A 72,089-nucleotide genomic window follows, 5' to 3' on the forward strand; every position below is an offset into this window, starting at 1 on the left:
TCATCCATCTGACCAAGGTTCTGGTGACTACTGAGGAGCCACCTGCCGCCAATACTGTGAAGTCTATTGAGCATATTAGCAGGGATGTCATGGTATTATTCGTTAAGAAATTTGGAAAATTCATGAAGAAGACTAATCCTAACTCAAACTCTTCAAATAATAATAATAATAATAATAAGAGTGATTACAATGCTAACTTGAAGTGTTTTAACTGTGATAAACTAGGACACTTCAAGGCTGAATCCAGAAAGCCGAAGCAAGATGATAAAATGAATGATGATAAGAAGAAAAAAAGGCAGAAGGCTCTTATGGCTGCTGAACGCAAAGGAAAATGGGCCGACAACTATTCAGACGACTCATCATCAAGTGATAGTTATGATAAAGTCGTCACATGCTTCATGGAAAACGACGAATCTGAGGTATTTGACTTCACCTTAGAAGAATTCACAAGAGATGACTTAATTGCTGCACACAATGACATGGTCATTGAGTACAAGAAGTTTTCAGACTCTTTCAATGAAATGAGTTTGAAAAATAAAACTGATAACACCTCTTCATCTCAAATTTCTGAACTGAAAGATTTTGAAAACAAAATGGTTGAGCTCTCATCTAAGAATGAGAAGCTCAAGGAAAAGATTCAAACACTTTCGTATGAAAACCAATGCTTGACCTTTGTGGTCAATTTCTGGACGAAATCTGGGGATGCAGTCAGACAGAAGATTAGTTTTCTAAGACCTGTTGGATGTAAATCCGGTTTAGGATATGACAATGGCAGCCAGACAAGTTAAATAAAAAGTTAAACCCGGTGAAAGGCAAGCTTAAGACTATAAGCTTTGTCAAGGGACATTTAATTGATAAAGGAACTGATCCAAGCTATAAAGATTTAACTTTAAAGGATGAGATTACTTACGTTAAGCCAACTGAAAGTTGGCTGAAGCCCAAGAAGAGGAAACCAGTAAGTCTGACAAACCAAAACTTGACAAGAAGTCAAGAAATTTTAGACAAAAACCATCCTCTAAAGTTAACAGATCAACTGCTGGCATGAAGACGTCTGCCAAGCCTAAATTATACGCACTGCTCATAACACAAAATGGGAAATCCATCAAAATAACCCAAATATGGATTCCTAAGGGACTGATCAACCGTTGACCCAATTAAATGTGGGTACCAAAAACTGTGAATATGTTTATTTGTAGGTACACTAGGTCATCTACTTGGAGGAATCCGTCTAGTATCTGGACATTGACTGTTCCAGACACATGACTAGAGACAGACGACTTCTGACCGAAGTGACGAAGTGCACTGGGCCTAAGATCACCTTTGGTGATAACAGTAAGACCGTGGGTAAGGGTAAGATTATTCATGGTAACCTCACCATTAACAACGTGCTACTAGTTTAAAACCTGTGCTACAACATGATCAGTATCAGCCAGATGTGGGACAATGTCTATACTGTTGATTTTCAAAAACATGTCTGCCTAGTTATAGATTAGAAGGGTAATACCCTACTGACCGGAAGTAGAGTAGGAAATTCTTACAAAATTAACTATAAAAATAGGACGTTTGATCCTTTATGCATGGTAGAAAAAAATGATCAAAACTGGTTATAGCATAAAAGATTAAACCATCTTAATTTTAAAACCATTAACAACATTTGTTCAAATGATTTAGTTTCTGGATTGCCAAAATTAAAATTTTCAAAAGACAATTCCTGTCCTACTTGTTAGATAGACAAACAGCTCAAATCAACTTTTAAAAGTAAAGAGAATTTTCAATCCTACCAATATATGGAGTTATTGCACATAAATCTCTTTGGTCCAATCAAAGTCACCAGTTTAGGGGAACTATATATTCCTTTGTCATTATTGATGATTATTCCAGATTTACTTGGGTTGTATTTTTAGCTTTTATGGACTAAACTGTTAAAAATTTGATTAAGATCCTTAAAAGACTTCAAAATGAAAAATCTTTAAGTATTATAAAAATTAGAAGTGACCGAGGAACCGAGTTCACCAACAGATGTTTGTCTTCTTTCCTTAAGGAGTTTGGAATTAGACACAAGTGGTCTAGTTCTAGAACTCCACAAAAAAACGGTGTTACTGAAAGGAGGAACAAGACACTAAAGGAAGCAGCGAGATCTATGTTTACCGACTTAGGTGTTCCTTAGAAGTTTCGGGCAGAATCCATAAACACATCATGCTATACACAAAACCGGTCAATAATTAATAAACTCTTTGACAAAACACCCTATGAACTCTTTTATGGAAGAATTCCTACAATTTCATACTTTCGAATTTTCAGGTGTAAGTGTTTCATTCATAACAATGAGAAAATTTATTTGACCGTTTTTGATGCTAAAGTAGATATTGGAATCATGTTAGGATACTCTTCAGTTAGTAAAGCCCTTAGAGTATATAATAATCGAACACAAATAGGTCTCTGATTAATAAACGTTTTAATAAAACACCTTACGAAATATTGTATGGAAGAGTTCCTAAAGTTTCATATTTTAGGATATTTGGATATATGTGTTTTATTCATTACAATGAGAAAAATCATGTGGTTGCGTTTGATGTTAAGGAAGATGTTGGAATTATATTAGTCTATTCTTCAATTAGTAAAGCTTATAGAGTGTATAATAATTGAACTCTAATTGTTGAAGAATCTTATCATATCGTCTTTGATGAATCTGTTGAAAACAATTCTGATGAAATCATTGAAGTCGATAACAGGTTGAAAGCAGCTACTCTCCAATCTAATAGTGATGATGAAGTTCCGGTCAACAAGATCAACACTTCTGATCAGACGTCTAATCTGGTTGATGTTCAACCAGACGGCCAGACTATAAGTCAGCAGACGACTGAAAGTCCAGACATCGCAGGGTCGTCTGACCAAACGTCTGATCCTTTAGGACCTAGCTTCAAATGGAACAGAAATTATACACCAGAATTAATAATTGGTAATCTTAATGCTCCTCTCAGGACCAGACACCAATTATTGGATGAACTTGCAAACTCCGCATTTATCTCTCAAATTGAGCCAAAGAAAATTGATGAAGCATTGCTTGATCCCGATTGGATCAACACTATGCAAGAGGAGCTGAATCAATTTGAAAGGAATAAAGTGTGACATCTAACTCCAAGACCGACTAATCAATCAGTTATTGGAACCAGATGGATTTTTCAAAACAAGCTTAGTGAAGACGGCTTGGTTGTGAGAAACAAAGCCCGATTAGTAGCTCAAGGCTATAGGCAAGAGGAAGGAATTGACTTTGAGGAATCATTCGCCCCTGTTGCTAGACTTGAAACAATCAGAATCTTCCTAGCTTCCGCATCCTTTAAGAACTTTGAAGTTTATCAAATGGATATAAAAAGTACATTTTTAAATGGAATTCTTAATGAGGATGTGTATGTTGAACAACCTCCTACTTTTCAAGATCACTCCTTTTTAATCATATTTTTAAACTTGACAAAGCTTTATATGGTCTTAAGTAAACTCATAAAGCTTGGTATGACACTTTAAAAAAGTTTTTATTTGATCATAATTTTATCATTGGAACAATAGATAAAACTCTGTTTATATTTATTCAAGATTCTCATATTCTGTTTGTCCAAATCTATGCTGATGATATCTATTTGGGCCAACTAACCTCAAATTATGTAAGAAATTCTCTAAGTTGATGCAGGACAAATTTTAGATGAGTATGATGGGAGAATTGACATTCTTCTGAGGTCTTCAAGTTCGTCAACTTGAAGATGTCATATTCATCAATCAAGCCAAGTACACTAGGGAGTTGTTGAAGAAGTTTGGCATGGAGAGTTGTTTAGTTGCCTCTACTCCAATGAATTCGTCCAGCAAGCTTGACAAGGATGAAGATGGCCAGAGTGTCGATATCACTGCCTATAGAGGGATCATCGGGTCCTTGCTCTACCTAAAAGCCAGCCGGCCAAACATAATGTTTGTTTTCGGTGTTTGTAGAAGATTTTAGGTTAACCCTAAACAATCTCACTATATTGTTGCTAAGCGTATTTTGAAGTATTTAAAGGGAACTCAAAATGTGGGACTGTGGCATCCAAAGGATTCCAGTTTCAATTTAATTAACTATTCTAATGCAGATTATGTAGGATACAAGATTGATCGGAAGAGCACTAGTGGAGCTTGCTAGTTCCTTGTGATCGTCTGATCTATTGGTTCAGAAAGACGCAGACGTCCATCGCCATGTCTATAGTAGAGATTGAGTACCTTGCTGCAGGCAGTTGCTGCTCTCAACTTTTGTGGGTTCAACAGTCGTTGGTGGATTACGGTATCCAGGAAGACGAGTCTCCGATTTTCTACGACAACACCAGCGCAATTTCCATAAAATACAACCCAATATTACATTCCAGAACCAAGCATATCGACATCCAAAACCATTTCATCCGGAAGCATGTCAACTAAAAGCATATTCGGTTGGAATATGTGCCAACAAATCATCAAGTGACAGACGTGTTCACGAAGCCACTCCCCAAGACTAAGTTTTCTTTCTTTAGAAATGTTTTGGGTCATGTAGACCTAAATTAAATTAATTTAATTACGTATGCACAAATTGAGGGGAGAATTTATTGATAAGTTGTCTGGACAGACGTATTAAGATGGATGTCTCAAATCGGTCTGATCAAATCAATCGTCCAAAGAGAAAGTATTTCAGACGAGTTGTGCTTAAGCAGCCTGTAATTTAAGCGTGGTCAGATGTCTAAATGTGAGGCAGACGTCCGCGGATGCGTCTGTAGATGTGCGTGAGAAGACGTCGTCCGAACAGACGTCCTACCAAGCTTAAATGCAAGATATACGGACATCACAGATACATGTTCGAACACGACCGCTCTTCAGATGCCCCATCTTCAGACGGGTGGGACGACTGTCCTATTTTTATGCGTTTTCGTTTTACTTTCCCACTCAAACAGTAAAACGGTCTTATTTCGAAATATTTGGAGGGAAAAATATTTATCTCAAAATATCGAATAACATGAAGACACGTGTCTTTCATATTAAAAATAAGACAAATATATATGACAGTTCATTACCACATGTCTTTAAATTAATGTTAGCTTTTATGTTAATTTAAATGACGTCGCATAATGATGGATCTTTTCTTGGAAACATTTTTAAAATAATGATGGCTCATTTTAATAATGTTCTTTGAGACACGCGGCTTTTTAAGTCTATTTAAGGGTGATTTGCATGCCAAAATATATCACTCTATCTTTGAGAATTTTTCTAAACCCCTAAACGCTAGTGCACTCTACCTTCTTTCTAGAAAACCTAATCGTCTTCATCTTCTCTATTTCTCTTCAAACCCTAAAGATGACTATTCCATTTTCTCAAAACACCATGTAGGTGGATTTCGAGTTAGTTTATGAGTATGAACTGCTGGAGATCGTCGTTATGTTCAAGTCCTTGGAGGCATCTAGCCTCAAAAAGTTCTTTGACGGTCCTTTCATCATCCACGACTCGGTGGTGCGCGAGTTCTCTTCCTCCAGAAAGATTGTTGATGATTCCATTACAGAGATAGTGAAGGGCGTCGAAATATCTATTTTCGAAGCCTTGTTTTCTAATTTATTTGGGTTTCCATCGGAAGGCCACATGTTGTACGTTATGATTCATGCCGAGGATATATATGAGATGCAAACCCTATTTTCGGACATCGTCGGTTCAGTTAATATCAACGGGAAGAAGAAGCTCTTCAAATATTCTTTCTGCATCCTGAACGACATTCTGGCGAAATCGTTTCAAGGGAGAGCGGGGTCTTTCAACACTTACACTCAAGATCATTTCGAATACGTGGTGGCCATAAAAAAGGGATGCCTGTCAACTAAGAGTCCGTTCTTTTCTCTACCCTCTTCCAGATGGTTTCTCCATTGAGAAAGTAGAGTGTGGACTTTTCATTCCAACTTAGCTAGCTTTTGGAGCATCTGTAAGTTCCTGTAGGCAAGGGTGCGCCCGTTAACCCTTGTAGAATAATAACGAGTACCACCGTAAGGAGTTTCTTAATGCATATGAAACTCGTCAAGGAATCGAAGTCAGACTCTACATATTAACAAACGAGTGGTCAATCGACCACTTTGTCCAAACGCCCCGCGACCTCCAGTCGTGGGACCCTTGCGAAAAGAATGAAGTCTTCAACGATAGAGTCTTCCGCTAGCTCTTCTAGCCAGAAGAGGGCTTCCAAAGAAGATAATTCCGAAGTTGATTCTTATCCAAAAAGGGCTAGAACTGAGGAAAATCCCATTTCTGTTGTTCCTCGGTTCTTGGCCTCACCATCGCCATTAGCCAAGGTTTTGGCCAGTCAACACAAGAAGCTAGTTGAAGCGTCTGCCCTTGTTGCTGGTCAGACGGAAGTCCTTGCATCTGTTTAGACATATGTTCTTCCAACTATTTAGACAGAGGCGTCTACTTCTATTCAGACGTCCTCCAAGGTAATTTCATCCCCCTCCATTGGCCGTAGTGCCCATTTTTGAGGTTCCCGTAGTGGAATATGCTGTTAGACCAACTCTTGAGACAGTTGATCAATCTGTTGAGATGAATCAGTGGCGGCTGTTGATGCTGGTGTTATTGAAGTTATTGTGCCTGAAGTAGAGTAGGAGGCTGTGCCCTCGTCTATTGCTGCCATTATTGAAGAAGCACCCATTCAGACGGTTACTAGCCCTAATGCTGTTCTTCCTATAAATGCCTTTTCGAAGAATATTTCTCTGTTTTCTTTCCTTAGAGCAGCCTGAGGGGCTCCATGTATTTCATTTAGAGAGCCGGTTCCCAATCCTAAACCTATCGAAGTCGAAGGGAAGAAAAGGGAAAATGCATAGCTGATGAAACTCTCGAACTATCGTCTAAAGTATCTCAGACACTCGATCTTATCATGGAGGGCGTTGAAGAGAAGGTGTCTTTGAAAATCGAGATGTTCGACAAATGGCTGTGTACAAGGCTCCAAATAAGCTTCTATGATGTTATCACAAGCAAAAACATATCGAAAGAGTGGAAGGAGCTGTTGTATATGGAGAAGTCGGTCTTCTCCTAGACCAAGACTAAATCCGTCAACAAGGCTTTAAAGAGAAAAGAGCTAGTTGAAGCTGATGCAAAAAGGAGAGCTTTGTTTCCCATCATTCTTCAAAACGAGCAAAACTTTAATCCTATGGACAGAACGACTCAGACGGATGCTCAAGTTTATAAAAGATTGAATCTCATCTTGGATTCATACTCATCTACGACGCTCCGATATGTCCATGGGACCGAGTCATCTAAATCAAATTCCCTTAAAGGCAAGGCTTCTCTGGAAGATCTGAACTGTTTAGACGGGTCTGACCAGTTGCCTTTTATTGTGGAATTACTATTCAGTGAAGGTGAGCCGCAACCCATTTTTACTAAAGAGCAGGTGCTCTCGGCTGGTTAGATGCCTCTCCCATCTTAAGAGCAACAAATATTTCCTCATGTTGAGGAGGAAATTTCTCAAACATCTAAGCAACTGTCCACGTCTGTTTAGAAGGGAACGTCTGAAGCTCCCTATTAGGATCGGGAAGGAGACTGGGGTATCGCTAAGGTGAACGCTTACACACACGTCGATTGATACTAACCCTGTTAGAGGTTAATATCGGTCTCAATACTTCGCAAGTTGTCACAAACTCTTGAACCGAGTTCAAGTGCGGAACTGTTCGTTTCAACTTGAAGCAACACAAGCACGGTTTAAACAGCAATAAGAGGACACAAAGTAAAAGAGAAACACAACACAAGATGTATGGATGTTTAGAGATAAAGCTCCTATGTCACACCTTCTTCTCAAACGTTGAGAAAGATATTCACTCAAAATATTCAAACAGTTTACATTACGTACGTCGAACACCCGATGCTTATTTACTACTCATTTTCGACTTCTTACTACGCTCACTCTATTGAACAGAAACATATTCTGTTAACTTTCAACACTCACTACTCACACAGAATAGATGAACTTGTAATATAGTGAAATTCTAACACACGCTGATTTGAACGCTTAAGCAATATGTGAACAATGATGGTTTGAAAGTTATTGCAAAGTTCTTAGTTCAACACGCTTAAGGTTGTAAGATTCAAGCAGGTTGTTAAAAGGTGTTTCTTCCAGTTGAGCTCTGGTCTCTTAAATAGAGAATATGACAACGATCATATTCTTCTTCTTCAACGAATATATTTCCTTAATAGTACATCGTCTCTTGGATCTGATTGGTTGAGGATCGTTGTAGTACATTCTTGGGATATGCTCTGATCTTATTTGATAACAACATGTCCATTAATTGAGTTAATGATTTCCGAGGAGAAGATCATCATGCATATTTGTCTTCTAATGATTTGGATCTCTTTGATAATGTGACAAATATCTGCTCCAAGTAGACTATTTTGGACTTATACATAATAGGTAATCCGATCTTCCTTTAGCAGGTTTTTGCTTCCCAAAAGGTTTCATTAGACTTATATTAAAATGGCAATAATACATTCTGATCATGTGAAAGCTCTTTTCTGTAATTACCGAAATTGTTTTGCATTGCAATAAAAGGGAAACTGTCGGCTGCTCTCAGTATAAATTTCTCTTAGCATAAAACCGGTTCTGCCTCTTGGATCTGACTGGTCAAACTATCGATCATTTTACTGAATTCGCCCTTTGTAAATAACCGGTCAAGTTACCGTTGCATGTACATTACCGATTCTGCTTCCTATGGTAGAAACCGGTCAAATAACCGATTCCGTGTCTTGTATAAAAACCGAATATTTTACCGGACAAATTACTGAAAAAAATACCGGATCTGCTTTGAGAATAACCGATCACTTTTACCGATCTTACCAAGCAGTAAAACCGAATTCTTCTACCGAACCGATTAAATAACCGATTGAATAGCTAGTTGCGCCATCTTTATATAATCGAGGGTATAATACCGGTCAAACCGTTGGTCGGTTTACCGATTTCGTTTCATAGCATACAACCGATAAATTTACCGATCAGTTGATTGAGTGGTAAAACCGATTTCTCACTACCGAACCTATTTTCTTCTGGTTCCGTTTCTTGTATAAGTAGCCGAATGAAAAACCGATTAGATAAGACCAATTTGCGCTATTTTTATAACATCGGTTAACAAGGCTGAACTGTAAAACCGATTTTTCATTTCCGAGCCGAATATATAACTAGTTGCTTCTCTTTGATAGATAACTAAGCATAATGTCTATTTGTAAAACCGAAGAAGTAAACTTCCGGTTTCGGTTTTACCGATTTCTGTATTTCCGGTTTTGACAAAGGTCGAACTTCTTGGCTTTTCGGTTTCTTTTTATCCTGCACAAATGATGAATTTGGTTAAGTTCTTTAGATAATAAATTCTTACTAATTAATTATCTAATTTATCTAAAAATTTCTTCCTTTTTGATTATTTAATTTAAATATTCAAAACTTGTAATCGTTGGCCTCTTAAGTTAATTTTGATTCAAAACTGTTTGATTTATTTGAAAATAGTGATTTGGTTTCTAGCAATTTCTCCCTTTTTGATATTTTTAACTTTTAAAATTATCAAAACCAGTATATTCAAAAGAAACATAATCATCAAGAAGCATTCCTGTTTAATAACGATAAATAGAGTTAGTAAAGATATACCGAAAGTTTCAATCCCAAAATTATAGACTGTAAGAACATAGTAAGAAAAGGATAAATAGAGGGTTAGGATTTAATGTCTTCCTCTTTTGATCTTTGAGAGCGGTTCGAGTTCATCTTCTTCCCATTGACTGTTAGTGTTAGTTTCAGCGGTCGAGCTCCCACCACCTCTTCAGATTCTCCGGTTTGACCTGGCACTGTGTGGAACAAATTCTGATGGGGGTGCTTCTGGTTGAGTCTGGGATGTGGCAAGTCTTCTCCTTCGAATCAGCGTGATTTCATCCTTTTCTTTCTCATCTTCCATTTTTTCATTCTCCGGTTTTTCAGTTTCCGGTTGTGCATTCACTAGTGTTTCAGTTTTCGGATTTTTAGTTTCCGCTGCCTCCGACTTCTTGGTTCTCATTCGTTTGGTCGTTCTAGGATTCTTTGCGGTAGGTGCTTGTACGTATGTTTCTTTATTGATTTCCTCCTAAAGTTTTCGTTCAGCTTCTTCATTGGCCAGTTCAGCTTCCTTAGCTTTACCATCCACTTATTCATGAAACCGACGGGCAGCCTCTTCATGCTCCCTTAACTTTTCAGCATTGACAACACTTTGAGACTTAACTAGCTCATAGAGCTGTGATGACATAATTTCAACGGATGAGAGCGTTTTAGAGACAATAGGCTTTATCTGGCCTATTTCCTCCCATGCTCTTGCCAATTTCTGATCGTGGGACCTTGATGAAGAGGCTTGCTCTCTGATTTCTTCAGTTATTTGGGCTTCCATGGATGCTTGCCATAGGGCTAGAGCTTTTAGGATCAACTTCTCGTTGTTCACCCTTGGAATTTCTTCAAAGGAGGTTCAGGTTGAACCAAGAGCGTGAGATTGAATAGGAAGTACCCCGTGAGAACTGACATGAAGAGATAGTTTCGTGCAAGACGGTCTTTCAATGCTGTTATCTCTTGTCTTGCGGTTGTGATCATAGGACTTACCCGATGGCGATTTGGTAGTTTCATTTCCGGTAAGTGTTGGGTTGGAATTTGTAGTATCCTTCCCGTCTTCATCCTTGGATTCATCATCAATGGATCCAGAGTCATGTTCTTCCTCCGATTCGATTCTACGTTGTTAGGCTATTTCATTATACCTTTGTTTGCCCAGTCCAAGGTAGTTTTATTTAACACATGGGCCTCTAACGTCATATTTATCGAACAACTCTCGTTCTTCGGATGGGGTCCATGTAGGTTTAGATGATTGACCCTTCTCAAAGGTTGGCTTCATGATTCCAACAGTTTGAGTTTCACCATAGGTAGTGTGCTCTTCTTCAACCGGTGCAGATTTCGGTAATTCTTCAGTCGTTACAGGCATTTCTTCAAACTTGGAGATAGTGGCAAGAAGGTCCTCCATAACAGCCATAAGTAGTTCAAGAATATTCATATCCACTCTTATCGTAACTTCATTTAAGCTTAGATCCTTTTCCCGTTGCTCAACCATTGGCAACAACACCTTCGTTCTGGCATTTGCTTCAACAAGCTTGCTTCTTGTCAAAGCTTCTGGTACCGATTCAGTGTTTGTCAGAGAGAATATCACATGTTCTAAGGAAAAAAGTGCAGACCATTTCTTGTCTTCCGGAACCTCGGGAAGTACCTCGCTGATACTCACCTCCAGCCTTGTATTTTCCCACGCATAAAATAAGTCGATAGTCTCACTAGCTTTCTTTTTAACCTCCTTAAGAGTAAGGTTGAAAATTTTCTCGGCCTCTTCATTGTCTTTGCGAGGATCCGGTATTTCAACAATTCTTGGAACAACCGATTCGACTGTCTTCTCATTTAAGATCGGATTATCCTCGGTTTCAGTCAGGATCCTCTCCTGATTTCCTTCGTCTGTTTGACAGGTAGCAGCCATTTCTAGATGACTGGTTTCAGGAATTTTGGACTAATCGGTTTTGGGTGGAGATGACCGGTCGGTTTTGTCAGCATTCTCTTGATCGGTTTCAGCTATCTTCTCAGCTTCATCAACAATATTTGTCCGGTCGGTTTTAGCTATCCGACCGGTCTCAACAACAACATTTAGCCGATCAGTTTTAGCCATCCTATCGATTTTAACCACAACTTGGTGTATAATATCCGATACCACTAGTTGAGCTTCTAAAACCGCAAGCCCAATCGGTAGTACAGAGATATCCTTCTGAACAATAGTAGTGACATTAATAGTAGTTGAAGTTGGAATATTTACATCCGGTTGATTCAGCAGTTGAAGTTGAACAATAGTAGTGACATTAATAGTAGTTGAAGTTGGAATATCTCTTGTGCTGAAGAAATCCCACTAGTTTTCTTTCGTTTAGTCATGGCCGGGCTACCAACGCTAGCGGTAGATTCAGCAGTTTTCTGAAGTTTTTGAAACGATGTCGTTTAATCGACTAGTTTAGGAAGCCTTGACCCGGTGTTAGTCTCTTCTCTAGCGTAACCTTCGACAATCGATTTTCTAATAGGTATCTCTGACATGGAGCCTTTGACCTTGCTTGCTCTAATAAAGTATCTCCCTGTACTAGTGGAGTTAAAGATTTTGCTGTAAGGAAGAGGGGTACATGGGCCGGTAGGAATGTTCAGATGAGTGAGGATCTTGCCGATCTACATCGCATACCCAAGACTCCTGGTGGACTTAGGAGTGACCATTACACATAGAGTGCCGAAGAGAATGCGCCCCTAGTTGATTCGGTCGCCTATCATGATAGCACCCATCATATCAAACTTTGTTAAACTATCAAAGTTTCCCCTTTTTTCTTGAAGTGCCTTAGATGTGATGTTGCATAGAACCCTGTACTCGCACTTCAAGGATTTCTTCTTCCTGTTGAACTGCACCGACATATCGGTGTCGGAGAGTATCATCTGGAGCTTGGATATTGAGGTGTGGGATAGTTCCTTAGATAGATCTCGGTCCCTCGTTGGAAGCTTTAAGATCTCGGTGAATAGGCTTTCAGATATAGTGAACTCTACCTCGTTCACTTTTGCCTTGATTGCACAGTCTACTAGCTTTGTCGTGTCAAAGAACTCGCGAACGACTTCCTGATAGTATATTGTCGGCCCGTCAAGAAAATGTTGTAGTCCAGACTCCTCGATGGATTCAATTAGCTCTCGCATATCGATAGATCCTAAATGCTTGATGCATTCAAAATCAACCTGCACAATGCGGTTGAACAACGCATTATCTCTTCCTATGATGAAGTTCTAGGTTTAGCGAAGAAGAAGAAGAACTATGATTTTTTGAGAGAAGGTATAACAAAATATATTAGGGTTTTCAAAATAAAATACGATCCTAAAATCGTGCATTCCTTCCAAATATATATTATATTATGCCGGTTAAAAGATCTGTTTCCAAACTGGGTAATGAATTGTCACCCTTTGACGTGTGACCCCACGTTTCCCCCAAAATTGGTAAAAATGGTGCCTTATTTTAAAATGGGTCTTTTCTTGAGGTGAAGAATAAAAGTAACCGTTTGAGCCTTAAAAATTAACCTTAAAATGTGTATTAAATGCAGTTTATTAAATAACCGTTTTTAGGCATGTCGATTTAAAACATTTAATGACTTGTCATTTAATTAATATTCAATACATATATTAAATCAACTTAATAACATCAATAACATCATGCCGATTTAACAAAAGTAACCGGTTTTTGGATAAAATAACCGGTTTTTCATGAAAACTTAGACTAGAATAGTTTAAAACGATTGAACACTCTAGATTCCATCCCTTCTGATTTCCGCTTCCTCTATCCTATGAATCCAGCTTTCGACCTTTTCTTTTTTCAGAATGTTGGATAGTCTAACGAAAGTTCTTGGTCCGAGATTAGCGTTGAAGGAAAGAAGAAGGCTACTAATTTGAGGAATATAACCGATCATTGGTCGAGGAGAGGAAATCATTTTCTTCAGGTTCTCCAAAATGACTTGAGACCAGTTGATCGGAGTGCCACAAACTATGGCAATCATAATTTTGAAGATCATTTTGTTGTAGAAGTGGGTGGATTCTTTTGCCAAGATGCTTCTACCGACTATATCACTAAGGATTTGGATGTGATGACATAGTCTTGATTTGATTCCATGTGTTTCCACCGGAATCTGAGAGATTGAGAAGATAAAAGCCATATCTTGGATAACATTTTCTGGAGATGGTGGCAAACCGGAAAAGCCTTCGGTGGGGAGATAAAAAAATGGACAAAAATCTACTTCTCCGATCGTGATAGATTCTCCTCTTACCCTTAATACGATTGAGTCGTTGATGATTCTGGCATTTGTGAAAAAATCAATGACTTATTCTTCAAGGATCCTTCGGGATCCTTCAAGAAATTTCCTCAGACTAGAACTGGCCAAAGGTTCAAACATGGTTTGCGAGTTACATCATAGTCAAGAGTCAGAATTGATTCGAAGTCGAAAATGAGAGAGGTACGAGCGGATGCTAGACTCATTTTGAAGGATGGATTTTGACCTTTAGATAGATAGGTTTGTTGTGAGTTGTTCTTGAATGAATCGTTCTTTAAATAAGCATGAGAAACCGATTGAAGGTTATCCGAGTACATCTAGCCGTTATGATGGTCATTGAAAAGACATGACTTTTTACGTTACTCGAGAAGGTACCTTTTGAGAATTGAACAATTATTTATCATGTGAAACACCTTTTCAGAGAATATTTCTAAAAGCTTCATAAGGAGTAACTAACCGGTCAATTTTCTGGGCGAAAAACCGAATCGATCGGTTTTATGATAAACGACTGCTTCTCCCTGAGAGAGTGCCCAGTTTTTGTGAAAACAGCGTGATAGGATCATATTGAAAGATCGAAGTCTTTATTTTAATATATCATTCTAATAAAGTCGATTTTTCATTAATACTTGTGGAAGAAAGAGATTAAAAGACGTTGCACAACCGATTCATGAAACAAAACGATCGGTTTGTTTCCAAATAAGAATGTTTGATAGACATTGATCTAATAATACTAGCTTGAAGATCCAAGAGTCAGTTCTTTTATGATTCTTGCTCTCTCCACTCGGTCGATATGCGCCTGCACTCTTTCCTTTGTGAGAAGTTGGGATGGGTGAAGGGTAGTTCCACGACCGAGATAGATGTTGATGTCAAAGAATATACCACATAGCTGGGGGGCATATCTAATTATCATCTTGTCCGAAGAGATCATTTTCTTCAGATTGTCGAAGATTATCTTCGACTAGTTTATAGGAGTTCCTTCTGTGATATCAACCATCATCTCAAAAGTTCTTTGGGAATAGTAGTTAGTTGATTCCTTGGCAAGAATGTTTTTGCCAATGATCTCACTAAGGATATGATATTCAATGTGTATGAGCGCTTTAACTCTATATGTTTCAACTAGATTTCCAGAATGAAAGAGATGATGACGCATCTCATTGATGACTTCATTAGAGAATGAGAGGTCAGAGAAGCCTTCGGTTGGTAGCTCGCAACTTCGTGCGATATCCATCTCACTGAAGATGAATTCCTGACCTCGAACTGTGGAAATGATAAAGTCCTCTTGGTAGCTCGCAATTTTCAAGAATGACTTCGTTGTTTATGGCAAACCGGTCTTCAAGAAAAGTTTTTAGATCGCTTGCTTCAAGAGATCTGAAAATTGATGAGACTACCATATCTTCACATGATAAGACTAATTCGAAGTCTACTAGAAGGATGTTGTTTGAGAGAGTGAGATTCATCTTTTGAGAGTAGTCTTTTGTTTGAGAGAGAGTTTTTCAAAGATTTTCAGTTGTTTGGTTTGTTATGATATCGGTATTATATAGAAAGAAGAAGGGGGGGGTTACCCATTGGAATATATCTTTGATATTATTGGGTAGGAAGAGATTTCATCTAAGATTTCGGATGGTCAAAAAGGAAATATTTATTTCATTTCCAAGAAAATGACATTTTAGTGAAATGTCAGTCCTCCACTTTGAACAATGATAAACATAGGTCTTCACGTTGTTTGAGGAATGAATATTTTCTTTTTCACAAGGAATATTTTCAGACATATACTTATAAACGCTAGTTGGCTGTCTCTTTTTGAAAGAGAAATGAGACTAACAAAATTTCCATGTAAAGAACCGGTCAACTATCTATAAAGTCGGTATTAGTGCGATCGGTTATTTCATCCTGAAGAAAAACCGCTTCCGCTTTTAGCCAGAAATCTTACTGGGCGGTAATTATTCAATCAGAAATAACCAATCGGTTTACCGATTTACTTAAGCAGTTCGGTTTTTACATTTCTTTCCGGTATAATGATTTTACCAGTTTCAAGAGGAGGCAATCATCCAGTTTTATCTGTCTAAGACATTTTCCTTATAAATTTATGCACATAAAAGATAAATGTGAATGTCTGACCAGTTTTTGAAAAATACCGAAATTTGAAGAGGCCGATCGGTTTTATGAAAATACCAAAATCATGGTTTTATACTAAAATGATATGTTTGAGAAGCAAGATCTTCTCCCTGAGAACATGCTCGGTTTTTAATGAACACAAAGTGCAAAATGTTCTTTTTGTGAGGAGGTTTCTCCCTAAATGCATGTCGGTATTTTAATGAATAATTTGGCTACTATTAGCAAGACCCAAAATGATTCTTAAATATGAAAACTTAGCTTCCTGTAGTAGTTTAGTGAAGATATCGGTCACTTGTTGCTCAGTTGAAACATATTATAGCCGAATATGTTTATGTTGCACATGTTCTTGGATGAAATGGTGTCGGATATCGATGTGCTTCGTTCTTGAATGCAACACAGGATTGTATGTGTGCAATGACGCTTGTGTTGTCACAAAAGATCGAAGATTTCTCAACTGTAATGCCGAAATTTCTTAATTGCTATTGGGTCTAGAGGAGTTGAGCACAACAACTGCCAGTTGCAAGGTACTCTACTTCAGCAGTTGAGGTTTCAACGGATGTATGCTTCTTGCTGTACCAGGAAACAAGTCGGTCACCTAAGAACTGACATGTCCCGCTGGAGCTCTTTCGGTCTGCTTTGCAACCTGCATAGTCTGCATCAAAGTTACTTGTTAAGTTGAAACTGGAATCCTTCGGATATCACAGTTCCACATCTTGAGTTCCCCTAAGATATTTTAATATTCTTTTAGTAGCAGTGTAATGAGACTGTTTTGGATTAACTTGAAATCTTCTGCATACTTCAACCGCAAATAGAATGTCCGATCGATTTGCTGTTAAGTATAAAAGAGATCCAATGATTCCACGATATGTTGTGATGTCAACACTTTGACCATATTCATCCTTATCTAGTTCAATCGAGGAGCTCATTGGGGATGAGGTAGCGGAACAACTTTCCATTCTAAATTTCTTTAATAATTCTTTCATGTACTTGGCTTGATTTATAAATGTTCCTCCTTCAATCTGTCAAACCTGAAGACCTAAGAAGAAACTCAATTCTCCCATCATACTCATTTCGAATTTGTCTGTCATCATTTTAGAGAATTTATCACATAGTTTTGGATTAGTTGAACCGAAAATGATGTCATCTACATAGATCTGTACAAATAAAATATGCTAATTTTTCTCAAATTTAAATAAGGTTTTATCTACAGATCCTATGGTAAAATCGTGATCAAATAGAAATTTTGTAAGTGTGTCATACCATGCTCTAGGAGCTTGTTTTAGACTATAGAGAGCTTTATCTAATATATAAACATTACTAATTAATGCAGAATCTTTAAATAAACTCGTATTCAAATATATAAACACACTCATATTGCCCAAGTGCCACATATTCAAATATTCCAACTCACGTTTTGTATTATCATGTACACCACACTCTTGTGAATATTCTCTAGTACAATCCGGTATGCCCACGATCTAATGCATATCCTCTGTTGTTCGATCTTATACTATTGACGTCCATCTATCTAATAACTGACACGTGTCCAAAAGGAAGATTCGACCGTTAGTGTGATTTCAAGTATATATATCTATCATGGGACAACGACGAATCTCTCTATTGCTCTTTGGAATATCTGGTTAATCTTGCACTTCCTCAATTACACTCTTTAAGCTCTAAAACGCAAATTTCTCATTTTGTAATTCATCTACTATCTTTTCTGTATGAAATCTCAGTGCTGTAAGTTTAACAGAGCTTGTTTTGTTCAACAGAGAGTTAGTTAGGAGTTCAGAAACAGGCGGTTGTTAAGTCCTGTGTTTTCTGATTGAGTTTTTGTAGTTGCTGTATAAATCAAAGCTTTCTAGTGAATATCCTTCTGGTAACAAAAGAAGGGGTGACGTGGGAGTTTTTTATCTTCGAACATCCATAAAAACTCCGTGTGTTATTTCCTTTCCGCTCATTGTATTTTTTTCCTTACGCTTTAAATCTAGCAAACAGTTTCGCACTTGAATCCGTTCAAGAGCTTGCGAAGATTTACGAAGAATAAAAACAGATTTTAATCTCTCACAGGATTAATATCGAATCGAAAGTGTTAAGTTGTTAACTATATTTTGAACCCCCTCTCTATAGTCAACACCGATCCTAACAAGATGTATGGTTAGCCGAAGTGAGTATAAGAATGTCGGGCTGTATATTATAAAATATGTGAGAAGATGAGTTGTTTGATGAAGTGAAAGTATGTTCTTCGAGAGAATAGATGTCGATTGTGATTGGTAGATAAATATGGAATGATATGCTTTTTGATTAGTCGAAGTGAAAGCAAGGTAAAAATATAGAGGTCGATTGAGAAATAAATTGATATTGGTGGTTAAAGTATGCGAGAAGATTAATTGTTTGACCGAAATGAAAGTTAAGGTTACGAGATGAGAAGTCCGATTTGAATTGATAGATAAATATAGAATGAGATGGTTGGTCAGTCTGGGCTAAAGTGAAGGTAAAAAAGAGATTGGTAATATTTGAGATTTTTTATTTGACCAATATGAAAATGTAAGATCACGAGATGAAAGATTTATGTAGAAAAATTTGTGATGAGATATGTGAGAGATGAACTGTTTTACCGAAATGAAAAAAATATGAAATGAGAGTTATATTTTTTTTTTATTTTTTTTTATTATTTTTGATTTATTAATAATTTTAAACATTGAAATATATATTATTATAATTTTTTATTTATTTATATTTTAATTTGTGTGCACGAGAATCTTATTAGTTCTTCTAATATATATATATATATATATATATATATATAATGATACTTAATTTTTAAAGTGTTCGGATTATCGGGTCGAGAACTGTGGTTAATTTGGATATATATGTGAGAGTAAATGGATACTTGGGTCGGATTGTGGGTTAACCCGCCCATAAACTTAAAATGGTTAAAAATAAAATTAAAAATACTATAGGTATGGTTTGAACTTGCAACCTAGCAAAACAAGTACAACCCTATAACTAACTAGGCTAATAACACTTTATATTTTAAATTCAATACCAAATTTGATGAATGCGGGACATTTTAAGAATATAAGTTGAACTTTATAACTAACTAATATATATATATATATATATATATATATATATATATATATATATATATATATATATATATATATATATATAATGATGCTTAATTTTAAAGTGTCCGGATTGTCGGTTCGAGAGCTGTGGTTAATTTGGTTATATATATGAGTATAAATGGATATTTGGGTCGGATTGTGGGTTGACCCGCCCATAAATATTTTTACCGTAATATTTTTTTCACGATTTTTTATATTATTACTCGTGCAAATGCACGGGTTACATGCTAGTAATAAGTAATATTAGATCCCATTAGATCTCATTAGAACTTTATATTTCATTGCTAATTTGATCCAAAATTTAATGTTTTAAAATTTATTTTATTCAAATTATTTTTATTCCAGGTGAATGTTTTCAATTTAAATGATTTTGGATAGGCTTAAAAATTAACAAAAAAACAATTTTAAATAAAACGAGTCGATAAAGATAAGTTTTTTCATATTTTTTAATAATTAATTAAAAAAATATTGAATTAAATTATAAAGTCACATTTTTTACCTTTTTTTTTTTGTTTTTATATAATTACTCGTGCAAATGCAAATGCTACATATTAATTCTAACTAAAAACGTCTTAAATTAAATTCTATAAAATTCAAAATAAATAAATATTATTAAATTATCAAAGAATGTCTCAACAAATCAAAAGAATATTTTATAAAATAAAACTACTTATTTTTCTAAAATACTTTCATCTCCTAGATCAACTTATGGATTGAATCAATCTCCCCGCAAAAGGCTCTTCATTTTTCAATTTGATTTCCCTTTCAGTCTTCCTCATTCAACTTATGAATCGAATCAATCTCTTTGGAACGACACATAGTTCTTCTCATTGTCCTTGAAATTTCTTTGTCATTCTTAAGTGGATTGTTACTCGAGTATTATCTTCATACAGTTGTTTCTCTTGAAAAAACACAAACAAAAAACAAAGTTTAAAAAAATAGTAAGATGCAACTTGATATGGGTTGTTATGTTTTCAGCTAAGTTTCCAATATATTTTATATTAACATTCTAATGCAAATAAAAAATAAAGAAGAAGAAGACAAGGTGTTAGTTTGTGCTCACCTGAATAGTTGGAGAAGTAATACTTAACCATATCATCTTCAAATCAACATCATGTATGTGTATTTTCAATAAGAATCAAACTTAAGACCTGATTCAGTTCAAACAAAAAAAAATCTCATAAATATTAACTAACATGATCACATATATTCTATTAACTTTCATTATAAAACCAATTTGCATTCCAATATTTTAAATAAACATTCTAGAATTCAAAATAAATAGGAAATGATCAAAACATGAGAATTTAATAGGAAAAAAATCAATAAACAAACATAAATAAATAAATTCAAAAATTAAATCATCACATAATGCATCCCAAACAAAATGAATTGTCAATTCAAGGATTATAACCAATTAAGCATTTTAATCATCAAACTTGAATATAGAAAACTAACCTCGTGCAAAGAAGAAAACTTGTATTTGGGATTCCTTCCAAAATTCCGTCTCAATATGACTTGTTTACGAGGATCTAAAATTATAATGTGCAGTATCATTAAATATTGAAATTCCACTCTCAAACTAAAGTCCGATTTGAGCAATCGATCAAACAAAATACTCAAAAAGACGATAAAAGAGCATCATCAACAATTAAAACATTTAGGAAGTGAAAATGTTACCTTGGTTGGGAAGAATGCCTACCAACACCATCAAAAAGAGATTTATTTATTTGATTGAGAAACGATTAACCAAAACATCAACCGAGGCGTTATCGCGCGCTTCTAGAAAGACTAGGGTTGTCTAGGATGAATCGAAATTGAGGGAAGTATTTGTTGACGGCGGGATTAAGAGAAAGAAATAGAGGCGGATAAACTCTATTTTTATTAGGGTTTTATTTGTTTCGAGATGGGAATTGTTATTTATAGATATATGATATTTATTTACCAAATTACATCACAATGCTAATATTGTTTTGACAAATATTTAATACTCAATATTCAAATTTAGTGAAAATGTCCGAACCAAGTAAAGAGTCGGCCTGTTCTGAGCAAGCCCGACAAGCCCTAGTACAACTCAACCCTAGGGCAGCCCAATTATAGTAAAAATCAATTATAAGCTTAAAATTATTAATAGTCATTACCAACTTGACAAAATTGAATTGTTTTTCTTCTAATATTATTTATCTACTTTATTAATTTACAAATAAAAGAAAATTAATTAATTTATATATATTAAATTGAAGAACCCTTATCAATATAGAATAATAGTTAAGTTAATATATATATTAAAACTCTAGATCACCCTCGGTCAACCAAATCATTATGATTTCTGTTAATTCTATTAATTCACTAGATATTTTAATTTTTTTAACTAAGCTTAGAGGAGACATATATCATAGCTTTGTATGATAGGCCATTAGATAATTTTAGCAAGCCCATGGATCAGAACATTTCAACCCTTTACAAATATTTAGTAAAGTATCTATATACAAAGCCAACCCAATACCTATAAGTGGGCCCAATACAATCTTAAGTAAGAGTTTGTCATTTATAAAAAAATAAAAATAATTAATATCTACCACGTGAAAACAACTCGTTAATGTGAAACAGTGGTTAAACTAAATATAAAAAAAAATAATATACCTAGGACAACCAAAAAAAAATAGGACGCGAGCTCTGTGGTGGTGCTAATACCACGGATGGTTTCCAAAAAAATAGCGGAAGCCTTGTTTCACGCTCATTTTCCGGTTTAGTTTGTTTATTCATTTCCAAACTAAACTACTTTATTATTCAAACTCAGTTTTATTTATTTATTTATTTTATATTTAAAATTCATTATATATAAACTAAATTATTTTTATTTTGATATATATTTTAAATTATTATTTTTATAAATTTAATTATTTATATTTTGATATATAATTTAAATTAGATTAATTTTTATAAATTTAATTATTTATATTTTAATATATATATATATATTTATATATATATATATTTACATTTCAATTATTATTTATATAGTATAATAAATATTTCTTTTAGTATTTTAATAAATAATTGATAAATACTAATAAATCTAAAATATTTTAACTATAATAATATAATAATTATATATTCATAAAAATATTTTTAAATTTATCAATTATTTATTAAATATAATAACATTTTTAATTAATATTTTAACCCTAGAAATATGGTAATCTTGTTATTATATTTAATAAATAATTGATAAATTTAAAAACGCAAATATTTAATTATTATATTGTTATGGTTAAAATATTTTAAATTTATAAGTATTCATCAATTATTTATTAAAATTCTTTAATATTTATTACACTATATAAATAATAATTGAAATATATATATATATATATATATATATATTAAAATATAAATAATCAAATTTATAAAAAATAATTAAATTTAAATTATATATCAAAATATAAATAATCTAATTAATAAAAATAATAATTTAAAATTTATATCAAAATATAAATAATTTAGTTTATATAAATAATAATTTAAATTATATATATCAAAATATAAACTTTATATATAATAAATTTTAAATGTAAAAAAATAAAAATAAAACTGAGTTTGAATAGTAAATTAGGTTAGTTTGGGAAAGTGAACGTCAAACAAGGTTACTTTGGGAAACCGTCCCTAATACCACACTGCGCACTTTGATTTTTACATGTATACGTAGAATTGTTTACATGTATACGTAGAATTGTTCTCCCGTGCATATCTTTTGATTTTTACATGTATACGTCGAATTGTTCTCCCGTACATATCTTCGATTGTATTTACTACTCGTGTATGATAATATTCGTCATGAAGTATTATTGTATTCAAAAAGAATTTAGAAAATAAACAATGTGAGATTGAAGAAAAAATATTTTAAGGAAACATTTCTAGAAAATAAGTTTGGGGATATCAGAGTCGTGATTCCATTTTCTTTGAGAGAAATTGATTTAAAAAATGCGTAAAATTTGACATATAGTAAGCATGTATGGATCATAGCACCGATTCAATGAGAATCTATTTTGAAGGTTTGTTGTTTTCAACTAAACATCTTAGAGTTAATTATATCTTCTATGGATTTCAACACATCATTTCTTTTTGCTCTCCAATTGAGAGACATTCCAAGGTAGCTTCCCTTGTTATCACTATGTATGATTTCAATGAGACAACTAAAACTGCTTATAACATGATCATGACAGTTTGCAAAGAAGTGTATCGATGATTTTCTATTATTGATCTTTTGATCTAAAACATACTCATATTTGTTAAGAATAACAAGTATATCATGAGAATTATACTTCATGAGAATTAGTAGTTGTACCTTCGTGAATAAAAACAGATTATCTACCTAATGAGTAATTTGATTAATGTGTTAGAATTTGTTTGAGTAAAATGTTAGATATTTTTTAATTAGTTAGTTATACTAAGTTGATACTATTCTAAGTAGTGGGTTAGTGTTTGACAGTTTATTAATAGTGGATTAGTGTTTGACAATTTATTTAGTAGTGGGTTAGTGTTAGTGTTTGACAGTTTCCTTGTGTTTGCTATTTCGTAAGATATCGGTTATTTGCTATACTATTTAAGACCTACTTTTTATTAATATGACCATGAGTTTGAAAAGGTTATTGATTACTATTTTACCTAATGTACAATTTCTAGAAAGTTTGATGTCCTAGAGGAGGCCTCATGTTATGTATAATAACTTGTGATCTTTAGAAGGCATAAAATTGTGTAATCTAATTTTAATGTGATGACTATAAGATACTTGTTTTTGTCTCTCATTAATCTTGATTATTTTCTCTAAATTTAATCAATGATTAAACATTAAATGACTATATTTAAACATAAAATAAAAGAATTGAATTAAGATAATCTTTTAATGAATTACTAAAAGCTGTGTGGGATTTTTAACAATCAGATTATTTATGAAAATTTATAAAGTCGTTTTTCTGTAGAATTTCTGTGCGAGATTGTTCAGCTTTTAGTTTTTTTTAATGTTATAATTAATTAATTTTAATTTTAATTTTGTTAATACAAATTTCAATTATACAAGACATACACCATTAAAAAAATGTGAGAAAAATGATTACATCTTCTCATTCTCCATTCTAGAGACACATCAATGTTGTCAGTCTGTTCATACACGAAAAAGAAAATCATTCATAAAATGAACCCAAAAAACAGGCAAAATGAGCTTAATCCGCTTGAACAGATGATGATCTAATTAATCTGAATTCTTATGATTGTTTTCATTCCCCATTTTCTACAAAACTTCATCCACACAAAATCAACACCAATCTTGATCCCTCAAATTAGAAACATTATTATCATCCACGAGATGAGAAGAAGCACAGTACTGCAACAATGGCAGCCACCGACCGAGTTTGAAAAATCACCTGTCGGTCCCATTCCAAAACCCGATGGATTCATGCTATTGTTGTTATTACCTGTTCCTGTTGGTACATTTCTGTTAAAAAACCCAAATTAGTTTCCGCAGGCAAGCTTAATGCTTATAGCTCTTAAAATTAAACATTAAATTAAAGCTTTCTTTCTTTTCTTACCCAGAAGCGCTTGTTGGGTATGAACATCCTGAGCTAATTTGATCTGCAGATTTCTTTTTGTATCAGATAAAAAGAAAAAGTAAAGAAAAAAAAGTAAAGAAAATCAGTTTTTTGGCATACTAGGGAGGTTCACTGCGGTGGTGGTGGTGTTGGTAAAGTCACAGCTACCAGAGACTTGTCCCTTTCTCTGAAAATAACTATTGACAGCGAAATGACAGTGATCTTTGACAGTGTTTGGATTGAAACAAGCACCATTTTGAAGAATGGCCGAACAATCAGCTCCAGTCCCACAGGCGTAATCAATGCTCTTCTGAAGAAGTTCTTGACTCACTCCATCTTTACATATGCAATAAATCGCACCTGTATATATAAATATTTGGATTACCCATTTACACATCAAACAAAGTTGTTTCAAATAATCCAAAAAATAATAACCCTAAACAAGCTACATTTTAGTAGATTAAGAAATCAAGATTGCATTTTTATGGAAAAAAATGAGTTGTTTTGTTTGATCTTGGATTATTTCAACATAACCTTAATGTAGGCATTGCTTGTTTGATCTGGGTTTTCTTAGTTCAATCGAGATAACCCACTTCATCAATTAAATTATTAATTAAAATAACAAACTAATTAACAAATGCTTGTAACATAAAAACTCAAATAATCCCATTTTCATTTCAAACACAGTTGTTTCAAATAATCCAAAAAATATACTATTTGTTAAACAAGCTAATATAATGAGTTAGACAATGTGACTGATTAAAAGTTAAAGGAACTTCATTTTGATGATGAAAACAAGAAAAACAAACAATTCCCAGAAAATAAATAAGGTAAAAAGTTAAAGGAACTTACTTGAAGAACCAGAAAGAGATAAGAAAAACAGTAGACTGAGAATATGAGCATTAGTGATAGCCATGAATGATGAATCTTTGCAAGATTTTTTAGAGAGAGAAAGAGAGCTAAGAAAGGTTTGCAGGTCTCTAGTGGGCGGATGGGGGCGGCGGGGCTAGTGTTCTTATAAGGTAGTTGGTAATGCAGGCTTGTTTGGAATCCAGTCTAACTAGAGAGTTGTTTGGATTGTTTTATCAATTAATATTAAAGATTACTATTTCGTACTGTGTGTCATATGGGAAACGGCGAAGACAAGAATTGTCAGCTAGTGGCTGTTGTGTTCGTACAAGTGGTGTTTGTTTCTAACGGTCATAAACTCAAGGGATGGGTTAAATGTCTAACCAAACATTTAAAAGAATTTTTTTTTTAAATATTTGAGTTATTTGAAAATTAATAATTGGAAAGATAAAAAAATTATAAATATTAATATATAATAATATAATTAAAAATAATTATTTAAATTATATAATATTTTAATATTTTAGTTAATTAATAAGTGATTTAAAATTTATTTTTTAAATTTGAATTATTCAAATAACTAAATCGAAACAAAATTTTAATTATTATTTCTATATTTATCGATTAAATCACAAAATATGTTTGCATCAAAATATTGTTTTTTTTTAAATCATTTGGGGCATGTCACCTTTATTATTTTATTAATAATTTTCTAAACAAATTAGAGCTTCACACATTAGGTCATTGTTGTATGAGTTTATTTAATGCTAAATTTGTTTCTGTTTATATTTGGGTAGGTCCAAATAGAAGCTTTAAAAAATTCTTATTATTTAAAAGTAATGTTAAGTAATAATTTTGAGAAAATAAAAATTTATTTATATATTTTTTTATTAATATATAATGATAAAATAAAAATTAATAAATAAAAATAAATAATATTTTAGTATTTTAGTTAATAAATTTAATATGGCTGCAAATAAGATAAATTGTTAACGTCTATCAAAACTTGACTTGAGCTTTTTTTTGACCGAATTGACTTTTTTAATATAAACATGAGTTCGAACTTCTATAATATTTTTTTTTTTATGATTTGTCAATTTTTTTTGAGTATAATAGTATATAATATATTTATTTTATTTATTTTTCATATTAAAATTTAAATTTAAAACAAATATTTTTTTTACTCTCTCTTCAAAGTTTATCAAATTTCCCCCAAAATCGCTCCAGTAATTTCGCATAATAAACTCACATAAAAAATTATAATCAAATACACATTTTCATTTAAACTCAGTTTTTTCTTTATCTATTATAATATTATAATGTTAGTTTTTTTTTCTCTTTTATCATTTTTAAATATTTTTATTTATTTATTATCTGTCATATATTTTATTTATTTCTAATCATTTTATTACATCTTAAATATAGTTTTATTTATTATTTATAATATATGTATCTTAATATATAAAATAAGAGAAATGATTAAGTGATGGAATTTGAGAGAGATAATTTTAAATGGAATGACGGCTGAAAAAATAACAAAATTTATCTCTCTTTTTTCCCCATCGTTTATCATTTTTCCAACCAAATATAGATATTGACACATCATTCTCTCTTCCATTCCCTATCTCAAATTCTCTCTCCTATCACTTTAAACAAAATATGAGAAATATAAATATACTGTAATTTTTTAGATCTAAAATAAATTAACAATTAACAATTAAAATATATGAAAAAAGATTATTATAATTTCAAAATTCTAAACCAAACCCTGTTATGAGCCAAACCACATGTTATCAGCCAAACCAAAACGTTTACAATTATTCAAAAACAACTACAATGTACCAACTAGCTATGGGATAGTGGTGATGCTACCTCATTAGAATTAAATTTTTGTTCATATTTCTCCATTCTATGCACCATTTCCCTTTCCCATTACACCCTTTCCGTCTCCATTTCCCTCTCCCTTTGCGCCCTTTCCGCCTTCCTTTGCGCCCTTTCTACCTCCATTTCCCTCTCCCTTTGCGCCTTTTTGCCTCTCTTTGCGCCCATTCTGCCTCCTTTTGTGCTTTTTTCATTCTCCTCCAACAACAGCCCATCAGTGGGTCATTAAGAATTGTTTCCATTCCGACGATCCTCTCAAAAGTGTGTGGGTCGGAAGCCGAATCCCATACCGATCATTGTTCCATGCATATGACGTCCGAACATTTTCTCCGTCAAGTCGAAGTCAGAGATATCTGGTTCGTTGCTTCTTACTTCTTTCATCTCCTCTTGCACATTTGAAATTATTTTTCATTTATATAAGCTATATATAATTTTATGAAATTTTCAATGATAGTCATTTAACTTTCAATCTTCTCTTGCACTCGTTCGTCCGGGATTGGGTTGGAGTTTTCTTTTATAGATTTCGGAGTACGGATCTTCTTGAAAATTTCAACGATAGTGGGGGTCCGTCCTATTTCACCCACCTGTTGAAATAAATGATTTTGAAATTTGTAACATTCTTTATATTAAGTTATTTGAAATAATGTACATACCAAATCTTCCTCCACTTGTGAAAATAACCTACTTACCGTATGATGTGGAAATTTCAATTTATTCATGTTCTCAACATTAATACCATTGTTTCTATGCATTTGAAATACAAAATGAAGTTAGAACAAGTGTTATCAGTTTTATCAATTATTAAACCGTACCTTAAATTTATCTATGAAGTAATGGTGTCTACACACAAACTCCCAATTAGTTGGATTATATTCTCGTGGGGGATTGACAAGTACCATTGCCTCGTCTCCGTGATGAACCCGGATATAATCCCTATGCAAATCAGAGCGCCACCTATCCCATATCTGTTTGGTGTGTGCCAACCCGGTCGCTCGATATTGATTAATATGATCATTTGTACTCTCGAATGGATCCTAAAAATAAAATATTCAAATGTTATAAAAGATATTTTAATGATAGATGTATAAGTAATTTAACACCGTCATAGCAAGCCAAAGTGAATCCAATTGGTCTGCACTTAATGTCGTCCACTTCATTAGTTAGTGCGAAATGGATGAGGGGCCCACACCACCGACCCAAATGTCTAGAAACAAATGCGTCTACCATCACCGCTGGTCCTCCCATCCACCTCTCTGAAAGTAAGAGAAATCTTCGACCCTAGCGTCCTTCTCTATAGAGCAATATTTTAGTTCTTCCCCGTCTCTTCTGGACAAAAGATTCTGTAAAAGTAGAAAATTCAATATTGGTCTAAATCAATATAAGCAATAAATATGTGTAAAAATGTTACCTGTCGATGATGGGTCCTAAGTGGACTAGTGTTCATGATCCTCCTCTTGATCCTCTTGATCCTTCGTCTTATCCTTCTCCTATCACTCCTGATCAATACTCTCAATAAACTCTTGAGCCTCATCCTTATGTGTACCACCTACTAGGTCAGCAATAGATAACGGGCCCACAGCATACACTATGTCTCTAAAAGAGGAAACTCTCCTCGAATCTTAAGGTGATCTATTGGTGCAAGTAGGTTCTAGAATGACTTGTTTAGTTTTTTAGGTGTTTTCCGTAAACCCCTCAAATAGTTTGTTTGCGACCACCATCCATCTTGCATGCAAACACATATCAGTAATAAATTGGAGAATAATTAAAGTAAGAACATTAAAGTAAAAACATTCATCTAGCTAATTAATCTTAACTAGATATTTGTAAACCATGGATTTATTTTTGTCACAATTTTCCAACCGGGTCGTGATGTCATATCAGGGGCGCAAAATACTTATTTTGCTTGACTCGCCAATATATACGGGTTCTAACTTTGGGTTTTCAAAATCCAGTTTACATTGATACTTACGAAGCCATATTTATCCACTTTCACTAATCGTTTCCCATAATATGTATCAAACCAGTTTCACTGGAATAAGACAACTCGTTTATGAGAAAAATATTGTACTTAGATTATATCTGTTAAAACTTCGTAATATGACATTGTATATAACCCGTTGTTCCCTTCAACAACCACTTCGCTATTTTGAGTGGTCAAACCTTCGTCGTGTTTTTCTGTACAAAATTTGCATCCATTTATTTTATACCAAACATACATACATGAGTACATTGTTGGACATTTGCCTAAAATCTTAAGGTCCCTTGATATATCGTTATCTTTTGCTAATTGATCGACCTTTATATACATTCTAGAAATTCATTCATAAATTGTAAAATCAAAAAAAATTTATAAGATATGGTTCTGAATCTACTGACTATAAGCTTAAAATATGTGGCATATGTTTCTCCACGGGACTCATTGTTATTGCAATCCTGCATATACTCGATGTAAATAGGTTCTACTTCTGGACAATTTTTCAAAATGTATGAATGAGCCGTCACTTGATCGCTATAATCCAAGTTGTATATTTTATAGTTGGATAGTTCTTCCAACAGTGAAAATATTGAAAGGCCCGAGATTGAAGTTTGTACTCGTTCTTGATCTTCCTCCTCCAAATACCTAGAACATAAGCTAATAATCTCATTTACAAGATAACTCTCGCTTATTGAGGCTTTAAGGGTCTTTTTTATATCGCAAATATCTTTTTATTTTACCCATGTAATGTTTTATTGCATACATCCATCGATATTGGACAGACCCCCAAGCAAAACCTCAAATGAAAAATGAACCGGGAGATGCATCATGATGTCGAAGATTGATGATGGGAAAATTATTTCAAATTTGCAAAGTATCCTTATAATATCCAAGTACAATTGTTCGAGGTCCGCTGTAATCAACTCTTGGGAGCATAAAAAAGAAAGAATCGGGACAAATTTACTATAACATCATACACATGATCTAGAAGTAATTCAAGGGTTGCGAAAGAAATAAGATATTCCAATAAAATATGACAATCATGACTCTTTAATCTAGTAATATTCTTCTCTTCTAAATTTACACAATCTCCAATATTTGAGCAAAAACTATCAGGCAACTTAAGATCCTTCAAGAAATTACAAACACGTTTTTAATTATTAGAAGACAGAGTGAAAGGCACTTCTGAATAATAAACCACTCCTCCATCATTTACAGGATGTAACCATTGTTTTATGCCTAAGATTTGTAAATTTTTACGGGCTTTAGGACCCTCCTTAGTCTTCTCTTTCACATTCATCATTCTTGCCAACACGCTATCACAAATATTTTTCTCAGTATGCATTACATCCAAATTATGTCTCAATAATAGTGATCTCCAATAAGGCAAACAAAAGAAAATGATAAGTTTCTCCAATTGTCTCCCCGTGTTTCATTATCATCCAAGTCAACAACATCATCATCATTAACCACGTTATTAGTAAGTCTCTTTTCTCCATGAAAATATCAGAATTCATAATTAAGATTTATTTCATAAATGATGAGGTGAGTCTTCACATTGACTATTTCCATAGAAGTCGTTTTCAAGAATTTCACGTAAGGACATTTCACTGTTTGTTATCTTTTACTACTCACTACAAACTCTAAGAATTTGACAACCCTTTCCTCGTATTATGTATTATCTTGATGTAAGCTCATTCAAGTTTTATCGAGTACTTCCATCTTTCTAATAAGATGGTAAACAACTCGCATTAATTAATATTTAATTAGCTTGATCTAAATATAAATTAGGCTTACATTCTCTCATATATATATATAACCAAAAATGTGAGTTGGTTCTCCGTATATATACCATAATCCAGTATAATACCCTAATTAATCAAGTCAAACTATACCACTAATACTAAACAAGTCACCAATTAAATCAAATTAGTATTCAACCTATTTTCATCAAATCTAATTTAAGACACTATAACAAATAAATTAAAGTTAGAAACCACATGCTTCAAATATATTTCAACAAGTTTGAAAAAATATAGTTACTAATCCAACAAATATATATCTAATTGCAAAGTCAATTCATTCATTCACAAAATCAATATAGTGTCCACGATGCGCTTAAAAGAAGAGAATTCATTGTGGCAAATGTGATGGGGCATGCTCTTTTTCCTATGCTCTAGGCAAGAAAATTAAATTTCAACTCCCTCGACAAGGATGCGAATTTTGAGAAAAGACCCTTAAATGCATCAACCTGCTCATGGAAGCCTATAGCTCTACTGTTCTTCAATACGTTCACGGTACAGGGTCGTCTAGATTTGATATCTTCTAACCCGAATCATCTGGAGAAGAGACCAACTACCAAGATGAGGAGGAGCCAATAATTTGTTTTGATATCATTATGTATCCCCAAGGCAAACATATTCACTTATCTAGAGCTGAGAAGACACCGCCTTAGTCTGAAGCTCGTCAAGAGTCTCCTATCCTCGAAAAAGAGGAAGTAGCTGCCCCGTAGACTGAGCAGACGCTTGTCATTCAGAAAGAGATGTACGATGTTCCTCCTACTTATGAAAAAAGAAAATCTCCATCAGTTGAGGGGGAACCCTTAAAGCCTTCAGAACAGGAACCGACTTCACAAGTTGAGGGGGAACCCTTGAAGCCATTTGATCAAGAGCAGACTCCGTCTGCTGAGGGGGAACGTTCTCGAAGAGCTTCTGAATCCGAAAAGGCTAAGTCCTCTTCCTCATCCAAAGAAAGATTGTCCTCTCCTCCAAACAATCGTAGCTTATCTCTTGTGATAATTACCGGTTCTCTTCATAAATACTTTCATGAAGTTCCTCCTCAAACTGGGGACATTTCAAGTTTTGTTAATCAGTTGGACGGTGAGGTTCAAGATGTCTGTAACGACTCTAGGATTGCGATGAATGCTTCCCCAGAACCCTCCCAGTATAAGGAACCAGAGCAATCAAATTCAGATAAATCTGAATGTCGATCCTATACGCGTTATTCCAGCACACTCGCATGTTGTATTCTCTACTCCTCCTTTGTCTAAGGAAGCTTCTCCCGGAGATGCATGTTTTCGCACTACCATTTTAGATGTGTTGGACGCTATGCAGTAGAACATAATGGATATGTCATCCACACTACAGAACCTTGAAAAAGGATCCGCAACGAATAAAGAAGTTGTTTATTCAATGGCTACTGCTCAAAAAGTAGCAGACAACAATCTGATGAGAAATACATATGAAATAAATCTTCTTCACACTCAATACAAGAAGCTGGAAAAGAATCTGCACAAATAACATTCTGATTTCACGCTGAATCGAAGAACTTCAATCTAGAGCTTCACCACGAGACAAGGTCCTTAATTGAACATGTTCACAATCAATTATTGGAGCTTACCAATGCGCTATGAAGTGAAAAAGTCGAACGCCTAGAGCAAGTAGAGACTGTTTCCAGGCGTTTCCAGGATGACGAGGATGCTGAAGCTGCACCTGCAAAAGAAATAGCTCGTATTGCTGCAACCCTGATAATGTTAAAAAAGGGGAAGGAAGCAATAGAGGGGGGTCAAGCTTCGCTCGTGGCACTCGTTAGAAAACCTACTCAAGATTATAGAGACATTTATCAATCTAATAGAAGTGGACATGGTCGTGGAGGAGATAGAGGTGGTGGTAGCGGTGTTCGAAAAATTGTTCGGCTACAAAACCTTATAACTGGGGAAGATATTCTTCAAGGTCTAGATCCAAGAGTTAAAAGGGAAGGATCTTAAATCCATTATCTTGTTTTGTGTATCTTGAACAATGTTTGATACTTTGGTTAAACTACTGAGTTCGTATTTGCTTTATTTTGTGTTTCTAACTTATTTGTTGTTGCTGAGTTTTAACATCATCAAAAAAGGAAAAATTGTTGGGAAAAATTAAAACAAAGAAAGAAAGAAAGTTAATTAAGAAAGAAAAAGTTTAATTAACTTTAAAAGAATATAAAAGTTTTTTATGACTTGAAACATAATTTTGACGATGTTATTATGATCAAGCTAAACTGTCTCTTTATTTTGTGCAGGTTCAAATCTAAAATACTTCGCTACTTCAGACGCAGTCTGAAACAGGCTGTCTTAGACATCTAACGTAGTTAGACGAGGTGGTCTAACTCCTTTAGACGCGGTCTAAAGGGAAACGTAGTTAGATGAGGTCGTCTAACTTTTTTAGACACTATCTAAAGATAAATGTAGTTAGACGAGGTAGTCTAACTCCTTTAGACACGGTCTAAAGGGAAAGATAGATAGAAGAGCTAGTCTAACTCTTTTAGATGCGGTCTAAAGGGAAACGTAGTTAGATGAGGTCGTCTAACTCTTTTAAACGATGTCTAAAGGGAAACATAATTAGAGGAGGCAATCTAATTCCTTTAGACACTGTCTAAAGATAAACGTAGTTAGAATAGACTGTTTAACTTATTTAGACGTTGTCTAATGGGAAGCGTAGTTAGACGAGGACGTCTAATTCCTTTAGACGCTGTCTAAAGGGAAGCGTAGTTAGACGAGGACGTCTAACTCTTTTAGACGCTGTCTAGAGGGAAGTGTAGTTAGACGAGGTCGTCTAACTACTTTAGATGTTGTCTAAAGGGAAGCGTAGTTAGACGAGGTCGTCTAACTCCTTTAGACGTGGTCTAAAAGGAAGCGCAGATAGACGAGGTCATCTAACTCCTTTAGACGCGGTCTAAAGGGAAGCGTAGTTAGACGAGGACGTCTAACTCCTTTAGATGCAGTCTAAAGAAGAACGTCTGTTGTCTCGCTTTAACAGCTATCTGTAGGAAGCATCCGTCTAACCACGATCTCTTAGATTTCTTCTCCACTTTCTTCTAAGCAGTCTAACAAGCCAGCTAATTCCATCAAATGAATGAATTCCACGTACTCTAATATCTCTCAAATATATATTCCTAGTACATGACAAGATTAGAGGATATTCAGCGCACTACCTATTCGGTACGACCACGATCCAAATACTTAGAGTTTGATGTACTATCGTACTATAGGAGGTTGTCCAATGGACACATGCCACATGTACACAAAGAATATTCGACTGTTGGTGAACTTCAACCATAAATAGAAGCTCAAGGACAATGATCAAGAAACTGATCGAAATTCACACCAACGAACAAACGACAAACTACTTAACACACACACGAAAATTTCTTACTGTCTGTTTGTCTAGCTGTGATCATATTGTAATTGTATACTGTCTTCTCTGTGAGAAATCTCAGTATTGTAAGTTGAACAGAGGATGTTCTGTTCAACAGAGAGTTAGTTAGGTCAGTGAGTTATAACTAATTCAAATTCTTTAGTCGATATCCTTCTGATTGTGGAAGAAGAGGTGACGTAGGAGTTTTATCTCCGCACATCCTTAAAACTCCTTACGTTCTTTACTTTCTGTCATTTACATTTGTTTATCTGAAGCTTCAAATCCAACAAATAGTTCCGCACTTGAATCCATTTCAAGAGTTTGGAAGATTTGCGAAGAATAGAAACATATACTAATCCCTCATAAGATTATTATTGAATCGTTTATCGTAAGCTGTCCCCAATAGTCACACCCTAGTCTCTATTGTTAACACCGATCCCAACAAAAATATTCAAGATCTTGCTATCCAGTTTATAAACAGCTTATGGGTACAAAAAAACATCATTCGAGTTATCTAAATGCCCTTTACCAGTTCATTGACAAGAAGATATCAATGGAAGACAGTTGAGATTCAATAAAAGGGGTTACAAGAGAGGAAGTCAAATTGGCTTTGTTCAGCATGAACGGGAACAAAAGCCCGGGCTAGATGATTTCAATGCTCAATTATTCAAAAAAAACTGGTCGATAGTGAGTCACGATGTTATAGAGGGGATTCTGGAATTCTTCAAGAACAGAAAGATGCTTAAACAATGGAACATTACGATCCTAACTCTAATCCTAAAGAAATCGATTCCAGAAAAGATTCTAGATTTCAGACCGATATCCTGTGGTAATGTAGTTTGCAATATAATTTCTAACATTCTTTCAAAGCGATTAAAAAATATCATAGGTAAAATAATAGGGCTAAACCAATCTGCATTCATTCCCAGTAGAACCATATCTCATAACATTCTGCTCATGCATAGCCTCCTAAAAGGTTAGAAGAAAAGAAAGATTACCCCACGAATGACTTTCAAACTAGATATCAAAAAAGGCTTCGACTCTATTAGATGGGAAGCCATTCATGCCTTCATGGTTGTATCTGGTTTTCCGATTATTTTTATTGAATGGATCATGCAATGTGTTTCGACCTCCTTATTTGTTGTAAATGTCAATGGAATCCATCGAGGCTACTTTAAGGGAGAAAATAAAGTGAGACAAGGGGATCCTTTATCATCTTACCTTTTTGTCATCATCATGGCGATCTTTGAAAGCATATTTACAATGTTCTGAAAGAATCGATCATACATCTTTCACTCTTTCTGTGAAGAAGAGGAGATAACACATTTATGTTTTGCTAACGATTTGTTCATTCTTGCACATGCATATATGGGCTCCATAAAAATAATAAGGGAAGCGCTAACATTTTTTTCAGAGGTTACATGTTTGACTATTCATGAAGACAAGAGTTTAACATTTTACGGAGGAGTAAAGGATGAAACGAAGGCAAACATCTACATCATTATGGGTATAGAAGAACGGAACATTCCAGTCAGATACGTAGGAATCCCACTCATGAATAAATAGATACAGATCTCACACTATAGACCTCTAATTGAGAAGGTAAAAAACACTATTTCAGGATGGGCGACTATGAAACTCACGTGCGCGAGAAGGATTGAGCTGGTCAAGAGAGTGGTAATGGGACTTGTAGGATATTGGGCGCAACCGATCGTACTTCCAAAACACTGATGACAAATTTTATATGACAAAGGAGGGAAAAAGGTTAAATGGACCGCCTTGTGTAAACCCTAGAAAGGAGGTATTGGACTGAAACACTGCATGTAATGGAATAAGGCGCTAACGTACAAACATCTCTGGGCCATCAAACACAATCAAGAATCACTATGGATAAAATGGGTCCACACAAAATTTACGAAACACGAAATGAGCATATGAACCAATAAGGAAAAATAAAACATAGGTGTTGCATTAAAGAAAATTTTCAAGCTCAAAAACAGTATATCTTAACTTTTGTTAGAAAATAATTGTTAAAACTTATGAAAGGTTTAATGAATAGATAAATTAAGTTCAAATAAATATGTTAAACCGCTAAGTCATATCAAGTATATCAGTTGGTTTAAATATAACAAGAAGCTGTTGTAGCGTAGTGGTAAACACTTCTGCCTGTCACACATGTGATTCGTTCGGTTGTTTGACTTCGGTTTGAAGTAAAAGCTCGGTCAACCGGTTCGGCCAAGAAGTTCAGTCAGCCGGTTGGTCAACTGGAGTTCAGTTAGGAGATCGATCAAACAAACATTTAATGAAAGAAGGCTCCGGTCAACCGACACTTAATGCAGCCGCTCGGTCATAAATGAGTTCCGGTTTATTAAATGCTCCGGTTGATTAAATGCAGCTGCTCGGTCATAAATGTTTCGTTTGATTAAATGCAGCAGCTTCAGTCATAAATATGCTCCGATCATTAATTGCCCTCAGCTCCGGCTAATAAATACTCTCAGGTATGAGATGAAATCCGGACAGGTTCAACCTTTGTGCAGAAATCCGGAACGGTTCAAGTTTAGGACCGGTTGAGTTGCAACGGGCAAATTATTCAAAGATATGAATACCTTGAAGATAACGTGTTAAGACAAACAAAATATTCCTTGGGAATATGTAAGAGAAGAAACCAGGCATGGGACAAGATAATTATTACAATATTCCTTGGGAATATGTAAGAGAGAAAAACGGCCAGCTAAGTGCATGTCTGCCATGTGTCCAAAATGCAAACCGGCTAAGTGCATGTCTGCCATGTATCCAAAATGCAAACCGGCTAAGTGCATGTCTTCCATGTGTCCAAACCGGCTCATGCATGTCTGCCATGTGTCAACCGACACAGCTTCCAGTGACCAATCTTCTGGAGAGAGAAAACATGATCGTTGTAATCTTTTCACTATAAAAGGAAGCTGGATCATTTCAAGAAACATTAGAGCTCTCGCGCGAACACGCAAATACGCGTGAGATTTCTACGAAAAAGATTATTCAAGAGAGAAGAAATAGAAAACAAAATATCTTACGCATAAGTGATTGAAATTCCGAAAGTGTTTGTGTATTGTGTGTATTTTTACCAAGTGTAAAAGTGTTTGTATTACATCATAGTGAGTGGTGTAACCGACGAGTAGCGATTAAGGCTCGTTCGGCATTGTGTGTGTGTTGTAACATTCAAGTTAGTGGAGATCCTTCTCATAATCTGAGAAGAAGGGGTGACGTAGGAGGGTTTGCTCCGAACATCCATAAAAAATCTTGTCTCGTGTCATTTCTTTTATTTCCGGCTTACTCACTCTAAAAACCGAACTATTACCAACCTAAACATAATCCTTAACCAAACCGGTCCATATATTCCATCTAACCGATTCCTTGTTAATCTCATCAAAACTAAGTCGTGTGTGTTGCTTCAAGCTGAAATAGACATTTCCGCCCTTGAACCCGGTTCAAGAGTCTATAACTACTTGCGTAGTGTTGAGAACGATTTTAGTCTCTAACCGGATTATCACTAAATTGTGTGTTGTGTAAGCGGCTACCCTTCCGAAACTGGAAAACCCCGGTCCTCCAAGGGCGTCCCCGATCCTAACAACTTTCAACATTGATTGGGAGATAGGAGAAAAACACTATTTTCGAATGACTCGTGGTTCGAAAAATCATCCATTAATCTTTAAGGAAGAATTTATAAATGTTCGAATAAGAAGAGACCACTCCGTTGCAAAAATCAGAGACATAAAAGACGGGCAGTGGAACTCAATGCTTATGTTAGGATCGGTATCGACTATAGAGACGGGGTCTAACTATAATTGGAAATTTACAAACTTTGATTCGATTTTAACACTATTAGATGTTAAAATCTATTTCTATTCTTCACAAATCTTTGAAAGCTCTTGAACAAGTTCAAGTGCGGAAACAACTAGCTAGATTTGAATCGTCAAACAAGCAAAGACTTTGATTTAGTACAACGACTGTACAAACCCAGTCAGAAAACACAAAACTTAACAACCGCTTACTTCTAAACTTCTAACTAACTCTCTATTGAACAGAATAACCTTTGTTCAACTTACCACACTGAAATTTCACATAGAAAGAACAGTAGAGGAATTACAGGGTACTCTTAGAGAATGTAAACACAATTCTTAGATATTCTTGAATAGTACAGGGTGTTTAACAAATAAGGAAGAATGCACGAACTGAGTGATTCAGATGGTTAGAGAGAGAGCTCAAGAATTAGTTGTATCAATTAGAGATATCTTAATGAACTGGTGATTCGTCCGGTGTCCTTGGGTGTCTATTTATACTTGAAAAGGACCAACGATCGAATATTCTTCATGGACATGTGTCATGTGTCCTTTGGACGACCGCCAATAGTACGATAGTACATCAGATTGTAAGCATTGGGATCGTGGCCGTACAAGATTAATAGTGCTCCGCATATTCTCCAATGACCGCGTACGTGGCAGTTTTTAATTTGTTGAGATCAACTGCCTTCCGAGACTGTTGAAAACGAGAACTACTGACGAGTTGAGTAGAGAATCATATGCTCCTTCGGACGTCTAATAAAGTCGGACGACATCTAACTACGCTTCTTCTTCAGACCGTGTCTAAGAAGGTTAGACAACGTCTAACTACACGCACTCCTTAGACCACGTCTAAAGGAGTTAGACTACATCTACTCGCTCTTTCCTTAGACCACGTCTAAAGGAGTTAGATGACTTCTACTTGAGCATTCCTTATACCACTAAAGGAGTTAGACAACATCTACTTGCGCTTTCCTTAGATCATATTTAAAGAAGTTAGACGACTTCTACTCGCGCACTCCTTAGACCATGTCTAAAGGAGTTAGACGACGTCTACTCGCGCACTACTTAGACCACTTCTAAAGGAGTTAGACGACGTCTACTCGCGCACTCCTTAGACCATATCTAAAGGATTTAGACGACGTCAACTCGCGCACTCCTTAGACCACCTCCAAAGGAGTTAAACGACGTCTACTCATGCACTCCTTAGGCCACGTCTAAAGGAGTTAGACAATGTCTACTCGCGCACTCTTTAGACCACGTCTAAAGGAGTTAGACGACATTTACTCGCGCACTCCTTAGACCACTTCTAAAGGAGTTAGACGACGTCTATTCGCACACTCCTTAGACCACGTCTAAAAGAGTTAGACGACGTCCGAATATACAATTTTCTTTAGATCTGTACCTGCACAACGACAAATAACCTAACATAGTTTTATTCAAACCACATCATCAAAATTATGTTGTGCATATTCTCTTAAGTTAATTAATTGTTTCTTTCTTAATAAATTTTCTCTTTTTTTGTTTAATTTAATCTAACAATTTTCCCCTTTTGATGATGTTAAAACTAAATTAAAACAATCGAATTAAGAACACAAACTAAAAAATCAACCAATCTATTTATAATCATAAGATAGAAGAAGTTTAAGATCCATCCCATTTTGTTCTTGAGTATTCAGCGATGGGGATCTCTGTCACCGAGTACACGTTCTATGAGGCTTCGACCATCTTCTCACCCGCCTCCACGACCACCTCCACAATCACCTCCACGATCGTTGTGATCATATTGGAAGCTACCTCAACCACTTTGAGTAGGCTTCCTCTTAGAACGAGTGTCATGAGCACTTATCCCCCCTCGATTGCAATCTTCCCCCTTTTAGCAGCATCGACAGCTGTCTTAACGACTTTAGCAACAACATCCTCTTCAGCCTGGAGGCGCTGAGCGACTGCGTCAGCAGCCTCTATTTGTTAAGCATCCACAATCTAAAGAGATCGGGCTATTTCCATTACTTGATGAGTTAGGGACTCCAACACAGATCTTGTCTAATTGTGATGCTCAAGGTTTCGAGACTCGGCTTTATTAGAAGACTCATCGATATGAGTGAAGTTGAATTGATGCATTCTTTTAGCCTGAGTGTGGAGAATCTTAACATCGTGAGTAGTTTCCAGCAAATCTTTATTGGTGCTCTTTTGAGCAGTAGATAAGGAAATATTTGCCTTGGAATTCGTAGCATTTTCCCTAGAGTTCGCAATATTTTCCTTAGAGTTCGCTACATTAGGCTTCTCAATATTTTCCATCCTTGAACCTAGAGAATGAACACTACTGAATAGTAGTTAGAGAGTCTAGAATGAACTTGGGGAAGTTCATAATCCTTGGAAATGCTTCCTTAGAAGAGTTAGGATCAGAGGATACAATGTGATATCTAGAAGGTATAGAGCGTATAGGGTTAGAGTGAACACTTACTTGGATCGAATGTTTTGGTTCTTTGTCGTGGGCGGATTCCCGGAGAACATTGATCAATGCCCTGGAATCATCTCTTCCTCCTTGTATTTCAACGCATAGTTCTTTGACATATCCTAATATATCTTCAAAACAAAGAGTATGATCAGGAAGAGGGGACAATTTGGTTCGGGAAGGACGCTTGAGGGTTATAGGAGAGGGCAGCCTTTCTTCAGACGCCTCCTCTTTAGATGAAGAGGATGACTTGGCAATTTCAACTTCAGACGCCCCTTGGGAACGAGCACGTTCCCCCTCATTAGATGGAACATTCCTCTGTTCGGACGATTTTGAAGGTTCCCCCTCAATAGACGACGCTGCACTAGTTTGAACGAGGGGGGATCTTCAAGCGTCTCCTTTTGAATGGGCTGAGGCGTCTTCTTAGGCACAGGAGCAATAGTCTCCTTAACAAGAGGAATTTCTTGTTGAACTTCAAACAGGAGGGGCGTCTACTCAACATAATGATCTATAAAGAACCGCCTTTCCTTAATAGATGATTCTTTTTGTTCGGCGAGATGAATAGTCGTCTGCTCTTCATCTGTGGAGAGCATCTTCTCGTCTGTGAAAATGAAACGCAACACACCATTTGGAGACGACATCTCATCAATGCATAACACTTACTCATCATCGTCTGGGCAATTGAGCTCTGCACGCGATGGTTTATTTTGAAGAGCATTTGATCGAGATGACTCGGTACCATGAACGAATCACATGTTAGTGGAGCAATACGACTCCATGAGCAAACTGAGGTGGTTAAGGATATTCGCCTCCGTTTGAGCTGTCTTGTCAAAGGAATTGAAGTTTGATTTCCTTTGACAAAAAAGAGGGTAAAGAGAACTCCCTTTCGCATTTGCCACGACAAGCTCTCTTCTCTTAAAGGCCTCGGTTACATCTGTCGTTTTTTCCTAAGAGAGGATTAACTTCTCCATTTTCAATAGCTCCCTCCACTCTTTCGCTATATTCTTACTAGTGATAATTTCAGCGTATCTATAGTGGAGCATGTGGCTCATCCACGTATCGAAAGCTTCAATCCCATTAGCCTCTTTTACCTCAAATTCCTCCATGATAAGTGATAGGATCGGCTTTATCGATAGAAATGAAAGAACACAACAGTTTGTTTATGGATGTTCGGAGAAACTCTCCTACGTCACCCCTTCTTCCAACCAACGGAAGGATTCACTGTAATATGATTCGAATCAAATACAATTTACACACACTTAGCTCACTATTGAACAAAACACTTTCTGTTCAATTACAAGATGAAGAATATCACTCAGCTAAAGGTGTTTTGATTCTAGATCTCTCTTGATTCACACACAGTGCAATCAGAAAGTAGCTTCACAGTATGAATATTCAAAGGCTTGAATTCTCTCAAGATCGGTAAGTTCGTAAGGTTAGCAGTTCTTCTTGTTAAGGAAAATTGTCCGTTGTCCTTTAGATTTATTAAATAATGAGAAGGAGCTAACGGTTGAATCTTTTAGAATGATACGTGGCACTCTTCCATTAGAAAGCCTCCATTGTACACAGCAGGTTCTGAGCACAAGGATCGTGGTCGTACATCACAGGTAGTGCGCCGAAAATTCTATCAGGGATGTACCTACAAAACAAGTATTGTGAGGAAAATTCTCTTACGTGGCATTCCTTGGTTGGTTGCATATAGCTGTTGTACTAATCTTCACTAGAAAGTGGAGCAGGAGTAGGGTACAGCAATAGCACGTGGGTAGGTGAAATGCTAGCTTCAAGCATACTTCTTAAACTGAGCATTAGACGTATTTCAGTTAGACGGATTGTGAAAATCGGTCTAATGAAATCAAACATCTCCTTCTAATAACCGAGTCTATTAGACCGCCTGGTCTAATAGAATAAGACTGCACATATAATTACAATAACCATTAGACTGCACGTCTAACTCCACTGAGTTAGACTGCACGTCTAATTCCGGTTCTACCACAGACTTGTCTGAAGGAGTTAGACTCACGTCTAACTTTCACTAATTAGACTACACGTCTAATTATCCAATAACCATTAGACTATACGTCTAACTCCACTGAGTTAGACTGCACGTCTAATTCCGGTTCTACCTCAGACTTGTCTGAAGGAGTTAGACTCACGTCTAACTTTCACTAATTAGACTACATGTCCAATTATCCAATAACCATTAGACTGTACGTCTAACTCCACTGAGTTAGACTGCACGTCTAATTCCGGTTCTACCTCAGACTTGTCTGAAGGAGTTAGACTCACGTCTAACTTTCACTAATTAGACTACAAGTCTAATTATCCAATAACCATTAGACTGTACGTCTAACTCCAATGAGTTAGACTGCACGTCTAATTCCGGTTCTACCTCAGACTAATCTGAAGGAGTTAGACTCACGTCTAACTTTCACTTTCTATTAGACTGTATGTCTAACTCCACTGAGTTAGACTGCACGTCTAATTCCGCACATATTAGACTATCCGTATAATTGCAAATATATTAGACTACACGTCTAACTCCGATGAGTTAGACTGTACGTCTAATTCCGAATATCTGTTAGACCATCCGTCTAATTACAAGTCTATTAGACTACACGTCTAACTCCGCTGAGTTAGACTGTACGTCTAATTTCGAATACATTAGACTTATGTCTAATTCCGTGTATATTAGACTTACGTCCAATTCTATACATTCATTAGACTACACGTCTAACTCCGATGAGTTAGACTGTACGTCCAATTCTATGCATTCATTGGACCACACGTCTAACTCCGATGAGTTAGACTGTACGTCTAACTCCGATGAGTTAGACTGTACGTCTAATTCTATGCATCTAATGCCAAAATCGGTCTAATGACCCTCATTAGAGCCAAGTCTTATGAAATATTGTTTCAATACACCTGCATCAAAGCTCATAAGTCATTTCATTATCAAAATCTCAATGGTTAAATTATTTCAACACTCAGTCAAAATAATTTGACCCAACAATTTCCCCCTTTTTGATGAAGAAATTCCAAACTTGCATATATATACCAACACATGCATTCATCATATAATAAACTAAAGCCCTTGTTCACTTACATCAAACATTCAAAACCAATATTCAGAGAACCATCTAAGAAACATTGTTTGAAAGATTTAAATAGAGTATAAGAAAAGAAATTATTGTTCTTCCCTTTTAACTCGAGGATCGGTTGGACTCATGTCTTGACCGGGAAGCATGTTGAAGAAGGAAGGATAGTCGCGACCACCACGACCGCCTCCACTTGATCTACCACCACGTTCATTACCGTTGCCACGACCTCCTTGATCAACATTGGCTAGCCTACTACGGCCACCACCATTTCGACCTCCACGATCACCACCACTTCGACCTTCACCTCTCTTGGTTGGCCTAGGATTATCATCGGTGCTTGGAGCTCGCCTAGATCTAGTGCCGGTTGACACACTATCACTTCTTCTACTTGATTCTCCTTGAGATATTCGAGGTTGAGCACCTTCTGCATTGGCCTTTGCGTTCTTCTTTGCTTGAAACTTCCTTGCAATGGAGTCAGCAAATTCCTGACGTTCATTATCATTTTTGTTCAAGCCCTGAATTTCCACCATCTGATTCTTCACCAGACTGAATTCTTCCAAAGTCTCTTTATGACGTTCATCATTGAATTGCCTTTCAATGTCCAATAATTCACTTTGACGGTTGAAGAGTTGCTTTTCAAACTTTGATAAGTTTAGATTTGAGACATGAGTCTCATATGTATTCTTCTTCAAAGTATTATCCAATTCCTTGAGAACTTTGATAATTTCAGCAAAGTCCTTTCTCTCTTCTTCCTGAGTGTTCATAGCCTTTATCATGTTCTTCTAGAGAGATGAGAGCACAGACTTCATATACCTTAACATCTTGTTTTCTCCGGCAGAAGATTCTTCATGTGATGAAATCTCTTCAGACTCTGCTGCCATGCTCTGAATTGGCTAAAAATTTGTGTGAATCTGCAAGGATTGCTCCTGTTGATTCTTCTCGGCATTCTTAGCAGCTTCATCATGCTCTTCTTCTAACAGTTCTTCTTCAGCTCTATGAAATCTCTCATATAGATTTCCAGAGTAATGAAGAGGAATGTTGATATTTTCATGAACATTTCCCACAATGGTGTCGGGAAATAGACGGGGCTTCTTCAAAGTTGCTTGTTGATCCTGTTCGTCCTCAGATGAGGAACTTTCTTCTTCAAAGGCCTTCTCTTTAGAGGGTTCCCCCTCAGATCTGATAGATTCTGGCTGAGTTACCTCGGCCACTTTTTCTTGAGCTTCCTCTACTCTTACAACAGAGGTTATTACAACATCTTCTTCTAGAGGAGCTTGATCAGCTTCCTCAATCACATCTTCCACATAAACTTCTTCTTCATTTGTTTCAAGGGCTTGTTCAGGCTCTTGGACGATTACTTCTTCTTCTTCATTTGGAATCTCTTAAACAGGTTGATCTAATGCCAAAATCGGTCTAATGACCCTCATTAGAGCCAAGTCTTATGAAATATTGTTTCAATACACCTGCATCAAAGCTCAAAAGTCATTTCATCATCAAAATCTCAATGGTTAAATTATTTCAACACTTAGTCAAAATAATTTGACCCAACAATAAGTTTGAGTGTCTGATTAGCTTCGGATGAGTGTTTAGGAATGAATTTATCCACGCCTTTTCCTTTTCCTGCAACTTCGAAAAGTTTAAGAGCGGGAGATGGTTCTTTGAAGATAATACCAAGAGCCCTACTGGGATGCCCTCGGCAAGGCAAATGGAGACATGTTCTTAGAAAGAACATTCTATGGAATGAGAGCAACAGTAGGGACATCGACCGTCTTTGCAGCTGCTTCTTTATTAAAAAATAGCAGTAGTCGAGGGAACATCCTCCTGCTCTACTTTAGGAATGACAACGTCAATGGCATCAGCATCCTCGACCTCTACTAGTTCAACGAGGAAGACAACCAGGTCTTCCCCCTGAATATTCTCAACAAGTCGACCAACTGGATCAGCAATTGGTCCATCAGCTTGTTCCACTACGGGAAATTCAATTGATGGCGCTACGGTCACAAATATGGATGGACTTACCTTGGATGACGTCTGAATACCAGCACGAGAAAGCACCTCCAACATCGTCTCGCGCTGATCAGCAAAAATGTCGTCCAAGGTTGTAGGTGGAGTTTCCATGGAGGTTGTCTTAACAGCTATAGACGCCTCTGTTTGATCAGAAGGATGAGCATCCATTTGATGAGTCATGTTGGTTTTCGTCTGATCAGCAGTAGGAGAAGACGTCTCAACCCGCTTATTTATTGGGCTATCCACAATATTGACCAAACGCGACGGCAAGACCGAAAATAGAGGAATGACAACAATAGTGGTTTCTTCGATTCTCGCCCTTTTTGGAGCTGAGTCAAATTCGCTAGGTTCTTGAACGGGTGCCCTCTTCTGGCTATTTGAATTAGTGGCGGACTCCGTGATAGAAGTCCTAGCCCTCTTAGCAAGGGTCGTGTGGCTAGAGGTCGCATGGTGCTTGGACCGAGTGATCGATTGACCACTCATCTATTGAGCTAAGGATTCTGACTTCGACTCTTTTGCAATTTTCATGCGAGAAATGAAGTTCTTAACGGTGTCGTCCATCATTATTCCTCAAGGGTTAACATCCGTACCCTCGCCAATAGGAACCTATAGATGCTCCAAGAGGCAATTGTTGAAAAGCCCACATTCTACTTGCTCTGTGGAGAAACCATCTGGTAGAGAGTCGAAAATAAAGTTGACGCCCAGTTGACCGACATCCCTTAGGTTATGGCCACCATATACTCAAAATGATATTGAGTATAGGTGTAAAAAGACTCTACTATTTCTTACAACGATTTTGCCACAATGTCGATCATAAGATAGAAAGGGTATTTGACAAGTGTCTTCTTCCCGTTGATGTTTACCGGACCGTCGATGTCCGAGAATAGGATCTGCATCTTAGAAATGATCTTGTACGGAATCGCGACATTGAACGTGTGACCCTCCGATGGAAGTTCAAAGAGCTCGGCGAATAAGGTTTCGAAAATATAGATATGGACACCCTTCACCGTCGTCTCGATAGAATCTTCAACGATCTTCCCAGAACTGAAGAACTCTCGGACTTCCTTTTCATGGAGAATGAAAGGACCACCGAGGAACTTTCTCAAACTGGACGCCTCCAGCATTTTGAACATATCAACGATCTCCGGCTGTTCATGGTTGTGGACTGCTTCAAAATCTACCTACATTATGTTGTGAGAGATCGAAATAGTCTTCTTAGTAGACATCATAGAGTTTGAGGAATAGACAACGAAGAAGATTAAGTTTTCTTTAGAGGGAAGATAGAGTAAAATCTAGGGTTTTTCAGAAAAATCTCAAGTAGCGTAAAAATCCTATTGGCGTGCAAGGCACCCTTAAATAGAATTTGAAAAGTCGCTTGTCCTAAAGAGTCATCATTAAAATATAAACCGTCATTATATTAAAGTTCTTTCCCAATAAAATCATCATTTAAAAAGACGTCATAAATAGTATCATAAAAGTCATCATTAATTTAAGAAATGTGACTGTTCGATTTCTAGGGGGGGGAATTTCATGGACACCTCATGAGACATTATAAAGTTGTCCTACACATCCGAATATGAGACGTCTAAAGACACACATAGTTAGACGTCATCTAAGCTATCTGCATGCCTTGCGTCTAAGCTGGGTAGACGTCTTTTTCAGACGGTATCTGATCACGCTCGTATAAAGACGCTTAGCATAAGTCTAGACGACGTTTGTTCTCGTTTACATGCCTAACCAAGCTTAAATTACAAGTTTCTTAAGCACGACTTGTGTAAATACATGGTTTCATTAGACGACTGATCTGATTAGTCCGATTTAAGACATCCGTCTACACACGTCTGTTCAAACACTTTAATCAAAAAATTTCCTCCTCAATTTGTGCATGTTTAATTAAATTAAATTAATTTAGGTCTACAAGACCCAAAACATTTATAAATTAAGAAAACTTAGTCTCGGAGAGTGGCTTCGTGAACACGTCAACCACTTGTTGATCTGTTGGAACATATTCAAGTCAAATTTGCTTCTAACTAACATGCTCCCGGATGAAATGGTGTCGGATGTCGATATTCTTTGTTCAAGAGTGCAACACCGGTTGTATGTGATCGTTATGGCACTAATATTATCGTAGAAAATCAGCGACTCATCCACCTCAATACCGTAGTCCCTCAACTGTTGTTGAACGCACAAAAGATGAGAGCAACAACTTCCTACAGCAAGGTACTCGGCCTTTGCTGTAGATGTGGCGACAGATGTCTACTTCTTGTTGAACCAATAAATCAAACGATCACCAAGGAACTGGTAAGTCCCACTGGTGCTCTTCCGATCGATCATGTAGCCCGCATAATATGTATTATAATAACTAAGTAAATTAAAACTGGAACCCTTCGAATACCACAATCCCACATTTTGAGTTCCCTTTAAATACTTCAAAATACGCTTAGCAACAATATAGTGAAATTTTTTAGGGTTAGCCTAAAAGTTTCTATAGACGCCGAAAGCAAACAAGATGTCTAACCGATTGGCTATTAAGTATAGTAGTGAACTGATGATCCCTCTATAGGAAGTAATGTCGACACTCTGACCATTTTCATCTTTGTCGAGCTTTCTAGAAGAATTCATTGGAGTGGCGGCAGTACATAAACTTTCCATTCCAAACTTCTTCATTAGCTCCCTTGTGTACTTGGCTTGATTGACGAACTTGAAGACCAAGGAAGAAAGTCAATTCTCCCATCATACTCATCTCGAACTTGTCCAGCATCAACTTAGATAATTTCTCACATAGTTCAAGGTTAGTTGACCCAAATATGATATCATCAACATATATTTAGACAAGTAAAATGTGAGAATCTTTAACAAATCTAAACAATGTTTTGTCTACCGTGCCAATGATAAAATCATGATAAAAGATTTTGTTTTAAAGTTTCATATCAAGATCTAAGAGATTGCTTAAGACCATATAAAGCTTTGTCGAGTTTAAACACATGATTAGGTAAGGTGTGATCTTGAAAGACAGGCGGCTGTTCACATACACATCCTCATTTAAAATTCCATTTAAACATGAACTTTTCACATCCATTTGATAAACTTTAAATTTTTTTAATGATGCATAAGCTAGGAAGATTCGAATAGTTTCAACCCTAGCAACAAGTGCGTGACTCCTCAAAGTCAATTCCTTCGTCATGCCTATAGCCTTGAGCTACCAATTAGACTTTGTTTCTCACAAATAAGTCATCTTCACTAAGCTTGTTTCGAAAAACCCATATAATTTCAATAACCGATTGATCATTTGTTCTTGGAGTCAGATGGCACACTTTATTTCTTTTTAAATTGATTCAACTCCTATTACATACAATTGATCCAATCTGGATCTAGAAATGCTTTATTGATCTTCATTGGCTCAATTTGAGAAATAAAAGCATAATTTTCTATTTAATCAAATAATTGGTGTCTAGTACTAAGAGGAGCATTAGGATTACCAATTATTAATTCAGGTGGCTGATTTCTGTTCCATTTGAAGCTTAGTCCTAAAGGGTCAGACGTTTGGTCAAATGACTCTCTGACGTCCAAACTATCAGTCGTCTGATGACTTGTAGTTTAGTCGTCAGACCTCGGCTTCTCCTTCATCATAGGAGTACCATCGGGGTTAGAGGTGGAACTGTCCTTTTTATCTTTATTGGACCATCGGTGATGACATACCACATGTCATCATCTATGACAACTAGATGATCTTGCACTCTCACTTTCCAGGTATTGTAGTTTTCTTTTGTGAACATAGGAACATTGTTGATGACATCCATAAACATGATTCAGGAATCTGATGGTGCTTGAAAATAGAAAATTTGGCTCCGATACACTCGTTAGGATCGGTGTCGACTATAGAGACGGGGTCTAACTATGGTTGGAAACTTATAAAGTTCGATTCGATTTTAACTCTTTTATAAGTTAAAATATGTTTCTATTCTTCAAAAATCTTCGCAAGCTCTTGAACAAGTTCAAGTGCGGAAACAACTAGCTAGATTTGAAGCGTTAGACAAGCGAATGCAATGGATGGAAAGTAAAGAACACAAGGAGTTTTATGGATATTAGGAGATAAAACTCTTATGTCACCCTTCTTCCTCAATAGGAAGGATATTCACTAGAAGACTTTGATTTAGTATAGCGACTGTATGATAGGATCGGCGTAATTAATAGAGACGGGGGTCTGGCTATTGATGACGGCTTAGGAAAAACGGTTTGATAGAAATTCTATTAAAGATTTAAATCACTTTCTATTCTGCACAAACCCTTGCAAACACTTGAAAGATTAAAGTGCAGAAACGTTTGCTTAGGTTTGAAGCTAAGAACCAAGAATGAGAAGATGACAGAATGAAAAAGACACAGCAGTTTGTTTATGGATGGAGCTAACTCTCCTACGTCACCCCTTCTTCCAACCATCGGAAGGATTCACTATAAGTTACTTTGAATCAAATACAGTTGCACGATTAGCTCGCTGTTGAACAGAACATGCTTTGTTCAACTTACAATATGATGAAGAATATCTCTCAGCTAAAACAATGCTTTGATTCTAACTCTCTCTTGATTGAACACATAGTAAAACACAAGAAAGCAGCTCGTTTGTACGATTAGATTGAATAATCAGTAATTCCAGCAGTTTTTCCATTGTTCTTGAGAATCTTTAAATAAGGAACAGGTACCAACGATCGAATCTTCCATAATGACACATGGAGAGCTTCCATTGGAACGCGTCCATAGTACACAACAGACTCTGAGCACTAGGATCGTGGTCGTACCAATCTGTTAGTGCGCCAAATATTCTTCTAGGATATTCCTACAAAAACGAGTAGTGGGAAGAATATTTGCTTACGTGGCATTAATCAATTGGTTGCAACTGGCTGTCGTACTGATCTTCATTGGAAAGTGGAGCAGGAGTAGCGTACAGCTAGTTGATCGTGGGTAGACGGGTGCTAGCTTCAAGCAGCTGCTTAATCATAGCATTAGACGTATTTCACTTAGAAGACATCGTCTAATGAAATTAGACACCCACGTCTAATAGCAAGATCCATTAGACCACATAGTCTAATGGGATTAGACAATACGTCTAATAACACATCCCTTCAGACTAATTTGAAGGAGTTAGACTGCACGTCTAACTTCCATTAGTTAGACTACACGTCTAACTATACACCCCTTCAGACTAATCTGAAGGAATTAGACTGCACGTCTAACTCTCATCTGTTAGACTGCACTTCTAACTTCGTTTGTTAGATTGCACGTCTAACTACATCTATTAGACTGAACGTCTAACTACGTCTGTTAGAGTGCACGTCTAACTACGTCTTTTAGACTGCACGTCTAACTACGTCTCTGTTAGACTGCACGTCTAACTACGTCTCTGTTAGACTGCACGTCTAACTACGTCTCTGTTAGACTGCACGTCTAACTACGTCTCTGTTAGACTGCACGTCTAACTACGTCTCTGTTAGACTGCACGTCTAACTACGTCTGTTAGACTGCACGTCTAACTACGTCTCTGTTAGACTGCACGTCTAACTACGTCTCTGTTAGACTGCACGTCTAACTACGTCTCTGTTAGACTACACGTCTAACTACGTCTCTGTTAGACTGCACGTCTAACTACGTCTCTATTAGACTGCACGTCTAACTACGTCTCTGTTAGACTGCACGTCTAACTACGTCTCTGTTAAACTGCACGTCTAACTACGTCTGTTAGACTGCACGTCTAACTCCGTCCAACTCAATGCATCTAATGCCCAATCAGTGTAATGAACCTCATTAAGACTTAGTCTAATATAACATGTTTTCGATACACTTGCATCAAATACAATTAGACGGCTTAGATTAAGTTTTATATACATTCATCATCAAAATTTTAATAGTCAAACTATTTTGACACTTAGTCAAAATAATTTGACCCAACAATTTCCCCCTTTTTGATGATGATGTTAAAATTTTGCATAGGTAACAAATTAAACATGCATCATATAAAATGACGAGTTAAACTTGTTCATCAAATTTACAAAAAACCTTCCCAAAAGCCAATATTCAGAAACCATGTTTAGTAAACGAAATTCATAAACTAACAGAAGATAGTTTAAAGAGGAGAGATTATTGGCATTCCCTTTTCACATGTGGATCAATTGGATAGGTGAATCCTTCACCGCTCATCCCTTCACCAGTCAAAAGATTTTGAAATGGAGGAAGAAGGCGACTACCACGACCAGTTCCATCACTTCTTCCACCACGAGTGGCTCCATCACTTCGGCCACCACGAGCGTAGCCAGTGCTTCTGCCACCGCGATCACTGCCTTGACCTCCGCCTCTTTTAATTGGTCTGTCGCTATCATCACCGGTTTGCTTTTTCTTGGATCTGGTGCCGGTTGAAACACCATCACCTCTTCTATATCTATTGCCTTCACCTTGAGAAATAAAATTCTTTTCTTTCTCAGCAACTGCCTTGGCGTCTTCTTCCGCCTGAAACTTCCTTGCAACGGAATCAGCATACTTTAATCTTTCAGCATTTTCTCTTCTCATGTTGTCTTGAACTTCAACCATCTGATCTCGAATAAAGCCTATTCCATCCATAACCTCACATTGAAGATAAACATTGATTGCTCTTTCAATGTCATGCAAATCGGATTGTCGCTTGAAGAAGTTCTTTTCAAATTTGGAATATGTCTTGTTGACCATATGAACTTCATACGTGTTCTTCTTCAGAGTCTAGTCCATTTCTCTGTGGGTTTTAAGAAGATCAGTGAATTCCTTCTTGTCCTCTTTATGAGTCTTCATGATTTTTACCATATTAAATCCCATTTCTGCCACATTCTTTTGAAGAGTTGCCATCAAAGCAGTCATGGACTTCATGAGCTTTGTACCTTCAGTCGAAGATCCTTCATTGGATGATATTTCTTGCGAATCTGCTTGAACGGTATGAATAGGACTGATTTGGGTATGAACTTGCATGGACTTCTCGGGTTCATCATTCTCTGATTCATTCACAGATTTTTCTTCTTCTTCTTCCAAAACATCTTCACAAGCCTTGTGAACTATATCGGACAGTTTTCTTAAATCATGAAACGGGTTTAGAATATTTTCATGAATATTTGAAGCATTGATACCAGGAAATGGTAGAGGTTTTGAAGATCTATTTTTAAATGGTTCCCCCTCAGATGAGGAACTCTTTTCCGATTCTTCGTCTCTTAAGGGTTCCCCCTCAAATCTGGCAACATTAGGCTGACTAACTTCAGCCCATTTCTCTTGCGATGCCTCTATTTCAAGAACAACGGACTTCAACACTTCTTCTTTTATGGGAAATAAGAGCTTGAAGTGGCTCTTCAACCACTTCCTTTTCTTGAGCAACAAGAGCTTGAACCGGCTTTTGAACTCCTTCTTTTTCGATAGACGGATTGGTTTGAATGGGTTCCACAACTTTCTCCATTACAGGTTGAGCCATTAGACGTTTCTCCTCTGCTGAGAAACTTCCCTTTTAAACAAGAAGATCAGGTCCATGATCTCATCTTCATCAATGTTACAATCATCGGACAGGTCCATGATCTCATCTTAATTTGAAGAGCTTTCAAAAGGAATAGTTCCTGAGCAATTTGCTCCATGAATATAACGGGTAACAACCGAAATGTAATCCTCTATGATCTCGTCCAACCTTTTCAAGGCTTTCTCTTTAGCTTTAGCACTCTTCTCTAGAGGGTTGAAATTAGCTCTTCTGGTCTACAGAATTGGAAAGAGAGCTCTTCCTCTCAAATTTGCTTCAACTAGCTCTTTTCTCTTAAGAGCTCCATATACCTCCGAAGTCTTGGCCCATTTCAAGACTCTCTTCTCATTTTTGACAAGCTTTAACCATTGACTGGTTATGCATTTTCCTTTGATGACCACATCATATTTAATCGACATTATGTTTAGGACCCAAGTATCGAAGATATCTATCTTTTAAACAACAGCTGCCTTGTCCTGATTCATCATAAGGTCAACAATACATGTTGCCTCAAAACTTCCTCATTTTCATTGGTTACAATGTCCTTTCCTTTTCCAATAACCTCAAAGGGCTTTGGAGCGGGTCTTAGTTCCCCAAAAACGATTCCAGTGGATTGTCTTGTAGAACGCATTATTTCGTGGGCAGACAGAGGTTTGACGAAGATTCCTGGCAAGGGTTCGGCTGGAACTATCTTGCTAGTCACCAAAGACTCCGTTTGGATATGATTTGGAACGTGAGGCATTTCTATTAACAAAGAAGTAGCATTTTCAGATTCACCACCAACAGTAGAGGTAAGAGATGCACCTTGCTCTAGTTCAATAAACTCTGTGGCACCAGCGGCTACTAGATCAAGTTGACGAGCAGGAGATAAAACCCTGTCAAAATTTTCAGAATTTGGACCAACTGGCTCAACAGTTGGCCCGGCAACAGTTTCCTCAACAGGAATAAAATCAGACTTATCTTGTTCCATCTTAGGAACATCGAATTTGGGCACTTTGGCCAGAGATTAGGGAGTGGTTACCTTCGATGACGCTTTAGCCGATTTAGATGCGCGGGCGCCTTTGATATTTCTCCTCTCGAAACAGAGGATCTAGATGATTTTCGCAACTAACTTGCAACTGGAGACAGGGGGGACATGGGAATGGTGGCAAGTTCGACTAGACCTTGTCTGACTCTGGAATCGAGTATTCCAGAATCCTTCTTCGAAGAGCTCTTAAGGCTGGTAGAACTAGCCTTAGACTCGTTGATAGTTTTGGCTCGTTTGACTTCTGTAGACACGATAGAAACCGCTGGATGTTTGGACCGGGTAATAGACCTTCCACCTATCTGTTGGCCTGATGCTCCCGAGAGCGACTCTTTGTTGTTCTTCATTTCGACGAGGGTGTTAGAAACTGTGAAGACAGTATACACCCTGGTCGAGTTGATCGGTTCTAAATCCTCCATTAGGACCCTCAAATGCTCCAACAAACGACTTAGTTGAGCAGCAAAGCTTATGCTCTCCTTGTTCTCCTGATTGATTGCAAAACAGATATACTGGTACAACGTTGAGGCCCAGTTGATCTGAACACCTTTTGAAATGGCAGACATGTAGTCAAATCGATCTTGACTATATAAATGGAAGGACCCCGCTTTCCCTTAAAGAGCTTTAGCCACAACGTTATTTAACAGAATAAATTGAGGTTTGAGAGCCTTCTTGCTCCCATTGAGTCGAATCGACGAACAGTCGGCTGAGAAAACCTTCTTCATCTCTTCTGTGACCTCTGATGGCAGATGCAAGTTGAAAGTATGCCCCTCCGATGGAAGTTCAAAGAACTCCGCATAGGCCTCTTCGTTGAAAGGAGATTTCGGTATCGTTCACAGTTGCTACAATAGATTCGCCCACCATCGTTGCCGATTTGAAAAACTCCCTTACTTATTTTTCATGGAAGATGAACGACCCTCCAAGATACTTTCCCAGACCGGAATATTCAAGGGATTTGAACATTTAGACCACATCTTGCTGATCGAACATGTAAACGGAAGGAAAATCAACCTGAAGAGTACAATGACCAAGCGTGATTCTCTTGTTTCCCATTTTTCAGAAGAATATGAACAATCACACAAAGAATAAAGATTTTTGAGAGAGAAGATAAAAGAAATCTAGGGTTCTTAGAAAGCTTGAATGAGAAAAAAATTTCAATCTCATGCAAAATTGTCCTTATATAGACTACCAAGAGTCATATAGGATAACTGTCGTTTTTCCTATGGGTATGGCCCATCAATTAATATTAGATGTCCTTTCCAAGAGTCATCATTATATTGAGGGTATATCATTCATACTCTCTTAACTTGAAAGACACGTCTCTTCATGTTTTTCGGAGATGACTGTATTTATGTTTGAGCGGGAAAATTAGATATTTCCTCACGTGGGACAACTGTCCTTGATCAGTCTAATACACACGTTGTTAGACGTTTTTCCTACTACACCCATCTATGAAATCTAAACGTATATTAGACTTATGGGTCTATTAGACGCAAGCGTCTAATCACATGTCTTATATACATCTAACGTCTATTAGACGTCTAATTACCCATGAACAACACGTATTAGACGTGTGTTTGGTTAGACGTGAGCATCCACTTGCTCTTGACGTAAAAACGTCTAACGTCTATTAGACGTGTACGTCTAACTACGCAGATTATAAACCAAGACACATATAATTAAATGCATAGAGTGTGAGAAAAAATACGTCTAAGTACACGCTTTTTCCTTTAGAGGACCTCGTCTAATAGACCGATTAAAGCCTTTCGTCTAAGTGTATCTTTATTTTCAAAATAACTTCTCCCTCTCATTTTGTGCATGTACAAAAATGAATATACAACTGTTTTGAGATCCTTAGGATCAAAAATATTTTTAACACATAAAAACACTTAGTCCTCTGGAATGGTAAATGCCATTGTTGATCTTCTAAAATGTATGATCAAAAGAATATTCTCCATGCTTCCTTCCTACAGCCCTCCTGCATCACCTACACAAGAAACTATTTACAAACTTTGGAACCCATATTCAATTGGGTCCTCGATCAATTAGTCCCTTAGGAATCCATATCTGAGATATTCTAATGGATTTCCCATTTTGTGTTGTGATTAATGCGTATGATTTTGACTTAGCGGACATCTTCCTTCTAGCCACTGATCCTTTAGCTTTTGAAGATGACTTTTTTTTTAAAACTCCTTGACTTAGAGTCAAGTTTTAGATTGCCAGACTTGTTAGCAGCTTCTAACTTATTTTTCAGTCAGCTAACGGTCGGTAGAACAAAAATTATTTCATTCTTAAAAGCTACTTCTTCATGAATTGGATCAGATTTAATGTCAGTTAAACTCCCTTTAACAAAGCTTATTGTCTTAAGCTTGTTATTCGATGAGTTTGACATTTTGCAAGACCGTTTTGGGTCATCGCCATCAAATCCTAGACCGGATCTAGATGCAGCGGGTTTTAACATGCTGATCTGATATTTGATAGCTTCTCCAGACCTTGTCCATGCACTAACAACATCGTTTAGCTTCTTGTTTTCAGCAGAAAAAGTTTAAATCTGTTCTTTGAGCATATCATTCTCAGATGAGATCTCTACTACCTTCTTTTCAAAAACATTTGAATCTTCAGTTTGAGATAAGATTGGTTGAGACACTTTAGGTGACGATTTTGTTTCATTTAGAGATTCTGTTAGCTTTCTTTACTCTATGATCATGTCATCTAGTGCAGCTACCAGTTGTTCCCTTGAAAACTTTTAAGAAGAAAAGTCAAATACATCAGTTTCCTGAGTCTCTTCTTCATCTTCTCTTGCCATGAAGCAAGCCACTTCTTCATCACTATCACTGGATGAGAAGTAAGAATCACGGTGGTTTCGTCTGTTCTTTCTGTGTCCTGACATAAGAGTCTTCAGCTCTTTTTCTTTATCCTTCTTATCTTCACGCTTAGGCTTCCGACATTCCGATTGGTAATGACCTGCAATGCCACAGTTATAACATTTAAAATTAGCTTTGAATTTCTTATTATCATTAGAATTTGAAAAGCTTGAGTTAGAGTTGCTATTCTTCATGAAGTCGCCAAACTTCTTCATGAAGAGAGACATGGCATCGCTGCTCAGTTGCTGAGCCGCCATCTTCACATCAGTAGCGACTGGTGGCTCTTCAGCAGTCACCAATGCTTTGGTAATGATAATAGATGTGGATTGATCTTCTTCAATCCTACAATTCAGCTCGAACTCGTAGGCCTTGAGATCAGCGAACAGGTCGAAGAGCGAGATCTTGTTGAGGTCTTTGGATTCCCTCATAGCCATCATCTTTATGTCTCATTCCCTCGGAAGAGCGCGCATGACCTTAATAACAAGCTCCATGTTGTTATAGGTCTTGCCAAGGATAGATAAAGAAGAGACAATCTGGATGAATCTGGTGTCGAATTCGTTCATTATTTCACTGGGACGCATTTTGAAACTGTTAAACTGTTGAGTGGCAACCATAATCTTGTTTTCCTTGGTTTACTCATTGCCCTCACACAGTTGGGTGAGTATGTCCTAGACCTCTTTAGCAGTATCACACTAAATGATGTAGTTGAACATGCTATCATCGAGAGATCTGTACAGAACATCTAAGGCCATGTTGTTGAGGTTATTCTTCCTCTTGTCTTTACTAGTCCATTCGGATTTCTCCTTATCGATCTTGATAGGACCATTTGTGATGACACTCCACATGTCGTCATGAAGAGAAGAGAGATGAGCACGAACTCTCTTCTTCCACACGATATAGTTTTCTCTAAAGAAGGTGGGGATTGCTGTTGCACTAACATATTTTGTTATGGTCGACATTCTTGGAAAAGGCTTAGAATAGAAATATAGCTCTGATACCAATATATAGGATCGGCGTAATCGATAGAGACGGGAGTCTGGCTATTGATGACGGCTTAGGAAAAACGGTTTGATAAAAATCCTGTTAAGGATTTAAATCACTTTCTATTCTACACAAACCCTGTTCTGGCTATTAACGTGGCATTAATCAATTGGTTGCAACTGGCTGTCGTACTGATTTTCACTTGAAAGTGGAGTAGGAGTAGCGTACAGCTAGTTGATCGTGGTTAGACGGGTGCTAGCTTCAACCAGTTGCTTAAGCATATCATTAGACGTATTTCACTTAGACGACCTCGTCTAATGAAATTAGATGCCCACGTCTAATAGCAGGATCCATTAGACCAACTAGTCTAATGGGATTAGACAATACGTCTAATAACACATCCCTTCAGACTAATCTGAAGGAGTTAGACTGCACGTCTAACTTCCATTAGTTAGACTGCACGTTTAACTATACATCCCTTTACACTAATTTGAAGGAGTTAGACTGCACGTCTAACTTCGTCTGTTAGACTGCACGTCTAACTACGTCTGTTAGACTACACGTCTAACTACGTCTCTGTTAGACTGCACGTCTAAGTACGTCTCTGTTAGACTACACATCTAACTACGTCTTTGTTAGACTGCACGTCTAACTACGTCTCTATTAAACTGCACGTCTAACTACATCTCTGTTAGACTACTCATCTAACTACGTCTCTTAGACTGCACGTCTAACTATGTCTCTTACACTGCACGTCTAACTACTTCTCTATTAGACTACACGTCTAACTACGTCTCTGTTAGACTGTACGTCTAACTTCATCTTTGTTAGACTGTACGTCTAACTTCGTCTAACTCAATGCATCTAATTCCCAATCAGTCTAATGAACCTCATTAAGACTTAGTCTAATATAACCTGTTTTCGATACACCTGCACCAAAAACAATTAGACGACTTAGATTGAGTTTTATATACATTCATCATCAAATTTCCAATAGTCAAACTACATTGACACTTAGTCAAAATAATTTGACCCAACACTACACAAACCCAGTTAGAAAACACAAGACTTAACAACCACCTTCTTCTGAACTTCTAGCTAACTTTCTATTGAACAGAACAACCTATGTTCAACTTATAACACTGAAATTTCACACAGAAAGAATAATAGAGGAATTACGAGGTACTCTCAGAGAATGTGAACACAATGCTTTAGATATTCTTGAATAGTATAGAGTGTTTAGCAAGTAAGCAAAGAATGCAAGAACTAAGAGATTCAAATGGTTAGAGGGTGAACTCAAGAATCATTTGTATAAATCAGAGAAAGCTTAATGAACTAGTGATTCGTCTATTGTCCTCGGGTATCTATCTATACTTGAGAAACACCAATATTCGAATCTTCTTCATGGACACATGTCATGTGTCCGTTGGACGACCGCCAATAGTATGATAGTACAACAGACTGTGAGCATTGGGATCGTGGTCGTACAAGACTAATAGTGCATCGAATATCCTTTGATAACCGCGTATGTGGCAGTCTTCTATTTGTTGAGATCAGCTTGCTTGTCAGACTGCTGAAAACGAGAACTACAGACGAGCTAAGTAGAGAATCAGACGCTCCTTCGGACGTTTGAACAAGTCAGACGACGTCTAACTACGCTTCTTCTTCAGACCGCGTCTAAGAAGGTTAAACAACGTCTAATTATGCGCACTCCTTTGACCACGTCTAAAGGAGTTAGACGACATCTACACGCTCACTCCTTATACCACGTCTAAAGGAGTTAGATGACGTCTACTCGTGCACTCCTTAAACCACGTCTAAAGGAGTTAGACGACATCTACTCGTGCACTCCTTAGACCATGTCTAAAGTAGTTAGACAACATCTACTCGCACACTCCTTATACCACATCTAAAGGATTTAGATGACGTTTATTCGTGCACTCTTTAGACCACATCTAAAGGAGTTCGACGACGTCTACTCGCGCACTCCTTAGACCACGTCTAAAGGAGTTAGACGACGTCTACTCGCACACTCTTTAGACCACGTCTAAAGGAGTTATATGACGTCTACTCACGCAATCCTTAGACCACGTCTAAAGGAGTTAGACGAAGTCTACTAGCACACTCCTTAGACTACGTCTAAAGGAGTTAGATGACGTCTACTCGTGCACTCCTTAGACCACGTCTAAAGGAATTAGATGATATTTACTCGCGCAATCCTTATACCACGTCAGAAGGAGTTACACGGTGTCTACTCGCACACTCCTTAGACTATGTATAAAGGAGTTAGACAACGTCCGAATAGACAATCTTCTTTAGATATATACATACACAACGACAAATAACCCAACTTAGTTTTATTCAAACCACATCATCAAAATTATGTTCTGCATATTCTATTAAGTTAATTAAATATTTCTTAATTAATTAATTTTCTCTTTTCATTGTTTAATTTAAACCAACAACTTAGAAGAATTTCAGAAGGACAACAAATTTTGGAACACATCAACAACATACAATTCATTGATGGACTTGCATTCACTCACGGAACGTTGAAGATAATAGGAAGCTTATAACCAGCAAGGTATGGAATATTGTTAGATTAAATATTTAATCAATTCTTAGTATAAATGAGAACTGAATTATGCTAAATTAATCTTGTACAAATTGAAGAAAACCATGAAAGAAAGTTGTTCGGTAGTTGATCAAATTCAGCATTTGATCAAACTTCGATTTTATAAAAGAGGCGCTTCCGGTTTAGTCTCCAAAATCAGTATTTCATACTTCAGTTTTCTATATTCGGTATTATAAAGGAAGCACGTCTCCGGTATTTTGAAGTTCGGTTTTAAATATAAGCATGCGTCTAGTAGTTTGTGAAATCGGTATTTTACAAACACGCGTCCGGTATTTTATGTTCTTCGGTATTTTAAGAGACTTATCCGGTATTATATGCTTCCGGTAATTTGCAAGTTCGATTTTATAAAGAAGACGTCTCTCGTATTTTAGAACTTCGGTATTATATTGAACGTATCCGGTAGTTTATAAAATCAGTATTTTATAACATGTATCCGGTAGTTTGTAATTTTTGTATTTTACAAACACGCTTCTGGTAGTTTGTGAGTTCGGTTTTATGTTGAGACGCATCCGATATTATATCAAGTCGGTATTTTATGGAGCGCGTTCGATATTTTACACCTCGGTTTTATATTGGAAGCATCTGGTAGTTTATCTAGATCGGTTTTTGGATAAACGCATCCGGTTTTATTTCACTCTCAAAGCCTACCGATATTTTACATCAAATTCAATATTATATCAAAAGGCGTACCCAATAGTTTATCCCAATCGTTCTTTGGATAAACATCTCCGGTAATTTATCAATTCAGCTTTAAATTGAACGTACCCGATAGATTACCACTTTAGTGATACAAGGCGCTTTCATGCTCAACATTATGGATAAGCACTTTCTTGTACCTGATCAATCTTAATTCCCGAATAAGCTTTTGTTGTGAGCAGTCTAACACCGCAGCAGAATCAGATTTATGCAAGATTGCTATGAACCAAGACAAGTCAAACCTTCTAAGCTATACGTTCCTCGTATATTGCAATCCCATTAATGAATATTTTGGGTTACTATCATCTAAGTACAGATAAGATCAAAGAGAATAATCTCTGATGTACTCTCCTGGACTCCAGCCTATCAAATAAGGACTGGTGTCCTATGAAGCAAATATATTCGTTATATGACCTTTGAAGCTTGACTATTTAAGAATAAGAAGATAGAAGACAAAGACAGACACATACAAGCTTTAACGTCTCTTGAAACATTGTTATTCACAACTCTCTCAAGCTCTCAAAGTTCAAAAAGCCTTCAAGTTTGCTAGAGTGTTAAGATTGTATTACATATTGCCTATTTTGTGTGAGTTGGTCAGAATTGTAAGTTGAAAGAATTTGTTTCTGTTCAATAGAGTGAGTGTGCTAGGAGTTCGAAAACAGGTAGTAACTAAGTCCTGGTTAATCGATTGGGTTTGTCCAAGTTTTGTATTTTAACCAAATCTTCTAGTGAATATCCTTCTCCAGGTTGAGAAGAATGGATGTTGTAGGAGCTTTAACTCCGAACATCCATAAAATCTTTTGTCATGTGTGTTCCTTTTTTTCAATCTCATTCACATATTGCTTCAAGTCTAAACAAACAATTCTGCACTTGAACTTTGTTCAAGAGTTTGTGAAGGATTGCATAGAGTAGAAACAGATATTAACTTCTAACAGAGTTAATATCAAACAAAGTGTGTGAGCGTTCAATATAGCCAGAACCCCGTCTCTATCGTTGTACCCGATCCAAACAAATATTATTAGAGAAAATGAATAAATTGCGGAATGGGCTCCCCTGGTCTGGTCGAGAAAGGTAATCCCAAGACACCAATTCATCTAATGGTTAACATATAGAGAAAGTCTGAACACAAGAGACCAATTCAAGAAGTACATGGAAATTCCTGATGAAAGTTTCATGTTGTGCGAAGGAAACAAAGAAACAATAAATCATTTATTCAGTTGATGTCCTATCGCATCGGAGCTGTGGAAGAAGTTTGCTAGAAATGTGTAAATGGTTAGCAAGCCTACGAAATGGGATGAGATTAAAAAAGGAGGATATTATTAGAGCAAAGGGAAATAGTTTTAGGTCAAGCGTTTCAAAAGTGGCTTCGGTACCATCGTCTACCACATCTGGCGAGAAAGAAATGCAAGGGTACACTCGAGAATCAGAAGGAGTGAATAAGAAACGTGGGAAGACATTGTTTTCGATAGCAGAACAAACCTTCATACTCTTAGACGAATTCCTAAAACCTAGCTAAACTGGACACTTGGTCGGAATTGGAAGATCAATTTTACAGAAATCACGAGAAAGGAAAACTTTTTAGTTAGATAAATGTTTTTGATTTATTTGTTAAACATGTAATTCATTAGACTGATACGAACTAAAATTTTCCTCATCTTGTTTAGAAAACTACAAAAACTCATTTGGTTTTTTCCCTTGTTAAGAATTTTTAATGAAATTAGGTTAAGTCGTTTTTCCCCCAAAAAATTATATGTAGTATAAGGAAGCTATTGAATAGCTCATTGCACTTCAAAACAACTTTAAAATCAAACACCCGATTTTTTTTTATCACAAACTGTTTTGAACAATTTATCATCATCTAAGTCGATTGCTACCTTGAGATGATGATCCTAGGTGCTTTGTGAAACTACTCAAACTCTACAAAATACAATTAAAAGTTTAGAAAAATTTATAATTACAATATATTTTCAAATTTAAGTTTTGGTTGATTTCATATATATATATATATATGATTTCTAAAATTAACCTTATTTCTAATTATATATATGATTTAAAAATTAATAAAGTACAAGGATACAAAAATTAGTTATTAATTTCTAAATAACATAAATTAAATATAAGATTATTTTCTTTTATAAAGGACTTGGTATAAACATCTTTTTAAAATTTAAAATAAATATATTTAAAATTATATATATAATTTTAAAATTAAAAGTTATATTTAATTTTTTTATTTTTCTTTCCTCTCTTTTTTATTTTTTTAATAAATCTAATTCTTATACCTATTTTTCAGCTTACTAATTTGAATGTTACAATTTTTTACATGTTATGTAATTCGCATACAACTTGCAGATAGTGCATGAAATTAATGCATGAAGACTCATTTTATAACATAAGAATAATGAATGCCAGCTTTCTATCTAAACAAATACCACAATAAACTAACACAATCAAGTTTTTCTCTTCCCGCTAATAGAAAGATGAATTAGTAAAGAGCATCTATCCCCATCATTAACTCGCTTTCAATATTTGAATTCATCTATTGTAAATGTAGGTTTTTGGGGCTGTTTATGTTCAAACAAGAAACATGGAAAACAAAAAATAGCATCTTTCAAAGGAAAGTATTCTAACCAAGTAAATTTCTTAAACCAATAACTTTGGAATCATCGATTTTGATTTCCAAATTTGGTCGGCGGGTATTCATCCTTAATAGGTTGATATGACCCCATCTTATATAAGCTCGTCTAATTTCATCCATTTTATTAAAAGGATATTTCTATATCGGAATGCGTAATGTTAGATCAAGTTTAAGAGAACTTACATCAACATCAATTCTAGGAGATTTATTAGGTTTTTGAGTAGGGATATCAAATTTTTTATTTAAATACCGAATCAAACCAATGTAACTATTTTAACTTGTTTATTAATATTAATTTATATTTTCTTATAAATTTTTGAAATAGTTTAAAATTAAGAAATATAAAACACTATTATTATTTTAATTTTTATATTTTGCCCTTATAAATAATTTGTATTATTAATTATATTAAAATAAATAAAAAATAATGTATAATTATTATATAAATATAATTTTAAAATAAATAATATTATTATATGATTTACATTATTTTATATATAATTTTTTATACTTTATTTATATAAATAAATCTTATTTATATATTAATTAAAATTTATGGATTATTGTAAATATTTGTATATTAGAAAATATTGTTAGTATAAAATAAAATAATTATGAATTAATTTATAGATAAAAATTATATTTTAAAATATAATAAATTAAAGTTATTTATATAAATAAATCTTATTTATATATTAATTAAATTTTATGTATATTAGAAAATATTGTTGGTATAAAATAAAATAATTATGAATTAATTTTTATAAATAACTTTAATTTTATATATTAAAATTAAAAGTGAGGCCAAGGTTTGATAACCTGATTTCAACTCCATAGTTTAGTCATATAGCCAAATAGTCATTTGTCAATTACATATATAAATTTTTTTTTAAGATTTATTTTAGGTGGGGCTGGAGCCCACCCTAGCCCATGTGTGACTCCACCCCTGTGAATTACTATTTTGAAAGTATTAGTTTTATTTATTTATTTATTAAACTATTTAATCATATGCATAGTTATTTGTCATTCTTAAAGGTAATGGTAATTGTAATCATATTAGACCGACAAATGTAATTTTTGAAAGGCACTGTATGTGTACGGACGGACCCAAGAATTAACGTTAGGGTGGACTTAAAATTTTTTAAAGTGAGCTTAAAAAAATAACGATAAAAATCAGAATAAAACGAGTGAAAAATTGTAAATTTTATTATATTTTTAATAATTAAATAAATAAAAAGTGAATTAAAATTTGAACAATAATATATATATATATATATATATATATATATATATATATATATATATATATTATATAATAAGTTTCTAATAAAACTAGTTACGAGTTAACAAATGGCATTGAATTAAGTTTTTTTGGACAGTAAAATTTATGTTTTATGAGATTATTATTGATTATTTATAATAAATGGTGAAATTTTTTATTTTTTTTATATTAATAGTTATAACATAAATAACGATTAAACACAATTTTGCAGATTCAGGCGCAAAAGCGCAAAAGAGTGTTGGCTGTTGGGTCAACATCATCTCAACAACACTAGCCATATATAACAAATATCTTAAAAACAATTTTAGTCAGCTAATTTAATATTAAAAATTAAAAAATAACAGTTTTATTTCACAATAATAAACATCCCTATTTTAAACTGAAAGATTATTTAAACTAGCCTTTTATAATAAAATATTTTTTTGATAAGTTGAATTAATTTATTCAAATAATTGAAACTTTTATAATCAAATTAATATAAAGTGAGAAAACATTATTAATGAGAGAATAACTTATGACATTTCTAAATTGAAAAAATAAATAAATTACTTTTACAATTTATAAGAGAAAAAACAAAATAATTCATATCTTCTCTAGCTTTATCTCTCGGACTGCACCAACAAAATACTGTACACTTACTCGCAATTAGAAAAGACATTTTCGATAAAAACTTAATTTTTCTAAAACTTATAAATAGATTACTCGAAACTCAACCTTCATAATCTATTTATTTTCCTAATAAACATCTTTAACCATATTTTCACATGAAAAATAATAGGACATCTGTTTCAAAACAATAAATAGTTATATTAATAATTAATGGTTATATTAATGATTAATTACGCTATTATTCTCAACATATACATTGTTACTCTTCATATGAAATTATGATTAAAATATGTTTTTTTAAGAAAACACATGGTAATTAATGTTTAATTTTGATTAATTTAATTTTAATTTGAATAATATTAAACCTTTGACTTCCAGATTTATTTGTTATATATATTGGATCCAATCTAACAAACCAAAACATAAAGTTAAAGCCTTAATTTTTTTTAACTTGCAATTTAATTAATTGAACAACCTTAATAATTTATTTACCTTTCTAAAACATTTTAAACTATATTTTCATAAAAAATAATAATAATAATAATGTATTTGGTTCATATCATTTATGAATTAATATTTTATTATATTTATAGTATAACCTAAAAAAAAAGCATATAATTAACAAAATAAATATTTCAAAATTATCAAAAGAATACATTACCTATATAATATATTATTAACGAATTAGAAATTTATAATTAACTAAAAGGAAACCAAGAACATCTAAACACGATGATCAGGAAGTGTTTGTGCATATATATATATGGGCGGAGACAAGATTTGAAATCTACTCGGACTAATTTTTTAACAAAAAATTCTACTTGGGCTAATTTTATAATAATATCAAACAAACAATTAATAACGACAGGAAACAATCAATAACCACGGTAAATTACCGTCGTTATTGAAGAATAATATCTAACATCCAACTATCTGACCCAATTTAACAGCATCATCAAAACCACCTCAGCCACTAACTCAACATCAGATCTTGACCCAAAACTTCACGATCTACTGACCCAACATTCTCAGCAGCATCAAAACCCGACAAACCCATAATACAACATCCGTGAGGGGATTTTTCCACAAATTCAGCCCGATTATCCTCATATTCAACCTGTTTCTCATATTCAACCGAAATTTCCAATTGAACATCAGAACCAATATTCCCAGTATCATCGAACATCCTAGCCTCAAAGCAAATCATTTGACCAGGCATGGACCCAAGATTTAGTACAACATCCTCAACCTCAACATTTTGACCCATAATTTTAGCATCATCATGACCCTTTACTACAGCATTCATGGACCTCAGATTTACATCATCAGCAATTATAGCGCCCAAATCCCCTGTACTACAGCATTCATGGACCTCAAATTTACATCATCAGCATTATAGCGCCCAAATGCCGTGTCCTTGCATCCTGGACCAGTTTTTCAACCATCAATTCAGCATTCATTGACTCCAGTTCCACATCAATTTTAGCATCAAACGAACCAGATTCAGACACCGATTCCTTCACAACATCATTAAGATCCGATGTACCGATAGAACATCACCCTAGGGGTGATTTCTTCATAAATTGGACCTGATTTTTCCCAGATTCACTTTTTTGACCAATGTTTTCACAGAATTAACATTTTGGTCCAGGATACTAACCCTAGACCCTAAAGATCCCTCCCGTGCTGCTAATCCTAATGCATTTATACAATTTACAAGAATTAAAACTCTATCTATCCTATTTATAATTTCATCATTTTTATCAATCCAAATCAAGACAATCCTATCAGTTCTAATGATCATGATTCTCATCCATGAAAGCATCCCCAATGCAACCTAGCTCACAATTATCTACATCATGTGGATTAGAAAACATACCAGAGGGTGGATTTACCTTAGAATCATAAAGACTCTTACTCTCATTAGATGAAGCACCTTCCTTAATTGTAAGGGTTTGTTTCTCTTGATTGATGTGTGATCCAAGTTCCTTTCTTTCCTTGCTAGTCTTGTTGCAGGTCACCGGTCATTTTGGCATAATCTCATGGTCGGCAGATTGAGCTTTAAGGGCTCCTCTTACCCGAGTAACAAAGTTGGACGGGGGCATACCAGCCAAATGAAAGGTTAGCTCTCAAACGAGATAACTTGTAATAGAACCAAGGAGTTGTGAGGAAGGACGAAACTATCCAAGGGCTCCTTCCAAAAAAAAAAAAAAAAAAAAATTATTATTACTTTTTTTTCACAATAATTTTTTTTTTTTTAAATTTAATATAATTCTTTGTTTTTTTTATCTAATTATTAAAAAAATTGTAAAACTTTATTTTTATTAGTGAAATTTGTTGGTTGACCTCTTAATTTTACCCTTTAGGTTGAGAGGGTTTTCCACGTAAATCTAGTGTTGTTTTGTTCTGTGCTAATCTTCTATTTTAGACTTGGATAACCTGTACATTACCCATCTCACATTGCTAGATTATAGTATAAAAATAATATTCGTTTCAAAATTCTCAACAAGTGGTATCAGAGCTGTTAGGTTTATTTTTTGAAGAGTGTTTTTGTAGGTTTAGATGGAAGGCAATAGCACACAATGATTAGGTTGACAAATAATAACTGGCAGATTTGGAAATTCAAGATGGTGCAGTAACTGCAGATGATGTAGTGATTCTTTCTTGTAAAAAAAGAATAATATCTATATATATAGAAGGTCACCAAGGAGTTGAGTGGATAGTTGATACAGGTATTTGCTATCATGCTACACCAAATAGAGAGTTTTTCACGACTTACAAGGCATGAGATCTTGGTACAGTGAAGATGAGTAATACTAGTCACTCGAGCATTGTAGGTATTTGTGATATTTGTTTGCAGGCAGAGTTGGGACATCAGTTAACACTGAAAGATGTGCGACATATTCTTGATTTAGACTTGGATAACATGTGCATTTACCCATCTCACATTGCTAGATTACAGTATATAAGTAATCTTTGTTTCAAAATTCTCCACACACTCAACCCAATATCTCTTATGTAGTTAACATAGTGAGTTGATACATGGAGAATCCTACCACTCTACACCAACAAGTAGTAAAACAAATTTTTTGTTACGTGAAGGGAACGACAAACTATGAGATTCAGTTAAGAAGAGGACGAGAAGCTGAAGAACTTGTTGGTCTTACTAACAATGACCTAGTCGGTGACACAAACGATAGAAAAAAATATCAGAGAGATAGTGTTTTATGTCAAAGAGAATCAGTGTTTCACGGACGCAACAAACACATTGACAATCGGTTCCACTTTTCCGTAAATGTGTCGAGAATGATAGATCGTTGTAGAGTTCGTAAGCACTAGAGAGTAACGTGCAAACATTATCACCAAAGCACTAGCAAGAGTCAAATTTGCAGAGATGCGAGAGCTGCTCGGTGTGAAGAATCTCGAACCAAATCAAGCTTACGGAGGAGATGGTGAGTTTAAGCATTGATTGACAGTAAATTGAATGTTGTTGGCCTTTATTGTCTTTTATGAAATTAGAGTTTATTTAATTATTAGTGAGTTTGGGCCTGTATGCATATGTAATTTAGGGTTTCTAAGTTAATTTACTCATTTATAAGGGCTGTTTGTAATGACTGATATACGACTCTCAAGACTTTTCCTCTGTTACAAATTTTATTGTCGTCCCAGCATTTTCTAAAGTTTCATTTCTACATAACTGTTATTAGAAGATCCGATAATCAGAACCAACAACAATATTAACCAAAAAAATAAACTCAAACAACCTTGTAAGAAATGAACAGCAATGCTAGAAGACTCGTATCCGTTCATATGTAGAAATCGAACATCCTAGCGCCGACAAAATTCAGACCATAAGTATATGATCTAATAATTCTCTGCTCTTCAGATCAAACACAACACAACGTCTATAAGATCAATAATCATTTTTAAAAAATAACCAAACGTTATCATTTTAACGCAACATAACATATACTAATGGTTCATATATATATATATTTTTAATTTTCATACAATTTGATACCCATAACTAGATTTACAGTCTATTAGGCCAGCATCATTGAAAAATATCATTGTTATGCTTTGAGTAGGCCACCAGAGCTGGTAGGTGGTAGGTGGTTCATGTGCTTTCTTTCTTTTTACTTAATTAATATGTATGCTTAGATTTGAAGATGTTGGATCTGTGGCATTATCTCTTATATGGATAATAGTATGCTTTTAGTTATTTTTTAATTGTGATTTGTGTGCGAGAAATATTTAAAGTACTTTTCAAAGGGAAAGTGTTCGATTGGATAGTGGTATAAGTTATTATATTTGATTTAAGAGATTGCTCATCAGTCTTCACTTCGTAATAGAATGTGTTTTCTGCCTACCTAAACCAACCATATGTTTATATCTCTCATTCTTTTTTTTTGTCAGACTGTTTCAATATTTTTTATTATGTTTTTGCACCATTTTTAACATCTTCGAATTACCCATATTTTTTCAGTCATTAATTCTATCTATCATTTTTCACAAAACAGTTTATTGAAAGATCATCTTATTGTAGCACAACATAATTTTGACCGTGAGTAATGGTTCCATACATTTTTATGAAGTTAAAAATATTTTAATTAGGGTTTATAAATATTTTATGTTCTTGATTTCATTTTTTGTTAATTATAAATTATCTGTTTATTTTTTCATGTTAATTATATGCTATAAGCTTTTGTATATTGAGTGATTGGTAATATTTTTTGAGAATTTTGAAATACTAATTTTGTTAATTTGCTTCTAACAATCAATTCTAAAAAAATATTGTTTAAAATCAAATACATTATTATTTTTCCTATCAAAATAAGGTTAAGAAATATTTTTAAGAAAACACATTAATCCAAGTTGAAATTCGATTAAATTAATTACAAATGTTAACTAAATTAAGCCTTTAACGTCTTTGTTATATATAAAAAAAGTAATTCAAAAGGTTAATTCTTTTTTAATTTGTAACTAAATTAGTAAAAAAATGATTAATGTGTTTTATAAAAAATGAATCATTAACTATATTTATAAGGAAAATAAGAATGTAACTAGTTAAATATATATAAAAAAAAGTGTTTCGCAATTAATATGTTTTCTTATAAATGTATCTTTATCATGTTTTGCACTTTTCTGTTAGTGAAAATACTAGGTTTTGAAGTAAAGAAGATCTTGTTGATGTAATCGAGAGATGAAGTTAATTTTGAATAAATTTTAACAAAAACTAATTAGAGATACTTGAACTTGTTGATGTATGTTCTCTATTATCTCCTTATTATGTTTGGTAGTAGAAGACAAGCCATTCATTTTGATACTTTAGGCAACGTTGATGCACCAGCCGACACCCTTTTCGCGTCTGAATCCGGCGAGGCGAGACAATGGTCTGGATTGGGAATCAATTCCACCAAAATAGTCTTCCGGCCTTGTGCACTTAGGCTTGGATGTCTTATATTGGATTAATGTTGTAGTTTGTTATATTATTATGATTTTTCTTGACAGTAACTTGTCATAAATTATATCATAATTTATGTGGTGTTGTTTTGTCGGGTTCTATTTAACAATAATTTTTCAATTATTTATAATAATATGGATTAATGAAATGGTTCCATTCTTTAAAAAATAAATGATATAATTGAGAAATAATTTCTAAATTATTATTTTTCATATGATCAAATTTACTTTCTGCTATTAGATTGTCTTGATTAAAGCATTTAACAAATCTTATTCTATATATTCTCTCGTGTTCCCCGTTTTCTCTCACATTTTAGAATTAAAAAAATACATATTTTACTTAATTTCCCCATTCACTCTGAGAAGGAACAGAGAAGCATTTATATTCATGAACAGAGGATCCCAAGTGTTCTCTCTCGATCAAAAA

The 72,089-nt window shown here is 35.3% G+C and overlaps 1 protein-coding gene across 1 annotated transcript; it reads right to left on the bottom strand.

Moving 5' to 3' along the window:
* Positions 1-24,222: 24,222 nt before the first annotated feature.
* LOC124912392 (PLASMODESMATA CALLOSE-BINDING PROTEIN 3-like) lies at positions 24,223-25,786 on the bottom strand. Its single transcript, XM_047453006.1, has 4 exons — positions 25,562-25,786; positions 24,830-25,069; positions 24,710-24,752; positions 24,223-24,615 (listed from the first exon to the last, which is right to left on the bottom strand). Exons 1-4 carry the CDS (start codon positions 25,623-25,625, stop codon positions 24,456-24,458), a joined length of 507 nt encoding a protein of 168 aa, XP_047308962.1. The 5' UTR covers positions 25,626-25,786; the 3' UTR covers positions 24,223-24,455.
* Positions 25,787-72,089: the final 46,303 nt, after the last annotated feature.

Source organism: Impatiens glandulifera, chromosome 8 (genome assembly GCF_907164915.1).
Source record: "Impatiens glandulifera chromosome 8, dImpGla2.1, whole genome shotgun sequence".
NCBI lineage: Eukaryota > Viridiplantae > Streptophyta > Magnoliopsida > Ericales > Balsaminaceae > Impatiens > Impatiens glandulifera.

What these genes read in the sequence shown, in the direction of transcription:
- LOC124912392 (XM_047453006.1), bottom strand. Translation starts at nt 25,625, where the DNA reads ATGGCTATCACTAATGCTCATATTCTCAGTCTACTGTTTTTCTTATCT. An exon ending in ATCTCTTTCTGGTTCTTCAA is followed by an intron (nt 25,070 to 25,561) that starts GTAAGTTCCTTT and finishes TTATATATACAG; the next exon opens with GTGCGATTTATTGCATATGT. An exon ending in TACCCAACAAGCGCTTCTGG is followed by an intron (nt 24,616 to 24,709) that starts GTAAGAAAAGAA and finishes GTTTTTTAACAG; the next exon opens with AAATGTACCAACAGGAACAG.